This window comes from Castanea sativa, chromosome 1, assembly GCF_040712315.1.
Source record: "Castanea sativa cultivar Marrone di Chiusa Pesio chromosome 1, ASM4071231v1".
Taxonomy (NCBI): domain Eukaryota; kingdom Viridiplantae; phylum Streptophyta; class Magnoliopsida; order Fagales; family Fagaceae; genus Castanea; species Castanea sativa.
In genome coordinates this window covers 87,225,426-87,286,512 of record NC_134013.1, presented here as the reverse complement: position 1 = coordinate 87,286,512, position 61,087 = coordinate 87,225,426, and the positions used below count along the sequence as shown (strand labels likewise).

The following is a 61,087-nucleotide window of genomic DNA, read 5'->3' as shown; positions in this document are numbered from 1 at the left end:
CAGTATTCTAGAAACTTACTATGTTACCCAAATTTCTACTCATTCATCCACACTAAAAATCAGAACACTTAATTTTTCGCTTATCATGTCTCTAACATGGGAGGCCACTATAATTTGTTTAGAAATGATTTAAGTCCTGTGATTTTACACATTTTTAAAATTAAACCCACTGCTGGGCGGTTGCTGCATTTTTAATCCTAGAGATCAACACTACAAATTCCATAACAAAGAGATATAAGGGAGACATTGAATCTTCTTTCTAGAGAAATTTCCTTCAAACCTAGGAGATAAAATTTTATACCTAATGACAGATCTACTAGCCCACCAAGGCATTTGTCAACTGAGCTGAATGCAATTCATTTGTTCTTGTTTTGTTTTAAGGAGTATCAATGCAGTTTATTTGTTAATTGTGAATTACAAGTCTCATTGATTGATAACTAACAAAAATGATGAGAAAGGACAGAGCTCGAAAAAAAAAAAGCAAGAAATATTCTAGCTATTCCTCTTGAAATCTAGGGACATTGCATAGTTGGATTCGTCCATCCCCACAGGCTACACCATAAAAGGTTGTAACTATATATTTATCAGCCATCCAAACTTTGTTCTGCTTTAAGTATTTTGGGCATACAAGCACCTTACATATGACCTTTGTACAAAGCAAGTAAATTCGGGTGACGGACCTTTATAGAGTTTCTTGGACTCTGATAATCAGGCAATGATGACAACTCTATCAATATATCAATCAGGTCTTCTATACTTTTCATGCTGTCTTTACCTTCACTGATTGCAAGCCACTTGGGCACTTCAGTATTGCTAAAAGCACTCTTCTGTTGAAAATATTTCCTACACTGGATTCAAAGGCAAGAAGGCATTGTTGTATCATCATTTGCTTGAGATATAAATTTTGCTGCTGGTGTTGCCCTTGCCTGTCTCACCATACTTTGCTGTTTGGCCATTTGATCCTCAGTTGCCAGAACTCATTCAAGCGAAAAAAAGAAAAGAAAAGAAAAATTGCTAGAACTCCTTGAAGCAACAGTTAGAATGATCAAGGCGAGTAAAATATTTCGATCTTAATTACTAGTGTTGACATAGGGAGATGTTCTAGTTTATTAGCAGAACCTATAGAACGCTTTCAATCTTAATTCACCTCGTAAACCTCAAGATAGAGGATACTTAAAAGAGGAACAACTAAAGGAAAAGCATTACAAAAACAGAAAAGTAAAAGAAAAAGGTTTAATCTACAATAAAGAACATTACTATATTCACCAATAGATTAAAATACAATTTTGGAGCCATGGCCTGAAGAAACTTTTCTCGATATTCATCCTTTGATACTCTCTTAGATATCCAATAATTTGAAAAACCAAGACAAAGAATCCACCCCCCTTAAATTAAAAAAAAAAAAAATTGTAGAGACAACACACTTGTTAGATATTACGAAAGAACTAATGATGGGCTTCAAGTGTCACCTTCTTTAGTGTAAGATCCAAATAAGGATGTGGACTCCAAAAAATATAAAGACTACACACTTGTTAGATATTACGAAAAGAACTAATGATTTGGGCTTCAAGTATCACCTTCTTGAGTGTAAGATACAGATAAAGGATGTGGACTCCATGTGTATGTTCCCAAGCCACCAGATAAGGCTAATGCAGCAAAGAATGAAAGAAACAATATTAGAAATTTTGTCAGAAATAGGATCATTTACTTAAATTCAGATACTGATGTTTGAGAACTACCAATACCTGAAAACCATTAGCAACATAATGTGGAAAATGCTCCCTAAATGTAGAGGCCATGGTTTCAGCCAGCATCCAAGAAATCCATGAGTTCCCAAAGCAAAAATGCTCAACTCGAAACCTAAACTTTTGAAATTTTGCATAGCTACTTTGGGATTTTGGCGTTAGAGTATTCTTTGGCAATTGGACATTCACGTCAAAGTTTGAATTTCATATTCAAATTTGGTGCAAGATGAGCAAAAGTATCCTGATAAAGTTTACAACCATAACCAACTTCGGGGTGGTGGCGCAGTTGGCTAGCGCGTAGGTCTCATAGCTTCTGAGTTATCCTGAGGTCGAGAGTTCGAGCCTCTCTCACCCCATCATTTTTTGTTTTTTACGTTTTCCATGTCTACGTACAATGCCAGACTAAAAAAATGCATGAGTCATTTTGAAACCCTGATAAAAAATTTTGGTAATCTACTATTTTGTCGAATGAGTTCCTCTTGTCTGTTCAAGAATTTGAGGGCATGAACTACAACCACATATATGTTTCCTTTCCATAACTGAAAAGGAACTGATCAACTAGAGGTTAGAGCTCCATATTGGCCACCAATTAAAGCGCAGGCAATGGAGCCAAGGGCAACTGCAAACCATGTTATCACTAACAGCTATAAAGAAGAGTAGATTTGCTATATTTTGTATAATGCGTTCTACAAAATAATATATCCTATTATGTACATTATGGTGTATCATTCTAATATACAATATTCTGCCGATTCACACATTCTACCAAATAAAAGAAGATAAGACATCACTCCATGATCACTTCATGCAAAAAGAAATCTCATAACATTTCATTATCTATATTATTAGACGGAATGACATCCCACTCTCACCGAGTTCGAGAACACACACACACACACACACACACATATATATAATGCATTCTACAAAATAGTACATCTCACTATGTACATTCTAATATACAATATTCCACTAGTTCACATATTCCATCAAATAAAAGAAGACACGACATCACTCCATCATTTCTTACAAAAAGAAATCCATAACTTTCCTTTATCCACGCTATTAGACAAAATGACATCTCACTCTCACCACATAAAAGAAAAACAAAGTATATATATAAATATATATAATATTTATTCATTAAAAAAGAAAAATAAGTGTGTAATAACGCTGAAATTGTAAGTCTTAACTCATAGTTTCGAAATTGAAAATGTAAATTAAACTCACCACTTTAGTGTAATAGTTTGTATTATTTAACACTAGTGCTTAAAAAAGTATATCCAAAAAATTTAAGGGGCCGTTTGGTATACGTGTATAAACACATGTTTTCAATTTTTAAATAACATTACACGCTTATTAAAATGAATAATTCACCCAAAGTGAGCTAATGATAATTGCTATATAGGTTTTACAAATTGGCATATCACCAATAATAGAATGTAAATCGAGGGTGGACAAAATACGGTATCAACATCCTTACGTTAAGAAACCTTACATCCAACACATATTTTATATTGAACCTCACATGATTCATATAAAAAATCTATTAGCCCTTGCAATGGTAGTTTTGCCATGTAAATCGAGGGTGGACAAAATACGGTATCAACATCCTTACATTAAGAAACCTTACATTCAGCACATCTTTTATATTGAACCTCACATGATTCATATAAAAGATCCATTAACCCTTGCAATGGAAGTTTTGCCACCAAATTGACATTTTCTTCCAAAAGACCCAAAAAAGTCCATCAAGTTCTAAAAGAGCATCCTCATCCAAGAAAAGTCTACTCGAATAGAAGACATCAAGTCCAAAGTGGATCCCTTAGTCGTCCTCTACCATGAGCTCATCATCACCAGATTCGTTAGTTGCAAAGAATGGGGCCAACACCCCTCCTTGCTCAGAACACTCCAGATAGAAGGCACAGAAATTCAATATAGTTATTATGACTATATAGATGCCTTTGAAAAGATTTTATTTTATTAGAATAAGAACTTTGATCATTATGGTTCTTAATGTTTGACAAAAATTTCAACAGCCAAATACCGACATGGTTCCTTAAGTGGTGGGAAATGTTTGGATCAATCACTCAGATCTTCCCAGAACCTCTCTAGGATGCCCTCAGGTGTTTCAACTCAAGATTCCAAGTCAACCATCATAATTCCCAGTTTCCAGCAATCTTGCATATGAGCAGTAGGTATAAAATCCATTGGATCAGTACGTGGTCCTATGCAATTAATAACAATTTGCTAAACATGGAATTCTTAGTGAAATGGTGGGATGGCCTCAAAATTGACCTAGTCATCAATTAGATAAATAAGGATTTCCCTCCTTTAGTCCCTAGGACTATTGCCCAAAAGACAAGGTCTTAGTCTAGCCTAGAATCCGTCTCAGTTGCCGAAAAATCTAGCAAAGAATTAAAAGATCTTGCCGATCAGTTGCTCCTCCAGGCTTCACAATTAGAAGAAGAAAAAAAAGACTTCTCCTACCTCTTCCGAAGCATCCACCAGTCACCAACTATTTAACCCCTTCTAGGATTCTCAAGACTCTTACGAGGGCCATAATTTGGATAGTCCCTAGACTATTCTAGTAACACCAGTCACTATTTAGAATAGTTCCAAACAGTCTCAGATTCGGTCATTATTCAAAATAGTACCATCAGACAAGTTACTATTCATGAATAGTACCAACTGACAAGAAAACAAAAACAATACCAATTGACACAAAAAGACAAAACATGAACAGTGTTGCAGCTACGCTGCTCTTTCAAGGTTCTCGCCTACTTTCGGTGGAAAAGGTTTTCACCCTCTGAAAAAGCAAATTACCCCCCCCCCCCAAGAATTTCAGGAATCTTCAAAGGATCCTAAGCTCCCCCAAAGGATCCTAAGCTCCTCCTAGTCTGTATAAAGAAGCTCAAGTTTCATTCGGAGGCAGGCTTGGTTCAGCATAACTCCCTCTTACAAAATCCCTTAGTAATCTTGTATTAGGAATATCCAATCCTATAACCAAATGGAATTTCTATTTTTCTGTTTTCAATGTAATCATATGTTTGGCGACGTGGGTTTTTGGGTTTGGTCAGAGGGAAAAGGGTTCTTGGATTGTTGGTAGCGTGGGTTGAGGAAAGGGAAGCAACGTGGGAAAAGACAAGGGAGCTGGGCGGCATGGGTTGAGGCTAAACTAGAAAAGAAAAGGGAGAGGAGGTAGTGTGTGTGAGAAAGGGAGAAAGGACTTTGTGGCACAAGTGGGTCAAGATTAAAAAATTGATACTTGGTTTTAACATTCAGCTATAGTGAGCTGTTATAGATGGAAACTCACTGTAGCTAAGTGTAAAAAATTTAGCATGTTTGATGTAGTTGGTATTTTGGTTGTCCAATATAGTATTTTTTAGCATTATAGCATTCTTAATGTGAATGCTCTTATGTACACCCACGAAAGACCAGTTAGCCCATTTTTTCAATAAGGGGCTTCCTTTTGCTAAATTATAGAAGATCAAATTCAAGCTAAACCTTCTTTAAAAATCATGCTTAGGTTATTAAGCCAAAAAAAAGAAAAAGAAAAAGAAAAAAACATGGACAACTTATTGCCAGCAAATTGTATACATGTTTGTATAAGAACATTTGTGTAATTGTAATTGTGAGTCCTTCATATAATTGGTATTTATGCCCTTTATATTGTTGCTTAAAATAAATACAACCACATGCATTGTGGGGGTGATGGAGTATAAAAATTTTCATTTGTCATTCTTTGTCCATTGATACTAAGAGTGTGGATTTTCTTATTCAAAAGATCCCAATTACATTTGTTCATACAAGATTTCAGAATGTCAAACTTAGTATCTTTATGCAATAAATTCTTTATGCAATAAATTCTTTATGCAATAAATTAAAAGCTTGGTATATTAACTTTAAATATTAATAGCTTGGAATAAATTTGATTGATTTTGGTCCCAAGTGACATACTACTTGTAAAGCTTATAAAATCAAAGTACATACCAAACTAGGGTCACAAAATTACACCTTGAAAAAATAGAAGAAGAAGAAAGCAAGCTTTAACAATGTCTTTGCATGTGCACACATAAGAAACTTGAGCAATAACGCAAATATCAAACACCATTATTTATGTTTCCAAGTAGTGCCAATTTGATTTTATTAACTTTGGCCACCACGTCCTTGATGTCAAGTCTTTCATCTGGTAATTCTTCAGAACACCTCAAGCCTAATTCCAAGATAGATGAAAGGATAGTTTGCATGACAGTCACATCTCTTCTATCTTCTATTCTAAGCAAACCATCGTCCACGACTTCCATTTTGTCAGGAAGTGATGCAATCCATTGCCTCATACCTAGTTCTCCAACAAACATTTCATCGGTAGGTTTCTTCCTTGTGATCATCTCCAACAATATTATCCCATAGCTATAAATGTCACCTTTAGTGGATACTCTCCCTTCAGAACCGTACTCTGCCATACTCATATATGTCAAAAAGTCTTTAAGTTAATGATCTGAATGTTTGTCCAAAAAATGTAAAAACTCTACAAATAAAAACTTTCAGTGGGTACACACACCCACACCCCATTCATACAAAAAAAAGGTGTTTATTGTATGCATTCCATCAATTGATGTATATATGTATATTAGATTCTTCTATATATTTATGTGTCTAATTGCTATTATGTTCTTATGGTTTACCTTTGTAATTAGGAATGATTGCCAGGATTACTGCATAATGTAGTGTACTTTTTTTCACAATCATTAATGTGGTATGTTGTGATTTGTAATTATAAAAGTGGCATTTTATACCCCTTACGACTCGGGCCCTTGTTCCTAAATGATGCTAAAATTCTAAAACCCAAGGTTGATTTAGGCCCAATCAAATTACAAATTTGACTTGAGAGATGTTAAAATGGAAAATATAACTTTTTAATAAGCAAAAAATCTATTTTTTGAAAAATGAAGGCCAAAGAAAACCCTCGACCTGCATACGTAGGATTTCAGAGACATAAAAAATGCAAGTTTTTTTGCATTAAATACTGAGGTTTGGAACGAATCTCACATCGTCTAGAAGCCGTTCCAAACCCCCATTTTCACAATATAAATAGCCATACAAAACATAAAATGTCCTAAGGGAAAGCCTGAGATTCACTAGAAATAGTGAATCAAAGAAGGAGTTTTTTACAAATCATCCTCAAGTTAATTTTGTTTGATTGAGGCATATTCTGGCCTTGATCTTTGAATTTTAAGATTACTAATTGCATTTTTATTGATTTGTGAATAGATTTGACTGAGGAGAACGGTAAAAAATCAAGCCTAGGAGCTTTTTGGTTTGAGGTATTTTTTTACAGCCTTCTCTTTCTTTTCTACTTTTAATTTTGCTTCTGATATTTTTTTTTTGCTTTGTTTATGTTATAACATGTTTGTTTAGATTAGGTTTATGCTTCCCTATATTTTGAGCATGATAGGATGTTAGATTTAAGTTTTTTTTTTTTTTTTCTCTGATTTTCTGTTTCTGGGTTTGGGTTTAGGGCGTGTTTGCGTGTGTGCTTCTTGCATGTGTATGCAGGCTCGAAGTATGCGTATGCATGCAATTGCCTGTGTACGTAGGCCTATGTATGCACACGCATACTTGTGCCCAAAAATCCTAATTCATGTTTTTTGTGTTTTATTTCACATCATACGCCTCTTTTTCATTCCCTTTCTTATGCTTTCAAGCCTTTGCTTCTCTACTTATATGTTAGTTTTTCTTCAATATGCTAGATTAGAGTTTTCCTTTTTGTTCTTATTTTAATGTTATGAACATGCATTCATATGCTCATTCATTGATGTCATAGGTGCTGAGTTATTGCAAGGTTGAGGCAAGTCATGCATTGGTATGAACATGCATTTTAATGATGTAATTTGTTTGTTTGATATTTTATTTCATGTCTAAAAGTTTGGAATACATGTGATGATCTATGTTTGCTTGCCATGCCTATCTTGCTTCCTTGTTTTGTTGTGGCCTTGGATAATGTAATGTGTTAGGAGACGCCATGACTAGATGTATGCTAGGGTTTGTGATGGATAATATGCATTATTAGATGGATGTTAGGTTAACATGAAATGCCATGCTAGATGAATGCTAGGTTGATATGATATGTATGCTATGCCTGGGTTGGGATATGTCATGCTAGATGAATGTTAGGTTTCGGTTGATTGTTATGATAGATGTATGCTTAGGTCTTGTGGAATGATTGATGCTATGTTGATTGTTAGATGCATGTGAGTGTATGTGTGTGAGTATACATACAATATTGAGTGTGCCTTTAATAGGGTTAAGACATAAGACACAATGAAGGGAAGCAAACCTTAGGGTTAGGCGGTTTTGGGTGTCTAACACTTTTCCAAAACCGTACCTTAACTCCGAACCCATATTTCTAATAGTAAGATCAAAAGGTTCTTTCTCGAGAGGATGCTATATATATGGTTCTTAAACTATTGCAAAAACTAAGTGGCGACTCCCATCCCATTGTGTCCATATGTGTATGTAAAGTTTTTATCAACAATTTGTGAAGAAATTTGTGTCCCTAATATTGGTTATATACTTTTGTAATTATTTTTAGCTCCCAACTTCCGAGCTAAATATGAACACTCCTTCATATCACTACATATTCATTTGAGTTATACTTCGAAATGATTTGTATTGGGCTTAGAGGTTGATCACCATAACTAAACTTCTATAGTCAATTTAGGAAAATTGATCTATTGGATCACTACCTTTGTATATTGTTGATGGCCATAAAGTGGGAGAGCATTTGCATTAGCTCATGCAAATTTTTTTTATATTTAGTATAAGAACTTTTTTTTTTTCATTTTATATACTCACTTTTCAAAACACTCCACATTAAATTATTTATTTTACACTACTTTTCATTAAAATACTATTTCCTTACCAAATTCTTTAAAATTATTTCAAGTCATATCTCTCTCTTACTAATGGGGTGAAGTAAATAATTGTTAAAATATACACTTACCAAGCTACAAAACCATGTATATTTACACAGTTGCTGTAGCAAAAATAGATTTTTGAACAATTCTACATTGGTTGATGTAGGAGGTTTATGAGATAGATTAGGTAAAATGTGAAGTTTTTTTCCTATTTTACAAACTGATGCAACAAGCCATATCAATACTATGGTTGTTGGTTGCATTTACGAGTCTAGCATTTTAGTACTGTTGAATTAAATTGTATTTGACTAGATAAATCAAAATATTAATTTAATGCAACTAGATACGAGCTGATTTGAACTACCATGCACAATGTTATTCCTAAGATTAGCCACTACTAAAGTTATTCATGAAATTAGCTAAATAATTAAATGAATAGAGGTGACTTCATGCATACCTGGTGCGATATAGCCGATTGTACCAATGGTTTTGGTTTGGGTTGCATCCTTATTTTCAGCTAAAATCTTTGCAATGCCAAAGTCTCCAACATGTGCAACCATGTCCTCGTCCAAAAGAATATTGCTAGGCTTCAAATCACAATGTACCACGCATTCTAATTGACCATTATGGAGATAATCTAACGCTGATGCAACATCAACCATAATGCCTACTCTTTGAACAAGATTCAAGCAGTAGTTGTGAGAGTATAACCACTTTTCAAGGCTATAATTTGACATATACTGCAACACCAAAGCTTTAAACTCGGGATTGGAGCATACACTAATGACTTTAACCAGATTTCTATGTCGGAATGCCCTTAACACCGTGCATTCAGCATCAAAACTTTTGAAAGTACCCTCCAAATGCAGGTTTAGAACTTTGACAGCAACAATGGTCCCATCAGACAGTATCCCTTTGTACACAGCACCAAACCCTCCAATTCCAAGCAAGTTGCTTTCACAAAAGTTATTTGTCCCACGACAAAGTTCATGATATGATATCATTCTCTGATCCACTGTAGGTAATGTGAAAAGTGAACTTGGAATTCGCATGTTATATTGTGGATGTCTTCTTAGCATAATGACCAGTGTTGCAAATATTATAATTGATGCAATGCTAGGAACAATATATTTGAGCAAAAGTTGTTTCACCCTTGCTCCTTTAGAACTGGGACTTGTGCAAGGTGGAACTCCAAAAATTGAATTCCCACAAAGTGCTTCATTACCTAAAAATGATTCTGCCTTGAAGTTTGCAAAAGGTCCACCAGAAGGAATCTCTCCTGATAACTTGTTGAATGACAAATTCAGACATTTGAGAAACCGAAGTGCCTCAAGAGACTTAGGAATTGCACCAGATAGATTATTGTTTGAGAGGTCCAGCTGATCCATTCCTTTCAATTGTCCAAAAGAACGAGGAATGTCTCCTTGAAATGAGTTCTTTGACAAATCAAGATTACGCAAGCTTTCAAAAGCACCAATGATACTTGGAACACTTCCAGTAATTTGGTTATGAGATAAATTCACATACTCAATAACATCGAGTTTTCTTATGTTTGGAGACAAAGATCCGCTAAGGGAATTTGATGATAAATCCAAGAACAATAGATTTTCAAGATTCCACACATTCAATGGGATTGATGATATCAGTTTGTTATAACTCAAGTTTAATCTCTGCAAAAGACCGAGGTTTCCAATGCAATTTGGGATGGATCCAGAAATTTTGTTCTTTGAGAGAGATAATTCTCCCAGCTTGATTAGCTGGCAAAGCTCTTCAGGAATGTTTCCTCCAATATTATTGTCTGTAAGATTCAATCTTTGCAATTCCTCTAATCCCCCTAATGTTGACGGTAGATTTCCAGACACATTGTTAGAGCTCAAATCAAGCACGGTCAAATTTTTCAAGGAACCAATTCCTATTGGAATTTGACCCTTTATTTGGCTTTGACGCAAATCAATGAGTTTAAGCGAATCCGAAAAATTTCCAATGGTTTCCGGAAGTGTAATATTCAAGGGATTGAAGGATATAGATAGCAGCTCTAAAGATGTGCAACTGGTTAAAGATGTAAGGAAACTATGCCTTTGATGACCAGGCACCTCTCTTAGTTGATTCTCACTCAAATAAAGTGTTTGGAGATATTTTAAGTTTCCAAGACTTCTGGGTATAGGTCCAGAGAGTAAATTTGCTGATAAATCTACTAGGACGAGGTTGGAACAATTTGAAAGATATGATGGGATACCACCGCTAATTTTGTTGAAATCAAGATACAAGATTTCAAGATTAGGGCAGGAGATCTTAGAATCTAATGAAAGATTTCCAGACAAGGAATTACCCATTAAGTCGAGAAGTTGTAGAGAGGTAATGTTGAAAATATTTTGGGGTATTGTCCCAGTGAGATCATTATATTCAACATCAAATACAATCAGATTTTGGAGACGCCATAAATCACTTGGAATGCTTCCTTTAATGTTGTTACTTTCAGAAGCAAACTCTTGCAACGTCGATAAATTGCTTATGATAGGAGGAATATTTCCAATTAAGTTGTTACCTCCAAGATAGAGGTATTCAAGCTTTTTTATACTCCCAAAACCTTTTGAAATACTTCCGTCAAACATATTGTAAGATAGAGATAGATTTGAAAGCTCTCTGCAGTTATTAAACTGTGAGGGGAGCTTACCACTGAATATGTTGAAGGAAATAAACAGTCCTTGAAGATTAGGACAATGGCTACAAAGATCCATTGGAAGGGTTCCTGAGAGGTTATTTCTTGTGATAGAAATAGCCACTAGAGAAGACAAGTTAAAGATGACTAGAGGAAATGCACCAGTGAGGCTATTGTCGGTCAATGCTAAGACCTCTAATGACGACAAATTGCCGAGGGACGATGGAATTGTACCCATAAGACGGTTTCTACCAAGATATATACGGCGAAGCCTTGGTAACATGCCTAAATCTTTAGGTATGCTACCATTTAAGTTGTTTCCATAAAGATATAAAGCTTCAAGTTTCTGGCAATTATGTAGAGTTGGAGGAATATTACCTTCCAATAGGTTGTTTGGCAGCCAAAGTTCCCTCAAGCGGTGTAGATTACCAATCTCATGTGGCAGAAAACCAGAGAAACTGTTGTTTCCAAGATCAAGTGAGACTAGGAAGGAGAGGTTGCCAATATGAGGGGAAATGGTGCCTTGTAGACCCACATGGGAAAGGTTCAAGGCTGTGACTCTTAGTCTGCGTCGGCTGCAAGAGACCCCAAACCAGTCACAGAAGTTTGTTGTTGTGGACCAGTTACTAGCAGAGAAGACAGTATCATTTGGATGAAAACTGATTTCAGATTTGAAGGCAATGAGAGCTGATTGATCTGTAAAGTTGTTGGAAGAGTGGGACAAGTGAAGTATGCATGGCTGCACTAACAGAAAAGCCAGGAGCAGGAGAATGGATCGCCTTTTAATTAGCATCATGAGGGTGAAGAGAAACATAGAAAGCTCTTTGGAGTATCAGAGGGCTACAAACATGAGACTTCTACGGTTTATGTTTATGGCAATGAATTGTGGACTTAAAAAGAAGAATTAAAAGGTGATGACAAAGAAGAATTAACTTAGGGGTGTTTGGGAGAGAAGTTTGAATTATGTTATTTAAGTGTTTTTGATATACATGTGAGTGAAAAAGTGTGTAAAAAAATATATAATATTATTTAAAATGTAAAAATATGAGTTAAAACTCACTCATCAAATAGGGCCTTAAATTGCGCATTGAGTCTCCAAAGAGATTGACTTAAATTGCTTGTGTCCAAAATTTGGTTAAAATCCAAATAAATTAGACTCATTGTTCAGTGTCCATTGATGTTGAAGGAAAGTTGGTTTGCTGGTCTACGGGGCTGACTTAATAAGTGATACGCAATTCTCTAACGCCACCAAATTAAAGGAGGCCCCATTTGTAAAAAAAAAAATTATATATATAATATATTTATTTATATATTTTAATTAAAAAAATTTTAAGCACTTTTATTGATCAATAAAATGTATTAAAAATACCCTATTGTATTCTAAAATACAAAAGATTAAAAAGGGTAAAAACAAAAATAATTAAATTTCAGCTAACAAAATTAAATTTTAGAAGTCAAATTTATTAACTCATTCTTAAAATATGCTAAAATCAAAATTAATACCAAAAAAATTTATTAATTATACAGCATAATTACCTTGAAATATGCTAAAAAAAATTATAAATTTAGAAAACAAAAGAAAAACCTCTCATCTCTCTATCTCTCTGCCTCAGTGGCTCTCCATCTATATTCTTATGGTCTTACCTTTCTTTTCTTTATTTTCATCTTGATTCTTGATCTTTTTCCAAAAACTCAGTCCATCAGTCTAGCTTAAAATTTCTCTTTATTTATTCCAACTTACCAGTCTACCCGTCACCAGAGTTATTCTTCTTTAGTTATTCTTCTCTTTCTCTTTGTCTTTCACAAAATGAAGACTCACAGTCTTCTATTTATTTAACTTAAATTATATATATTTGTAGTTTGTTTCACACTATTACTGCACAATTGTTTGATGAAAGTCCCATCATATGACACGTTTTTTTTGCTATGATAGCTTTTCTACCCCTCTTTGGACCTTCATAGGACACGTTTTTTGCTAGGATGATAGGAGTAGTGGAGTACAGGCTGCACGGTTTCTCACTTTTTTTTTTTTTTTTTTACGAGTACAGCCCTCAGTTATAACTTAGACAGTTTTTCACTTTTTTTTTTCTTTTTTTTATATGACACTTTATCTATTATTATAAATTATTATATTAATTAATAATTAATGTGTATCATATCAACTCATTCCTATTATAGTGACACTAATTTATTAAACTATATATTAAATTAATTTTTATTTGTGCAAGTTTAGACTTTAAAGTAGTCACGGTTTTAGAAAAATTGCAATAATCAAGTTCTATTGTTCTATACTTTAAATTTTATTTTTAGTTAAATTATTATTTTTAATTATAAATTGTGTTTTATTTATCTATAAATATTTTCTCATTATAAATGTCTACTAGAAAATATTTATTTGGATATGAAAAACTTCTAAAAAAAGATTAAGTGGATTAGTTATATTATCAATTGAAAAAGAAATGTTAAAGGAATTTAAATACAAAAACTTAATTAGTAATTTTGCATCTCAAAAAGCAAGAAAAATAGATTTAAAATAAAAAAATTCAATATATATATATATATATATATTATTTGATTAATAGTTAATTATAAAAAGGCCTCACTTAAAATTTTCGCCTAAGACCCCAAAAGTTGTTGAGCTAGCCCTACTGGTCTAATTTCAAGGGGCTTAACTTGTTGGTTCCCACCCAAATTAAGAATAATGTTACCTACTTAAACTATTTTACAATATTTTTACAAATTACTAATATTGTTTAAACATTTTTTAAATAATTATTGATAAGTAAAAATGTGATGTTAGTATGGTTTTAAAAACTGGTACGGACAATTTTTCAAAAAAAAAAAAGGTACGGACAAAGAACTGTAAAAGGGATTGATTACCGATTTTTTGGTTTGCTCGAAATCGAACCGATGATCAAACCAATGATGTCATAATTAATAATTAATAATTTTATAATTAAAAAATAATAAATAAATTATATAATAATTTTATAGTAACTAATAATATTTACTTTAAAGAATTTATATCATAAAAGTTTAATCAGAATCGTTAAATAACTCCCCTACTATTCCACCTTTGCCTTTAGGACTATTTTTTTTTTTAAACTTTTCCCTGTAAAGGGTTAGAAAAACCAAAACACACAGTTTTGTGAGAAAAGAAATAACACTACGAAAACACTGTTTTGGGTGAGAAAAATCCTCTTGAGAGAGAGAGAGAGAGAGAGAGGGAGACCAAGGAAAGATTAAAATGGTGTGAGTGCTTATAGGTAGTGATGACTTCGAAGAATTAAAATGTGTCACTGTTAGAAATATTTTTTTTAATAAAAAAGGTGTCAGAAACATGGAATTTTAGAACTTGACTACTTATTAAATTTGCAAGATGAGCCGAAAGTCTTATTAAATTCCAAATAAATTAGACTTATTGGATGTTGAAGGAAAGTTCGTGATTATGCATGATGATGGTCTGCTGGTTCAATTTCAAGGCTTAATCAATTACTAAGCCCAGTTTTCAACTTATTTAATTATTATTTTTGTGAGAAAAGAAATAACACTACGAAAACACTGTTTTGGGTGAGAAAAAGTCCTCTTGAGAGAGAGAGAGAGAGAGAGAGAGAGAGACCAAGGAAAGATTAAAATGGTGTGAGTGCTTATAGGTAGTGATGACTTCGAAGAATTAAAATGTGTCACTGTCAGAAATATTTTTTTTAATAAAAAAGGTGTCAGAAACATGGAATCTCAGAACTTGACTACTTATTAAATTTGCAAGATGAGCCGAAAGTCTTATTAAATTCCAAATAAATTAGACTTATTGGATGTTGAAGGAAAGTTCGTGATTATGCATGATGATGGTCTGCTGGTTTAATTTCAAGGCTTAATAAATTACTAAGCCTAGTTTTCAACTTATTTAATTATTATTTTTGTGAGAAAAGAAATAACACTACGAAAACACTGTTTTGGGTGAGAAAAAGTCCTCTTGAGAGAGAGAGAGAGAGAGAGAGAGACCAAGGAAAGATTAAAATGGTGTGAGTGCTTATAGGTAGTGATGACTTCGAAGAATTAAAATGTGTCATTGTTAGAAATATTTTTTTTAATAAAAAAGGTGTCAGAAACATGGAATCTCAGAACTTGACTACTTATTAAATTTGCAAGATGAGCCGAAAGTCTTATTAAATTCCAAATAAATTAGACTTATTGGATGTTGAAGGAAAGTTCGTGATTATGCATGATGATGATCTGCTGGTTTAATTTCAAGGCTTAATCAATTACTAAGCCCAGTTCGTGATTATTCTTCTTCTTCTTCTCCTTCTTCTCCTTCTTTTTTTTTTTTTTTTTTTTTTTTTTAATTTGTGGTTTCTTTACTCCTAATCTCACTTTTTAAAATTTTTCAATTCTCTTCTTCCTCATTTTGAATTAGTTATAAAAGAAAACACTTCTAATATAAAAATTTGACTATAACTTTGTTGATGCCTATTTTGACAAAAGGGTCCAATGGTAGAAGAAGCCCAATAATATGAAAAGAAAGGAAAGCTGTAAAGTAAAGACCATTGGACTAGAATGACAGGAATGATGGTCCACAAGCCCACAAAATAATAAGTCGTCTCAAAGAAAGCAAACGGGTCAAGGAAGCCCTAAAGAATGAAGTAATAAGCTCATGAGAATCGTAAGGAATGGAAAGAAAGAAAAATGGGTTGGAGGAGCCCAAAGAAAGGAATTAGTAAGTGGGATTGGTTCAAAGGCCAATAAGTCCAAAGGCAAAGGATGTGGAGGAAAGCTCAAATGATTTAGCAAAAGCCCATGGGAATGAAAGAGGTAGGAAAGAATGAAATGGGTCAAGAATGCCGAAGGAATGAAATGGGCTAAGGATGCCCAAAGAATGAAATGGGCCGAGAAAGCCCGAGGTGTTGAATGGACTAGCCCAGTAGGAATACTGGGCAATAAAAACTAAAAGAATGAATACTATGAGAAGTTGGTATGGTAGACATTACAGCCCGCAAGCCTAGAAGTAATAACAAGCTAAGCAAGGAAGAATGATATTATAGCAGGAACAATGTAGTGGCATGGCAAGAGCACTAGCCAGCCCACGAACAAAGGATGAAAAAGGACATGGGCCGAATTAAAAAAGGGAAAACCCACACCCAAGCAATGCCCAGCCCGAAGAAGAAATGAGATGTACAGAATGAAGACCTAGAAACTTATTCACGCCACAAGAGTTAAATAAACACTAGAGCGTGCAACAGAGTTAGACAAACCTGAAGGCAATGGTAAATGCGTGAGAGCCAAAAAAACAATGGACTCATATGGAAGTGGAGCATACACACAAGAGAGGGTGTGGTCTGGTGGTAGGGAGAAGGGGGAGCCTATTTTGGGGTTCTCGCTCAAGCTCTTTTGGGAGAAATATCCTGCTGGGATGACATGTCATTCAAAAGAGGTAAACATGAGCTAGAGCCACTAGATGCATGCTATAGAGGTTGGTAAGGGAGAGGATTAACCCTTATCCGGATGAGAGTGTCAAGGGAGAGTAAAAACAAAACAAAACCACTTTTGCCTGGGAATAAGGCTTGGCACAGCTAGCCAGTGTAGTGGTGGTGGCTAGGCAACCGGCAGACTAGTGAGTAGTCTCGGAAGGACATCCACAACAGGACAAAAGCGGTTAAGGAGCAAAAATGGCAAATCCTGTCACGACAGGCAGTATAACAGGCCATAGACGTGCACAGTAAAACAGGAACAAGGAGGGAAGAGGAGAAAAAGGGGTGCAGGAAAGAAAAAGAAAGAAAATAGAGAAAACGAGGGAAAGAAAGAAAGAACACAAAAACCAAGAGTAATGAAGAAAAATATGAGTGATAGAAGTAAAAACATGCATCAATAGGCTACCCATTTCTCTCCCTATCAATAGCCCACTCTCTAGCAAGTCAAGAATCTAAGATTAAGTCATTTGGGTCCGTTTTCCAAAGTGAGTAACTTCTACAGCAGGATCCCCCCTTTGAGATTACCCACATTGGAGATTGGTTCTCTTTTGGACTTGAATCTGCTAAAGGGTCAAGTTCATTCCTTTAGCAGATTACTCATCTTTTCCTTTGCCATGGTTGACTAATGATTAACATGACACCTCATTATTAACCTATTCCTGCCGTAATCGCGAACTAATACTTCTTCCTTTGTGGAACTGTTCATGTATTATTGTTTTTAGCTAAGAAAAAAATTTTAGTTAATGCATTTTAGTTATCCTGCTATATTGTATTTTCTTGCTATAATGCTTGTAACAATTATTCTTGCCATGGGCACGTGAACATGCTCAAGATTCTTGCTAGGACGCATCGACACAAGGAGGGCCCAACTTGCACATAAGCTGGCCTAAGGTGTGTCTCAGTTAGGCCAGTCTCGACTCTCCTGCCCTAGAATCATAGGGTCGTGGTACAGCAGGAGCAATCTAGCCCAAGATGCAAAAAAGGCCGCCACAAACTTCTCATCTATAAATTTAGGTACTACAATATATCTTTAATTTTTTTTTTTGAACTGCAATCCAGTTGCCAAAACAAAACATGAATAAATGTCTTCTCTTCCACTCCTTTTGTTTCCCTTTGAAGCATAAATAGAGGTAATTTTCTTAATATTCAATCTATTTTATTTTTTCTTCCTCGTATCCTTGCAAGCTTATCTTTATTTTACACAAGTTTATAGTTCTGAAAGATTTTCCTTAACTCCCTCTAGGTGTTCAAACTTGAAATACTCTTCTCCTTAAAAATACAGATAATTTTTAAATTAAAAAAGAAAGCCCCTAAACACGCATTAATAAATAAATAAATATATATATATATATATACATACACACGGGGTTAGGAAAACCAAAAAACACACTTTGGTGAGAAAAGAAATAAAAACTACCAAAACCATTGTGGGTGAGAAAAATATCCTCTAGATCCACAGAGAGAGAGAGAGAGAGAGGACAAGGACAAGGACAAGGAAATGATTTGAATTTAGATACACAATTTTTGGAGTTAGTGGAGTGAACATTTAAAAACCCACATGTCTATCTATAATAAATAATTGTTTACATGACAAATGACACTTATATATGTGTGTGTGTGTGTTTCTCAAATTAAAAAAAAAAAAAAAAAAAAATACAAGGGGTTCATGGAGCCATTCATGGATCCTAATTTTTTTTTTTTAAAGAATAGAAGTATATATATAGGTACTATTAAAATTACATTTTGCCCCCCTTAATAATATTATTGATCATTATAAGATAAATACTAAAACTATAAATTTTTTTACAACATTTTTACTAACTATTGAGGTAGCAAATTCTTACTGGTTTCTGTCTAGGCCCATCACTTACATCACTTTTTTACTTACTAATAATATCCATTCATCACAACAACAAATTGTAAAAAAAATTGTAAATCTAGTATTTTACTCCTTTTAAAGGCCATAAAAAAATATATAGATAAAAAATCAAAAACAAAATATGCAAGCCAAAAAAATTAGCCCAACAACAAAAATCACTGATAGCAAAGCTAAAAAAAATTAAGACCAATCATCCAATTTTACCAAAAACAAACAACTTGGCCCTTTAAAAAATTTTAAACAAAATAATTTTTTCTTACCAGCAAAAGACACTCTACACACACATAAAAAAAAAAAAAGAAAAAAGAAAAAGAAAGCTCTTGCCGGCTAAGTAGCGAGCCAAAAGTCAAAGCCGTCGCACGCAACCAACAACAAAGATGCCCCTTAACTCTAAGTCTTGGCTCCATCCCTCCAAGAGTCCACCAAGCTTGCCGCATGAGGGAGAAAGGGGGTTCTGGGGTTGAGAGAGAGAGAGAGAGAGAGAGAGAGAGAATTAAATATAAGGTTATCATTATTTAAAAAAACCAAGTATTTTAAATTTTAAAAAAAGAGCAAACTTTAAATGGAAACATGTTGATGCAGAGTTTGTGTTTGAATGATTTTTGTAAGGACCAAAAAATCATAAACCAGCTTAAATTTCTCCTTGCTAGTTCCCTGACTAAAGATCCGAATACAATATATTTGGTAGAGAGGGTCCAACAACAAAAGTCCTCTCTCTATATCTTCCAGTTCCTATTTATATCCTTGGCTCCTCTCATCTCAGCGCTACACCTTGCAATCTATTATGCTTCTTCCCCCGACACCTGTCTGTCGGTAATGGAGCAAAGCCCTAACTTTGCGTTCCATACTGTTCAGGTCACGTCTACATTAATGCAACGGATAAAGTCGATACTTTCTAATTAATGCGGCCAGAAAGGTTGATGCCAGACATTTAATGCAACCTTCTAAGTTATCCTGCCACATTCAGCTAGTCGCAATACATCCCCTATGTCATCAATGCCCGTGCCACTTCATCCTCGGGTATCCTCGGGTAAGTTTCCTTATTCCTTTATTCTCCCTTGCTTACTATGTCTCGAGCTTCCCTTCCTCGGGTCCTCGGGTTCTTGAGTCTTCGGCACCTCACAATAGCCCCTTTAACACTTGAGTTATTAACCATAAATTAATAACCAAGTTTTAACTTCGCATACACGCTTCTTATATGTTCCTTTGTTTTCACATGTACAGACGTCTTTTCGCTGCCCCATGACCCGCGTCTGGCGCCTCGTATCCCACGATGGAGCATTTATGGAGTCTGGTGTCTCTTTTCCCGCGCACGTTCTACGGCTGGATGAACATTGTATGGCTCAGATTTCGCTCTTAATTATGAGCGGGAAAGTTACCGCCCTTACCTCTACTTTCCCACCCCTATAAAAGCAAACCTTCAGGCTGGATGAAGCTCATTTTGGCATTTTAAAGGATTAAAAGAAGAGAGAGAGCTCCTGAGGACAAGTTTTAAGCATTCTTCAGAGGTGTGTTCATTTTCCTTTTGTTTCTTTCTACTTGTTTGTTTTCCTCCTTTTGTCATGGGGATTAATGGGTAGGTACGCTAAGCTAGTTAACACCGATGAGGCGAAGGCCGCTTTTAAAAACCGATATAGGATCCCCAATGACGTAGACATTATGTTGTGAGGAAGAAGAGATTCCACTCGTATCTCGGCCACCTGAGTCCATTTTGATTCCAATGATTGCATTCATTGAGGGGGGAATGGAAATTCCTATGGGTAGAGTGACTAGGGATTTTCTGATAAACTATAGGCTTACCCCATCACAATGTTCCCCAAATGTCCTTAGAATTTTAGGATGCGTAGACGCCCTTAACCGAAGGATGGGGACCAATTTGACCTGGCACGATGTAAACTGGGTGTACAACTGCCAAAAAGGGGACAGGACTAAATATTATATGAAATGTAGAATCCCCTCCGTTAGGCTGATCTCTTGCTTACTCGATTCAAGTAAAGGAATGGATGAAGATTACCTCGTCATTTCGGGAAATTGGCATGACGGCCTACACTGCCCTACCCGAGAAGGGGTGCCAGGTAGGGTTCCCGAGGACCAACCTAGTATTTAGGACTAACCATTTTTCCTTTATGTGACTTGTATTGCTTAATTTTTTCATTCTAACGGTTTTACTCCTTATTGCAGACGATAATCGTACCACTCCAAACTTGTCTGCTGTGAACCGTGAAGATCTAAACAGGATTCTTCGGTCAGAAATATTTTTACATAGGGACAGACAGCTCCGAGCGGCCCACGTCATCCTCGGCTACACCCCATCCACCAAACGTTTCCAAACCCCGAAGAACGTAATCAGAGCAAAGGATCTCCGACTAGCTCAGATTGACGTTGCGGTTCCTGGATTCCTACTACCTGCACCTCCTCCCGCAGGAACTCAAGACGCACAACTTCCTGCCCCACTTGCCGCCCGATTACTTTATCCCTTGGAACAGGCTGACAATCCTGTAACCGAAGAAAGAGCTGCCACTCCCGAGCCAACTCAACCCGAGGTGACGGAGAAGGACTTTGAAGTGTTCTATCTCAAAGACGCTCCTTGCAGTTCCAATCCCTCAACCAGCACAATGGGTTTTCAGGAGAAAGAGCCTGACCTGTTGGCCTTGCTTCAAGCGCATGCAGGCGATTCTTCACCGGCAATGCCGGTCCCTCCTCGTCCAATTACCCCAGCTATAACACATGCACCTTTTTCGGAAATTGTGGACAAAAAACGGAAGAGGGGCCAAAGTCATAAAAATGTAATAGAAATCGAAGAAGGGGAGAGTCTCGACCCTTCTTCTAAAGATACCAGGGCTGGAAAAGCCCTTTCCAAAAAGTCTGCTCCTACTGGTTCGTCCAAGGACCCCAGTAGTGAGCCTACAAGGAAGGCGTCAGCCTGGCGACCCAACTTCACCCTCAGTTCAGGTAATCCCGTTCTTGATGATGCCAACCTGAGGGACCCGAAGAAGGGAAGCTCGAGCCTGGTGGTCGAGTGTTTAGAGAAGGCTCTATGCCTTCCTGAAGATATGGCTGAATTGCGGTCATTCTGCAAGAGGGAAGTCTTCCTGTCCTTGAAACAGGATTTAGCCAAGGTACTTCCCAAATCTTTGCACATTCCATCTACGAACCTAATTCCTTATGATGACTAACTTTGTTAATTCAAATGTATCACAGGCAGTCCAGGCCTCCTTTATGGCTAAAGAATGGGTAGCCACTCGCTGGACCTTGCCCGGAAAGCTGAGCACAACGCCGAGGCGGCTGTGAGGGTCCAAAAAGAAGCAGAGCTAAACTTAAAAGAGACCCTCACTCGCTTGTCTGAAGTAGAAAAAGCTCATAAAAACGCTGAGGCTGTCCTGCAGAGCTACGAATCACAGGCGAATCTTGCTCTTGAGGCCCAAAAGCAAGCTCAAAACAGGCTCGCCCTTACTGTTGTTGAGCTTAAGCAAGTGCAAGGATTGCTAGCCACCAAGGAGCAGGAGCAGGCTGCTGCTGAGCAAGCAGCGTATGACGCTGGGATGAAGAAGGCAGCTGATAGCTTGACCGCCCAACTCAAAGGGGTTGCTAGAGCATTTTGCTTGGAGGTATGGGGTCATGCTTTGGATGCTGCCGGGGTAGCCGCTGACGCTGAACTCCGAACTCCAGACAGCGTTTACTATCCTCCGGCATTACGCTTAGCTCCTGCTCCACCCATGCCAACAAGTGAATCAGCTGCGCCCGTCCCTGCTCCTGACCCATCTGATGTGCCAACAACGAGAAACCCTTCTCCTACAGTCCAGCCCGTGGAAGAAGTAATTGAAAGTGACTTGGCTGAAGAGCCGGTAAAAAAGAAGAAGAAAGATAAAGAATCTGAAAAGAGAAAAGACAAGCAGCCTGTTGCTTAGTCGTTTTATTGTTGTTGTCTTTTTTTTTTTTTTTTTTTTTTTTTTTTACGGGTGTAGTGGGCCACATGACTGCCACATTTTTGTAATGAATATCTTACAAGAAATTAATATCGGCCCTTTTTATTATGCATTTATTATCACCATGTGTTGTCGTTCGACTGTTACCTTTCACGCATCCAGATAGAGGCTTAGATCAATTAAAAATCATGATATAAATTAAAAGTTGTTCATTATTATACTTGTGATCTTAAAAAGCATAGAAGGATTAACTTGGGAACCATAATTTAACTACTTAACTTTTTACAACGTTTGAGAGGTGAGGCACGAAACAAAATGAGCTTAGCGCATCTTAAGGTTACTTATACTTAACTGTTTGAGGTACACTAGCCTTTACCTTGTTTTTTGAAAAGTTACGATGTTAGACTTATGGTTCTTGTATCTGGCTCGTTCCTTTAGTTGCTAGACTTTCCTTGACTTATGGTCCGAAGAACCGAATAAGAACCAAGATCCGTTTAACACTTGTGTGTTCTTTTCTTTTGTTAAGTGGTTAAGTTCTCTTAGACTGGTGGCCCGAGAAGCCGATCAAGAGCTAAGATCAGTTTAACACTTGTGTTTTTATAAGTGGTTAATTTCTCTTAGACTTGTGGCCCGAGGAGCCGAACAAGAGCTAAGGTCAGTTTAACACATGTGTTTTTACAAGTGGTTAATTTCTCTTAGACTTGTGGCCCGAGGAGCCGAACAAGAGCTAAGGTCAGTTTAACACTTGTGTTTTTATAACTGCAAGATTGATTCAAATGAAGGCAAAGCAACAACGACAACAACATTTTTAGTACAAAAGGAAATTCTTTTCTTAATAATAATAACGCCGTAAGTTATTTACATTCCAAGGGCGAGGAATCCCCCTCCCATCCAGATCTTCCAAACGATAAGCCCCTATACCTGCTAATGAGGTAATTTTATACGGCCCTTCTCAATTAGGTCCCAGTTTTCCCCAAGCAGGATTTCTTGCTGCCCCCACTACTTTTCTCAGCACCAAATCACCTGGTACCAAGGGCCTGGACCTAACTTTCTTGTCGTATGTCTGTTTGAGTTTCTGTTGATAGCTACCCATCTTCACACTGGCTACTTCTCTTCTTTCCATCAATTTCATTATACATTTCCCAGTATCGGTCGGAATAGGTTTTGAGTGTTTCGCCTTCCCTCATAGATATAGACAGTAGAGCATCCAAGGGTTTTGGAATCCTAGTACAAGTCATGAATCTTGCTCCATATGCCCTAGTCAACTCTTCAAAAGATTTCAGAGAACTTTCTGCCAAAGCATCAAACCACCTCATGGCCATAGGCCCCAAACTGGAGGGAAAAACTCTGCACATCAGCTCCTCATTATTCGAGTAAACGGCCATCTTTTGACTAAAATGACTGACGTGTTCTACAGGGTCAGTCCTCCCGTTGTACATGGTAAAAATGGGTTGAGAAAACCTACGAGGTAGCTTTGCCCTATTTATCCTAGACACAAAAGGGGACTTAGCGATCTGCTTCAGGGCTTTACCCATTGCGTCACTTCCATCATAGTGATATAACCCATCAGTACCTGGCAACCTCATCTCCTTCTGCTTCTTGGTCCTAACACCCAAAGATGAGTTGTCACGGGTCACACTTCGAGTAGGCTCAAATGTTGGGGGCTCATTTCCTCCAAGGTTTGCTTCCGAACTGTCACTGGAAGAACAAGCATAACTCTTACATCTCCGTTTTCTACTATCCAAGCACTTGCGTAAGTAAGCTATCTCAGATTGCATTTGTTGCAATACATCATCGCGAGACATTTGCCCCTCAGTTGGTGATCGTTCTTCAGCCCCCTGACCGCTATCATGTGCTTCCGCCACCCCTGAGGTATGTCCCTTCCCCTTTCCTTGCTGGAGGCTTACAGCTACGTCCCTACTTCGTGAACTCACTGATTCCTCTCTTTCTAGATACGCCTCAGTCATATACTTCCAAACGGAATGTATTAAGTTGTTGTTCCCACAAACGGCGCCATTTGTAAGGACCAAAAAATCATAAACCAGCTTAAATTTCTCCTTGCTAGTTCCCTGACTAAAGATCCGAATACAATATATTTGGTAGAGAGGGTCCAACAACAAAAGTCCTCTCTCTGTATCTTCCGGTTCCTATTTATATCCTTGGCTCCTCTCATCTCAGCCCTACACCTTGCAATCTATTATGCTTCTTCCCCCGACACCTGTCCGTCGGTAATGGAGCAAAGCCCTAACTTTGCATTCCATATTGTTCAGGTCACGTCTACATTAATGCAACGGATAAAGTTGGTACTTTCTAATTAATGTGGCCAGAAAGGTTGGTGCCAAACATTTAATGCAACCTTCTAAGTTATCTTGCCACATTCAGCTAGTCGCAATACATCCCCTATGTCATCAATGCCCGTGCCACTTCATCCTCGGGTATCCTCGGGTAAGTTTCCTTATTCCTTTATTCTCCCTTGTTTACTATGTCTCGAGCTTCCCTTCCTCGAGTCCTCGGGTTCTTGGGTCTTCGGCACCTCACAATTTTTTTTAATAAAAAAAATCCAACGTTAATCATTTAAACAAATTACGAAAAATATGAATGAATAATAAAAGTAACCTATCCAAAGATTCCAAACTCAACCTTAACAGAATCCAATTACGAAATATATATATTTTTTTTGGTTAGAAATTGTGAAATCTTTTTGGTTACGTTAAATTCTGCTATTGGCAAAACTCACAGGTCGATACTTCAAGCAAAAAATTAGTTGTTCTACCACGACATTGGTGATTGTGATGACGGTGTTAACTTGCAATTAAAATGAAAAAGGAAGAAGTTAAATTAGCTGCAAAAAAAAGAATTATACTATAAAATAATCGTAGCATTTACTCGAGGGAAAAAACAAAAGTCAATGATGAAGAAGGGAAAAGAAAAAGGAACTTGCAAATTGGATTAGAGAAGACATAAATCTTTTTCATAATTTGTGTTCCTGTATGTATGTATCCAATTCATTCTCTATCTCATATATAAATAAATAAAGAAGGCATAATCTTTTTCATAATTTGATTATATAAAAAAATTGCAAAAATAATACATATAAGCAAAAAACACTTTTACTGCTGAGGTAAACGTAGATGTAGTAGCTTTACAAGAGGGATCCGGATCCTCTCCATTTCATTAGAAATGAAGAGTGTCCAGTTAAGGGCTGAGATTGATTTAAAATAAATCCATGGCTTAAAATTTGCCACATCATTTAAAAGCACTAACAGAGACTTAACTGAGTAAAAAGCAAAAAACGTTAGGTTTTCTTCTCTAACTCTCTATCCCTCTCCTCTCTGTTTCTCTCTGCCTCCCATCAAACCCAGCGATGTTTAGGCCTCCCCCTATACAGATCCTCCCTCCGTCGCCGCCGATGAAGCGGAACCTCGCCGTGCTCGCCTCCACCAAGCTGCCGTTTGTCCCTCCCGACGATTACCACCGCTTCTCCTCCGTCGTCGCCGATCGTGAAGCCGAAGCTCTTGTCGTTAGATCTCCTGTAAGTTTGTTATAATATTGTTTGTTATTATTATTTTTTTAATTTTTGTTCCTCTTTTATTTGAGTTTATGTTTAGGCGCTTTGCTTGGCATATAATAGCGCAATTATTGGCTGATAATCTGAAATAAATTAATAGTAAAATTGCTTTGATTTTGATTTTGATTTTTGGTGGTTGATAGTGATTGCAACAAATTCAAGCTTGTTTGGCGCGTTTCTCGCTCTATGGGACACTGTCAAATTTTTAGAGCGAGACTTGCTTTTTTTTTAATCTAATTTTAATTTTTGCTATGATGTAGGCTATTGTAGTTGAATTTTGATGATGTAATTGCTTCTTATTAGGATACCCTTTTTCTTATATGGACAAAAAGGATAGATGATAGAGATAAGTAACCACACGCTTAATGGCTTTCAGTTATCAATTATTGAGCTAAAATCTTTATTTTTGTTGTCATTGTATGAGTATTCTACTAGATTTGGTAGTGTTTGTATCCCTTCCTTTGTAGACTTTGTTAATAATTTGAATTTTAGACTGTATTGTGAGTGAGAGCTGAAAAGTTTTGGTTTATAATTATTTAGAGGGAATCTATGTATGCTGCTTGTATATACTTATCCAAAAAAAAAATGTATGATGCTTGTATATAAATTTTCCTGTTTACTAATACAGTTTGAATCACTTGATTCACTTGTCAAATAATAATGCTTACAGGTATCATCTCTTTTTGTGGTTTGGTTTTGGTGTTTGCAGGAATTGATTATTTGAGGAATCCTCTTGGTATTGATCGGATCCATCTTGTTGCATGACTAGCGATTTGCAGTTGAACTCAACTCTCTACCAGTTGAGCCAAATATCTGTGAAATTAGTCGTAAGTGGAGTGCATAGGATGGTGCACATAGTCAAGCCATTTTTCTAGCTTAGGATGCTGTTTTTCTAATTTAGAATCATGTTTTGTAATCTTTGACATAAGTTGTGGACAAATGCTCTAATGGTTGTTTATATACCAATTGGTTTTGTAATGGTGTACTAGTGTTTTGAGTTTACTTTGTACATTTGAATATATGGAATTAGGATACATTTCAGGTTCATAGCTTGTTTTGAATCACAAGATGACCATAAAAAGAAAAATCCTCCAAAAAAGATTCATGAATGGAAACAATAGAAGCTACTACCAGAAATCTTGTTTGTTAAATACATAAGATAAGAACCTCTTATCACTTATACAAGAGTTGCAAAAGAAATTCTACATGAAACCATTCAAGGTTCACGTTTTCAACCAAGGTTGTCAAAATCGAGATCCTACGTAGGATCGTGAGAGGTAGGTAGGATCGGAGATTGTAGGATCAGATCGTAAGATCCTACCTATTTTCAAATTTTAAACAAAAAACCTATTGATAGTGACTTTGTATGTTATATAATCACTTAAAATATGAATCCATCCATTAAAAAAAATTGCATCATAAAATGTAATTTGCACGCACTACATCGTTCTTCTGTCATTCTAACGAAGTAAAATATATTTAACTTTTGACATAATGTATCCAAAAAGTTCAGTACATGTTTAATTAGCAACTAAGTACCAAAATATTATCTATACATATGGAAAATGTTTTCCAAATTCTAAATTCTAAATCCAAAATAAGTTAGGTTAGTTAACATATAAAAACTAGCTAACTACAAATTTACAATATGTAATCCAAAAGAGAATTCTCAATCTAAGGTAAACTAGCTAATTAAACAATGAAGATCCTGTTTCATAATTTTTCAAATTTTACTTAATTTAGTTAACAAAATAGAAAAATAAAAACCTTAAAAGTTTTGTCAAAATCATATCCACAACACAACAATATGGAATCAAGCTATCAAGGTACAAGTAAATGATAAACTACTAAGTACTAACTACCAAAACAAATTACTAGAAAGCTTAAAGACAACAATGGCTCGTGACAACATCATTGAGAGGGCTGAGAGGTGTAGGTTTTTGACAGAGGAGTGAGGAGGCGTAAGACTAAGGTGCTGGGTTTTTTACTAGGTTTTTTTTTTAAAAAAAAAAAAAAAAAAAAAAACGTTAAACTTAAGTTAAGAAAGCTTAAAGGCAATGATGGCTCACCATTAACAGGGTTGAGAGGTGCTGGGTTTTTGATAGAGGACTGAGGAGGTGCGGGACAAAGGTGCGTGCTGGAGCTTTAAGTTTCTAAATAGTTTAAGTTTTGTTTTTAAAAACGTTAAACTTATACCATAGGTTTTTTTGAGATTTCATGTTGACATATGGGTAAATTTGGGACTTCAATTCATTATTGGGCTTTTAAAACCTGTTGGGCTTGTAGGTTTAGGTTTACCCAAATGAATCCCACTTTAAAAAAAAAAAAAATCATGTCAAATGATAGGGTCGATAGGATCGGTAGGATCCCATACGATCCTACGATCCTAACATTTTTGCGATCCTGCTACGATTTTAAACTTTTGATGAGGTAGGATCGTAAAATCGTGCGATTTTACAATCCGGATCGCGATTTTGACAACCATGTTTTCAACAAAGAAAGCAATCTTCAAATCAAATACATACAATAATTCCTGCTGAGTTACAAATACTTGCTCAACTTTTGGGAAGTTTCTCTATCTTCACCTAGATCTCGTTTATACTTTCCCACCAAGGCTTTACCACCATAAGCACCCTAGTTGTTGGTTTATGACAATATGAGCCTGATTTCTTCACTTCCTCACCACAAAATCCAAGCCCTGTAACACAAAACAGGAAATCAAAGTACATGTCAACTGCTATGAATTTATAGTCATTGAAGCCATAACAACATGATTGTGACAATAAACAACCTTTTTCACCACTGTAACACATGATTCTCATAGAAAATGGGGCAGGGAAAAAAAAGTTTTGCATCCTTTAAGATCTACTTTTTAAGAAGGTTTTGTAGATTTAGACAATTTTTGATGGCTTGACTCCCCAACAATTATACCAAGAGGTTTACAATATTTTAACTAAATACTAGAAGAGTGTTGAACTCAACTGTAAAAAGGCTGATAATGCAACAAGACGGATTCGATCAATCCCAAGAGAATTCTTTAATAATCAATTCTTGTAAACACAAAACCAAAATGCCAGCATAGATTTGAAGAGTAACTCCTTTAGGCATCTTTTATTTATTTTTATAAGTTTTTTTATTTGACAAGCGATACATACTTATTTTAAAATTTAAAATTTGAAACTTCAAAATTAAATAAACTTTTATATACAATTTAATCAACATATTATCATCATTATTATAATAATATAAATATATAACTTGGAAAAGAAGATTTTATGATTGTTTCCATCAACTTATTCAATCACAGGCATTCGGGTCATACCCATAAATCCCAAATTTCAAATCAAAGCAAAATCATCAGTCTTTACACTCAACAAGAAAACACAGTTATCAAACTAATCAAAACTGAAAGAAAATGAGACCCAAGGATAAAAAGAGAGACACTGAGATGAGAGAGACTCATACACCTACTACAGTTACCATATATCTAAAGCAGGGAAAGGAAAAAATTTCAATCGTATAATCTTTAGTGCTATAAATGAAAGAAAAGGATGCTCTTTGACAAAGAAAACAAGATAAGAAAGAACAAAACCCATATATCAGATATCAAAATTTGAACTAAGATTTTTTTTAGGGTGGGGTTTAGAAAGCTGATACCAAATCTTCGGGGCGATTCCGGTCATAAGAACTGTCAGTCGCGGAGATGTGCGTGCAAGGAGAAGTCAGCCATGGCTGGGCTTTGTTGAGAGTGAGAAAGAAACTGAGATGAGATGAGAGGAGAGCTTCGGCTTCACGATCGGCGACGACGGAGGAGAAGCGTTGGTAATCGTCGGGAGGGACGAACGGCGGCTTGGTGGAGGTGAGCACGGCGAGGTTCTGCTTCATCGGCGGCGGCGGAGGGAGGATCTGTGTGTGGGAGGCTTAACCATCGCTGGGTTTGATGGGAGGCAGAGAGAAACGGAGAGGAGAGGGATAGAGAGTTAGAGAAGAAAACCTAACGTTTTTTTCTTTTTACTCAGTTAAGTCTCCGTTATTGATTTTAAATGATGTGGCAGATTTTAGGTCATGGATTTATTTTAAATCAATCTTAGCCCTTAACTGGACACTCTCCATTTCTAATGAAATGGAGAGGATCTGGATCCTTACAAGAGCTGCTGCAAAAACGCAAAGCAAATTTGCAAAAGGAGAGTTCATTAATTGCGGGTTTCAATATTTTTGTCTTTGAGGGCGTTTGGATAAACTTATTCCTGCGTCTGCGTTTAAGTTTTTTTTTTTTTTTTTTTTTTTTTTGCTCCAGCCGCAAGTGTTGACTAATTCTTCTGTGAACAGTGCATTCGTGCACTGTTCACGGACCCACAAATTTCACTTTTCAACAATTTTTTCATTAAAAATGGGTCCCGCGGTACTATTCACACATTTTAAAATTATTTTGCTACAGTGTTTTCAGTTTTCAGTTTTCAGTTTTCAGCAATAAGTTCTATCCAAACGGACCCAAACGCATAACTGGAAGATAATGATGTATTTATTGTCCGCATTGAATTTATGTGATAATGATAATAATTAAGCAAATAAATCTTACAGATAAATATGTGAAAGGTAGAATTTGGTGATTTTGCTTTTTATACGACCAGGGCCACCTAATTGCTTGGAGAGAGAGAGAGAGAGAGAGAGAGAGAGAGAGGTTGAACATTTCATTGGATTAGGTCTTGTAGCTTTTGTAAAGTAAGGGGGCAATTCGCGTTCGCGTGTCGAGTTTGTGTCGTATTAACTTATACGTATCCGACTATACGAGTCAACACTAACCCGATATATTTATTAAACAGGTCAAGATTCCTCAACCCTAACACAACCCATTTATTAAACGGGTCAGTCGTGTCAACCTGTTTATCTGATTTTATCAAAATAAAGAAAAACATTTATGGAAAAACAAGGAAATAAATATTTTAAATATAAAATTCAGAACTAATGAGTAATTATATCACAAATAATCATTCAAAACTAAAGAATATCTCAATATCATAAATAATCAATCACAATACGTCAAAGAAATTAAACTACAACAACTAATAAGTTTATGTACCTATAGTTTGAATGGTATATTAGTAAAATTTCATTTAATTAAACGGATCAAACGGGTCAAACGGGTTTCATAGGTTGAACCTTAACCTAACTCGTTTATCAAACGGGTTCGTCGTGTCAACCCGAATATGACACGAACTCATTAAGTCTCAACTCATAACCTGCTAATTTCGTGTCATGTCGTGTTGAGTTCGTGAGTCGCGTCTAATTTTACCACCCCTATTGTAAAGGTGGGTCTTATTGCTTGTTTTACTTGAGGTAGTTAATATTATGCAGAAGCAGCTTCACTATCGTAAGAAAAGCATCCCATTATCCCAATAGATCTGAATGGTATGCGTTTTAATGGAAAATCAATGTAACAATAAAGTCTTGGAAGTGCTTTCATTTTAGAATGTCTCAATATAGTCTTCACACCTGCTATTAATTAAACTACTCATTTATGAGCATGGCTTACGTATAGGATTGCAGTCAAACATGAATCATATTTAATACAAAATTTTCAGATCCACAGTACTAGAATCTTGCCAGTTACAGGAGTAATCTGACTAGTTTCTTCTTGACTTGATCTCTTGGTGCTAAAATTAAATACATTTGACTAATTCCTCGGTCTTGTTCCTGTTTCCTCTGTTTTCCTAATAATTTTTTTGATTATTGGTTATTTATTTCTTTTTATATATCTTTATCTTGTATGAGGAAAAAAAGAATTTAAAAAAAAAGAATCAATGCTTTAATTTTAGACTTTTCGTAATTGCAAACCCTAAGACTTCATTTGAGAGTTCATAAGGGAATGAAATGGAATAAAAATGAATAATCATAAACAAATGAAAAAGAATGGAATAGAATGAAACGTATTTATGGAAAATGCATGAAAAAGAGAAAAGAAAAATGAATGGAATGAAATAAAGTAATCATGTTTGGATGTTTTAAAATAAAGGAGTAGAAATGAAAAGAATATAAGTACGTAATATTGTTTGGGAGTAACATAGAGAAAAAGGAATGCAATTATTTTATGACAATATTATTATTAGACCCCTATTTTAAAATAAATTACTGAATATATGACGGTATTTTGGGAGTTTTACTAAAAATTTATTAAATCTAATTCTATTTCCTCCAATTCCTCCCGATTTTGGGAGGAATGAAAATTTAAGGTTTTAAGGGAATAGAGGGAAATGAGTGTTCTTTCTTATCTATTATATTCCCTTCACAGTCCCACTTAAACTCTCAAATAAGAGAATGAACTCTACATTCTCTCCATTAAAACACCCAAGCAAGGAAGTGAAAAAATATTATAAAATTATTATTTTCATTCCATTTCATTCTCTCCTCTCAAATGAGGGTTAGGAAACAAAATCTTCATTTCAGTTAGCTTATTGCTACTGACATGGCTACTTACATAGCTAATTTTTTTCTCTAAATTTTCATTCAGTGGAGTCTACAAGTTTAAAATTTATTCATTGAATCCAATAAACTGCTAAATAAATTCCTAACCCAATGTAATAAAAAAATATTTGCTTGGGCATTATTATAGTGAATTAAACTGCAAAATTTAAAAAAAAAAAAAAAATCAGTTGTAGTCTTGTAGAAGATTTTAAACTTGAATGAAAAATGAGCGTCGTTGAAAAATGATATGAATGTATTGGTAAACGATTATTTTTTTCATTTTCTTTTGTTTATATTGAATGGATATTAGATTTATTTTTCATATAGTAATTTAGTTTTGAATTTTAATATTGCTAAACAATTCCGATTCACACTTTGCCCCCCAAAGATAAAATTCTGCTTCGGTCTTTTTGATACTATTGACCAGATTTCACAATTTTACAAAGCCCCAATGCAAAGTTTATTCAAATGCTAATTGGAATGGTTGTTATGTTACATAAATGCTTTGTAATGGCATATTGCACATTTTTAGGTGGAAAAATCTTTGGTCATAGTTTGCTATACTATGCTAAAAAACATTCTCCTCTCTCCTTGTGTGTGTGTGTTAAAAATATTTAGTATTCTAAAAAAAAAAAAAATTTGCTATGCTAAGAGCATTCTCATCAAAGGTCTTAAAAATTTTAGCATTTAGTATCTAAAAAACCAATTTTATAACATATAATACATCATTTTACAATATACCTTACAACAAAACTTCTATTTTTTTTTTAACACTTCATTTAAATATTCTTTTTTATTATTTTTATTCATTTTTTATTCTTCCTCTCTCCATGTCTCTCTCTCATTTGTCTCTCTCTCTTTCTCAACCCAACTATTCTCAGCACCGTCAGTCACCACAATACCAACAGTCACCATAAAACCCACCACCCAACCACCCACCAAAAACCCACCACCCATACCACAACCACCACAAACCTACCACCCATGCCACAACTAACATAAAAAGAAAAAAAAAACCACAGCAGAAAAAAAGAAACCTCCACATCCACCCACCACATCCACATCCACATCCACCCATACCAAAACCACCACATCCACCCACCATTGCCACCATCAGCCACCAGCCAGATCCACTTGCAACCACAAACAGAGAAAAAAAAAAAAAACCTCCACATCCACCCAAACCACAACCTCCACATCCACCCACCATTGCCGCCACTAGCCACTAGCTAGATCCACCCGCAACCACAAACAACAGCAGAAAAAAAAAAAAGAAAAAGAAAAAAGAAATCAAGACCATTAAAAACACCGCATTGTGACCTAGGAACCAAAACCACGACCATTGGACTGTCGGACCCACGACCCATGACCATCGAACCAATACCCACAACCCAAAATCAAAAACACAACCATTGGACCCACGACCCATGACCTATGACCATTGGACCACAACCCACGATGGACCACAATTGCCAAACCACAACCATTGGCGGACCACAATCGCCGAACCACCAAGAACAAACAAAGGCATGGGAGAGAGAAGAGAGAAGAGAAAAGTGAGAGGAAGAAAATTGGTGAGAAATTTTTAATTTTAATTTTATTTTTATTTTTTACAATCTAGCTACAGTGAGCTGTTATTAATAACAACTTGCTGTAGCTGAATGTTAAAATATTTAGCATTTAGCATCTTTATTATAGGTATGTTTTTATGATTTGAAGTGTTAAAAATGCTAAAAAATAGCATTTAACATTTTTAACACATTTGATGAGAATGCTCTAATGATTGGTTTAATATTTTTAAAAATAAGAAAAAAAAATTAAAAGGCTCAATTTCTTTTAGATATTAGAATTTTTCCAAAACGTATTTTCAAAGCAAAATAAATCCACGAGAATAAGTCATATAAGTCGAAGACTAATAAACAACAAAACATACACATAAGAAATCCAACATGAAATAAGAGAATATCTGAGATACAATTTAGTTTCACCTAATTATATTACGTGTTATACATTTTTTTTCCCAAGTCTATCATTTTATTGTGAAAATATTAGTATAACATATATTTGTCTATAAAATTTTGTGTTTCGTGCTAGGATGAAGCACGTTGGGATTGATTTTTATTTTGTTAAGGAAGGGTCTTTTTATGGTGGCATTATGTATGCTATTGCTAAGTACCCCACGAAAGACCATTTAGCCCATATTTTCCCTAAGGGGCTTCCTTTTGCTGAATTTTAGAAGATCAAATTCAAGCTAAACCTTCTTTCAAATTGTGCTTAGGTTATTAAGCAAAAAAAAAAAAATCTGTTTGTCATTCTTTCCCTATTGATACTAAGGGCATGTTTGATACATTAAATGTGGATTACAACAAGAGTGGTAATCTTTATTACTAAGAATAAAATGTGCTGTAATAGAATAACTAAACATATTCATTAATTTGGTTGTGAATTGTAACATTAAAATAATATTTAAGATCTATTTTAAGAAATATCTCATTCATACAATTATATTTCTTAGAAAATAATATATTTAAATTTTAGAGAGATGAATTATTTTTTGATGATTTTTTTTTTATTTCCATAATTGTTAGGTGAATATGGAAAGTTTTTTTATTTAGAAATATATTAATGTTAGAAATTATTTCATCTACTAAGGAACAGCTAAGACATAAAGAATTAAAGTAGAGGTCAAATAGAAAAGACAATTAAGTCTTAGGCTCATTTCTCACCCACACAGCACGAGTCTTTGGCTGTGAAGATGAAAATGCACGTAATCTTGTATGTCTATTAAAGGACATAGAAAAATTAGAATTCTCCTGAAATTGAGTTAAAAAGCTCAAAGTTTTTAATAACTCTCCAAACAAAGGTGTAAGTCCTTGAGAGGAAACCTGCGATCGTATGAACACTTGCTTTTGAGGATACAACTTAAAGCAATGAGGACGAATGTGTCCAGAAACACCACAATGATGACAAATATGAGGTCTAACAAATGATTTAGAATTAGCTAAATCAGTTTTGGATTTCATACCTCTATCACCTTTCTCAGTTTGAGGCACAAAGATAGTCCTTGATCTAGAAGCCATGGAAGACGAGGGGGCGCTTGAGGAAACAGCATATCTTAAGCCAGTCTTATCAGAACTAGGCTTTTGAGCACTCAATACCTCATCAAGCTTTGCACTAGACATTCTTTTTATTTGAGTTCTAGCTTGACTAAGCTCAACTTCGAGATCCTTGACCTTTTCTTCTAATGAGGTGTTCTCTACAACAAAAATCTCAACTAACCTTGTAGTCTCATCTAGTTTGACTAACAGATCAGCTTTTTCAGTTTTTACCTCATTAAGCTCTTTGCTACAACAATGAGAAGTCTTTTCAAAATTTATAAATTCAGTGCATAGCTTATCATAGGCTTCTTGAAGAGTCATCTTCTTGGGTATTTCATCATCAAAAGAATTCTCACTGTCACTAGCACTTTCCACAATCACCTTATCGATTGTGGCAACAAAAGCCATAAAGTGACCATGTTCATCCATATACTCATCGGAAGAGTCATCCTCAGTATCACTCCAGGTAACAACCAACTCTTTATCTTTTGAATTCTTGGTCTTTTCCTTCATAAGATAGTTTGGGCACTCTATCTTCATATGACCAAAACCTTTACACTTATGGCACTGGATAAGGGGTTTCTCATTCTTACCCTTCCAAGAGGATTTAGATTTCCTATGAGGTTTGTCCTTATCTTTTTTCCTAAATTGAAGAAGTTTGATAATCTCATCAGCTATGAAGATTAAGTTCCCATCCTCCTCCTCATCTTCATCTTCATTTTCATACCAATGCCACCACCGCCAACAACCATTACTTTAACAAGGGAACTGTGCGCGTGCACACACATTCAAAGAAGTAATAGACCATTTCTATTACTCTTTATCTTCTCCTTTCCTAAACCTCTTTATGAGTGTTACTTTCTATAAACTTCTATCAAGAAACTTGATATCGGTGAATCATTCTCATCAGTATTCTAGAAACTTATTATGTGACCCAAATTTCTACTCATACGTCCACACTGAAAATCAAAACACTTAATTTTTTGCTTATCATCTTCTCTAACATGGGTGGCCACTATAATTTGTTTAGAAATGATTAAGTCCTGTGATTTTACACATTTTTAAAATTAAACCCACTGCCAGGCGGTTGCGGCAATTTTAATCCTAGAGATCAACACTTCCAATTCCATAACAAAGAGATATAAAGGTGTCATTGAATCTTCATTCTAGAGAAATTTCCATCAAACCTAGGAGATAAAATTTTATACCTAATGACAGATCTACTAGCCCACCAAGGCATTTGTCAACTGAGCTGAATGCAATTCATTTGTTCTTGTTTTGTTAAGGAGTATCAATGCAGTTTATTTGTTAATTGTGAATTACAAGTCTCATTGATTGATAACTAACAAAAATGAAGACAAAGGACAGAGCTCGAAAAAAAAAAAAGCAAGGAATATTCTAGTTATTCCCCATGAAATCTAGGGACATTGCATAGTTGCATTCATCCATCCCAACAAGCCACACCATAAAAGGTTGCAACTATATATTTATCAGCCATCCAAACTTTGTTCTGCCATAAGTTTTTTGGGCATACAAGCACCTTACATACGATCTTTGTACAAAGCAAGTAAATTTGGGTGACAGACATTTATAGCATTTCTTGATGGACTCTGATAATCAGGCAATGGTGATAACTCTGTCAATATATCAATCAGATCTTCTATGCTTTTCATGCTTTCTTTACCTTCACTGATTGCAAGCCACTTGGTTACTTCAGCATTGCTAAAAGCCCTCTTCTGTTGAAAATATTTCGAACACTGGATTCAAAGGCAAGAAGGATTGTTGTATCATCATTTGCATGAGACATATATTTTGCTGCTGGTGTTGCCCTTGCCTATCTCCCCATACTTTGTTGTTTGGCCATTTGATCCTCAGTTGCTAGAACTCATTCTAGCGAAAAAAAAAAAAAAAAAATTTGCTATAACTCACTGAAGCAGCGATTAGAATGATCAAGGCGCGTAAAATATTTCGATTTTAACTCCTGGTGTTGACATAAGGAGATGTTCTAGTTTATTAGCAGAACCTATAGAACGCTTTCAATCTTAATTCATCTCTTAAACCTCAAGATAGAGGAAACTTAAAGAGGAACAACTAAAAGGAAAAGCATTACAAAAATAGAAAAGTAAAAGAAAAAGGTTTAATCTACAATAAAGAATTACTGTATTCACCAATAGATTAAAATGCAATTTTGGAGCCCTGGCCTGAAGAAACTTTTCTTAATATTCATCCTTTGATACTCTCTTAGATATCCAATAATTTGAAAAACCAAGACAAAGAATCCTCCCCCTTAATTTTTTGTTTAAAAAAAAAAAAAATTCTAGAGACAACACACTTGTTAGATATTACAAAAGAACTAATGATGGGCTTCAAGTGTCACCTTCTTTAGTGTAAGATCCAAATAAGGATGTAGACTCCAAAAATTATAAAGACTGCACACTTGTTAGATATTACGAAAAGATCTAATGATTTGGGTTCAAGTGTCACCTTCTTGAGTGTAAGATACAGATAAAGGATGTGGACTCCATGTGCATGTTCCCAAGCCCCTGGATAAGGTCAATGCAGCAAAGAATGAAAGAAACAATATTAGAAATTTTGTCAGGGATAGGATAATTTTCTTAAATCCAGATACTGATGTTCGAGAACTATCAATACCTGAAAACCATTAGCTACATAATGTGGAAAATGCTCAACTCGAGGCCATGGTTTCAGCCAGCATCCAAGAAATCCATGAGTTCTCAAAGCTAAAAATGCTCAACTCGAAGCCTAAACTTTTGAAATTTTGCATAGCTACTTTGGGACTTTGGCGTTAGAGTTCCCTTTGGCAATTGGCATCCACGTCAAAGTTTGAATTTTATATTCAAATATGGTGCAAGATGAGCAAAATTGTCCTGATAAAGTTTACGATCAGAACCAACTTCGGGGTGGTGGCGCAGTTGGCTAGCGCGTAGGTCTCATAGCTTCTGAGTTATCCTGAGGTCGAGAGTTCGAGCCTCTCTCACCCCATCATTTTTTGTCTTTTACGTTTTCCATGTCTACATACAAAGCCAGACTATCCCATGCATAAGTCATTTTGAAACCCTGATAAAAAATTTTGAGAGTATACTATTTTGTCCAATGAGTTCCTCTTGCATGAACTACAACCACATACATGTTTCCTTTCCATAACTGAAATGAACTGATCAACTAGAGGCTAGAGCTCCATTTTGGCCAAAGTGCAGGCAATGGAGCCAAGGGCAAGTGCAAACCATGTTGTCACAGAGAGCTATAAAGAAGAGTAGATTTGCTATATTTCAATTCTCAATTCTTCTCTCTCTCTCTCTCTCTCTCTCTCTCTCTCTCTCTCTATCTATATATATATATATAAAATTCATTCTACAAAATATTATATCCTATTATGTTCATTATGGTGTATCATTTCAATATACAATATTCCACCTGTTCACACGTTCCACCAAACGAAAAAAGACAAGATATCACTTCATCACTTCATGCAAAAAGAAATCTCATAATATTTCATTATCTATATTATTAGAAAGAACAACATCCCACTCTCGCCGCGTCCAAGAACACACACACACACACACACACACACACACACATATATATATATATATATATATATAAAATGCATCCTACAAAATAGTACATCTCACTACATACATTATATTATCCAATGTGGTGTATCATTCTAATATACAATATTCCACTAGTTCACATATTTCATCAAACAAAAGAAGATATGACATCACACCATCATTTCATTAAAAAAGAAATCCATAACTTTCCTTTATCCACGCTATTAGACAAAATGACATCTCACTCTCATCACATAAAAGAAAGAAAAAAAAAATATATATATATATAATATTTATTCATTAAAAAAGAAAAATAAGTGTGTAACAACACTGAAATCAACCGTCTTAACTCATAATTTCGAAATTGAAAATGTAAATTAAACTCACCACTTTAGTGTAATAGTTTGTGTTATTTAACACTAGTGTTTAATATAAAGTATATCCAAAAAATTTTAAGCTCTTAAAAATAATTTACCGCGATTTAGGCATGACTAGGCGGATACCAATTGGTCTTGCTAATTATCTGAACCGTTATTTCATTATCAAATATTTTAACCAAAAAAATAATCGAAGATTTTTCCAACTTGAACATTGTCAACATATTTTGACGAAGAGGGCAATTTCCCACCTTCTAGCCACTACCCTTTTTTACAACCCTTTCATTGTTAACATAATAACATGTTTCTGTCACGATCAAGCCTTGGTCAAGGTCTTTGTCAAAAAACCCAAAAAAAAAAAAAAAGGTCTTGGTCAAGGTCTTTACAACCCTTTCAATGTTAACATAATAACACGTTTCAGGAACGATCAAGCCTTGGTCAAGGTCTTTATCAAAAAACCCAACAAAAAATAAAAAGTCTTGGTCAAGGTCTTTGAACATTAAAAGTCAGTCTGGACAACCCATTTCCACTTAGTAACCCTGCACACAATATTTTTCTCAATAAATGAGTTGTTAAGTGTCATGGTCATGTAGCCGAATTGACACCTCTTCATGTATAAAGTATTTGGAGGTCTAAGGGGAAAAGAGTTCGAGCTGCAGTGTGAGCAGCATATTATAATTATTTCTCAAAAAAAAAAAGAGTTGTTAAGTTTTTATTGATTTTAATTTAGACTCACTATTAACAACATTATTTTATATATAAATTTCTCAGCTCCATAATTGTGGATTTTTTGTGTGCCTTCTGACAGAATCCGACTTAACTAGTAGAGGAAAACGCATAACACCAATCCTATATATAGTTACATCCTCAGGCCATTCTTTTCCATAAATCACATTGCTGCATTCACACTCTTGAAGTTGTTATTGTCAAAATTTTATTCACACAATATTTTTTTTAATTTTTTTTACAACTATATTGACATGATTGTAGCAGTTGGTATATAATAAAAATTGTATCAATGTGAATGCAGATGAAAGCAATGTTTTCATAACTACAATAGACTAAGTCAATAGTAGCGAAAATTGTTGTGTCCCTAATATTTGCTCAATAGCATGTATGTTCACAAAAAGAGAAGAACAAATATATGTACTTACCAATAAATAAGATTTTTCTAAAGTTATACCAAATAGGGGCTTAGTTTTTATAGTAGTTAACCCTAAAATTATATCACAATCAGTTTTATAGTAGGTATAATGGACTTAGACTCTGAACCTAAACCTGTCTAACATACATAATAATAAGTTACGCTGTTTATTTTAATTTGCTGGATTGGCTTTATTTTGATTGCAAAATGAAAATTTATTATTTTTGTAGGAGGATGGGCAAGTGCACCGGATGGCCCATATGCATAGGGATATTGCTTTATTACTGAAAATAACAAGCAATCCTATTGTAAACACAGGTGGGGGCCTAGCCCCCCCCACTTGGGCTCAAAAAAAAAAATTAGTAGGTAAAATTTTCAAAAAAAAAAAAAAAAAAGACTTGGGCCCCGTTATTTTGTAGCTTAGGCCCCCCTCCAAAAATCATGAACCATCCTATCCCAGCCGGCCAGCCCAGGCAAGAGCCCATGTAAATCTAAAAAAAAATGTTAAAAAAAAAAAAAAAAAAAACCTAGCAGTCCAAAACCAAACTAAACAAGTGAAAAATGAAGGAAAAAAGAAAAGAAAAGAGAGAGGCGAGACAGAGACAAAGAGAGGCGAGACAGAGACAATGAGAGGCGAGACTTAGAGAGTACTTACTTTTTGGCTCTGTGATTCTGTGTTTGTGACTCTCTCTCTCTTATATATATAGATAAGAGAGATAGAGAGAGAGTAGAGTTTGTAGAGATTAGAGAATATTTTAGTGTAGTGTTTGACTGTTTGTTCTTTGTTGACTGGTAGTTGGGCAATAATAGGGACAAGTGACAAAAAAAAAAGAAGGTAAAGTTAGGAAAAGTTTTTTGTTGCTAGTGCAGAATATATTCATAGTGTCGGTAGTGAGATTGGGTGAGTGTCAGAAATATGGAGACAAGACAAAGAGATAAATAGAGGCAAAGACCAAAAACCAAAGATAAAAGACAGAAACAAATCATATAATATAGAAAATTGTCACACAAATTTAAGAAAATAACAGTGATTCACTTGTGCCTATTGTTAACTCATAATGCTAAATTAGATAGATTTATAAATTGAAAAGAAGTGAGAAATACTATAATTAAATGCATCATGCATATTACCTAGGTTCTAGTATTTGTCTTTAGTTAGTAACAACAACCATTTGTGAGATAATATATATGGTTCTTATTTTATTTGTAGATTATGAAAAATCAACTACAATGTTTGATTTTTTCAAAAGAAAATATTCAAATTCTTCAAAAGTCAACGTAGGATTGCCAACAACTAATGTTGCTATTCCAATTCCAGAAAATGTGGATGTTCCAATTCTAGAAAATATTTATTCCCCAATTCCGAAAAATGTCGATGTTCCAATCCCAAAAAAATTCATTCCCTAATTCCAGAAAATGTCGATATCCCAATTCTGGGAAATAACCATATCTCTCAAACACAATTTCAAAAATTTGATCTTAATTCTTTGGATTATGATCCTGGAGCACGCAAACAAATATGAGAATATCATGTTAATCAACATAATGAAATTCGACAGGTTTACATTACAAATGATCCACACCAACCTCATCTACAAAAATACAAAAAAAGTGGAAAAGACAATTATAGCTTTCAACCTTCTTGGTTTGAATATTATTCAGCATGGCTTGAATATTCTCCTACAAAAGATACAGCTTATTGTCTACCTTACTTTGTCTTTCATAATCCAAATGGGGTTGTGGGATAAAATACATTCACTGTTGGTAGATTTAGAAATTGGAAAAAAATTGGGGGGCAAAAATTGTTATTTTCAAGGTCATATAGGAAAAAATCCTAACTTAGCTCATAAAGTTGCCAAGCAAATGTGTAAGGATTTGATGAACTAATGACAACATTTACAAAGGGTAATAGATCATTTCACTATTGAACAAATTGCAAATAATCAGTTGCAAGTGAAGGCCTCAATTTATATTGTCCGACATCTTGCCTTTCAAGCTATCTCGTTTAGAGGTCGAGATGAAACTTAGTTCATCTAATCGTGGGAACTTTCTTGAAGCATTGAACATTGTCACTTTTTGGAATGAGAAGGTTGTTGACATAATAGAAAAAGCTCCCAAAAATGCAACCTACACATCACCTAAGATTCAAAAGGAAATTCTACATGTTTACTTAGTCAAAGTGAAGAAGGCAATTCAGGAAGAAATTAGTGATGCAAAGTTTTGCATAATGGTTGATGAAGCTCGTGATGAGTCCATGAAAGAGCAAATGGCTATGGTTTTTAGATATGTTGATAGAGAAGGCTTTGTGAAAGAACGTTTTTTTAGACTTATTCACGTTGTTGACACTGTAGCTTTGACTCTAAAGAAGGGGATAAATTCTTTGTTATCTCAACACTGCTTAGATATACAAAATATTCGAGTGCAAGGATATGATGGAGCAAGCAACATGCGAGGTATGTGGAATGGATTACAAGCTTTGATTTTGAATGATTGTTCATATGCTTACTACATCCATTGTTTTGTACATCGCTTACAATCGGTATTATTAAAAGTATCAAAACAAGTTGTCCCCATTAGTGGGTTTTTTCTTAAATTGCTTTTGGTGATCAAAACTGTTAATGCTTCATGCAAGCGTAATGAGCAATTGAAAGTTGTCAATGCTAATGAAGTAGTACGTTTGATTGATCTTGAAGAGCTTGAGATTGGAAGTGGACTTAATCAAATTGGCACTTTACAACGACTTGTAGAAACATGTTGGAGTTCACATTTTATATCAGTTTCTAGCTTATTAAGGATGTTTACTTCAACTGTTGAAGTTTTACTAAATATAATTGATGATGCGAGTGATGGAGAACACTAGGCAGAAGCAGAGTTAACTTATGATGGTTTAACTTCATTTGAATTTGTCTTCACTTTGCATCTTGAGAAGGAAACTATGAAGATTACTAATAAATTTTGTCAAGCTTTGCAAAGCCAATCTCAAGACATTTTAAATGTCATGCATTTAGTTTCATCTACTAAAGCACTTATCCAAAAATTTAGAGATAATGGATGGGATGACTTACTCACCACCGTGATATCATTTTGTAAGAAGCATTGCATTGATGTACTAGATATGAATGCTTGTTATGTTAGGAGGTGAGGTCGAGCTCGTAATTAGCAAGATAACGGTACAATTGAGCATCATTATCGAGTAAATATTTTTTATGCTGTAATAGATTCTCAACTATAGGAACTAAATCATCGGTTTAAAGAAGATGCAATAGAGTTACTTAGGCTTAGCTCAACTTTAGAACCTCGAGAGGTATTAAAATATTTCAGAAGTAGTGATCTTTGTTTGTTGGTAAAGAATTTTTATCCACAAGATTTCATTGATTATGACAAACAAGTGTTGGAGAATGAGCTTTATCATTTTGAGTATAATGTAGTCCAAGATCCAGAGTTCAAAAAATTGAACAGTTTATCTAAGTTGTGTCAATGGTTAGTGAGAAGTGGAAACTCAGAACACTACAAACTTGTTTATAGAATAGTAAGACTTGTGCTTACTCTTCTAATTTCTACTACTACTATAGAGCGAGCATTTTCAGCTATGAAAGTTGTCAAAACTAATCTTTGAAACAAAATGGAAAATGATTTTTTGACGGACTCTTTGATATTATACATTGAAAAGGATCTAGATTCGACATTTAGTTTGGATTCAATCATAGATGATTTTGAAGATTTGAAAGAGTGTCGAGTTACCTTTTCATAGATGATTATATTGAGAAATAATAGTGTTTCGTGTCTTTTGTTTTTTTTTGGTAGATGATTGTATCTTAATATAATAAGAAACAATGATTTTTGGGTATCTGTCTTGGTTGATAGTTTATTAATACTATATGGATGCGTATTTGAATTATTTTTTTTTTGCTTATCTCCGCCCTCCTCCCCCAGCTTGAAATCATGGGTTTGTCCCTATGGCAAACAATATTATGGCCGAGGGCCTATCCAACTCACTCCGTAAGTTTTTAAAATCATGAACTTATAAATTTTTCATTAAGTTAGGGAAAAAAAATACTTTTCATAAATACTAATTAGTGGTCATAAAATTACGCTTTGTTTGTTTCGATGTAAAATATTTTCAAATGTAAAATATTTTACCAGTAAAAAATTTGACTGTAAAATATTTTCAAGTGTTTGGAATAACAAAATAAGTGAAAATGCAAGCCACCACCAGCCACCCCAAATGAGCAAAAACCACCAACAGCCACCCCATAATAAATCATTAAACCACCACCAACCACCCCAAAAACCAGATCTAAAAGAGAGAAAAAAGACAGCCACCACCTAAAAATTTGACTGTTAAACCACAAATCTGAGCACAAACCACCAACAATCCACAACATATGAGCATTAAACCACAAATCTGACCAAAGCACTCCATAACCACCCAAAAGAAAGCCAAAAAAAAAAACTCACAAACCCATATTGAAAACCCAAAAACCCACTGAGCCAAAAACTTAGATCGGAGGGGCTCAGCCACCATTCACCGTAGAAACAACTTGCAAAGACGAAACGGAACTGCAATCTACCATCACGTCGACCCACATCTCCATCCCAGGCATGAATCAGCTTTATTGACTCATCCTGATCTCCATACGATAACTAGGACAGTAAAGATGATCAATGTGAGCAGTGCTGCAGTGCATTATTTAGGTTTAGGACAATTATTGTATATTCCGGTCTTCCCTTTCACATGAGGTGAGTCAGTAGGACCTATCCTACATGGGAGGGTGGAGTATACTCCCAATTCCCAAATGCATAATAATTTATTACTTTATTTTGATGTTGATTTTAGAAATGTACAGAAAAAATTTGTTAAAGTATATGTAAGAAAATTTTGAAAAATTACGTAGTCTTTAAAATTGTACTCAGTTTATCTTCTAATTTTTCTTTTTGTGTTTGTAAGGAGAAATTTAAGTAGATCACTCTGTGATTTAAAATCTTTCGCTGTGTTTATAGATTTTTATTGATTTATTTATTTTTTGCTCTAATTGATCGTTTTGTAGTTTGAGGTAGTCACCAACAAAGTAGTTTTTTATATTAAATAATAAACAGTATTTAGACAACTATTTCAAATTTATTGATGAAAGCTAAAATATTGGTGGTCCATTTCTTTTTGGGAAAGATCCAGAATATTATTTACTTATTTTCCCTTTCCTATCATAAATAGATATTTTGCACATGTTTGTTACATAAACACTTTGAAATTTGATAATGTTATTCAAATAGATATAGTCAAGCCATATGCTAACAGTTCAACACTACTAATCTTCTTTTCTTTTTTCTTTTTTCTTTTTTTTTCCTGAGTAAATGAGATTACAAAAGGTCCAGACCATTGGGAAGAACAAAACACAGCCCACCACATTTTGGGCCATAAATTAGATTGCCCAAGGACAAACCATGCTCCCCATACAAAGCAATAAAGAGTCTAGCAAATCTTGCTTGCATTACTAATCGTTCCAAAGTCGTAACAATTATCATCAAATCTATTTTGAGGGAATTTTAAATGTCTAATTTGGTTGTATTACAATGTAATCTCCATTATACAACTTGAAAAATTGTTTATCATATCCCATTTACATCAAGTGCAAGCCATACCATTGGCATTTGTCCTAATCCATTTAAAACTACAACCATCAAAAGCACTACTTGAGGCTTGATATCTTCTAGCATTATGACGATCTCCAAAGGCTGATTTTCAACTTCTTTCACAAGGCCATTGATGCATACTTTGTAGTCTCCTTCCATTACTATCTCTTTGTTTGCATTTTTTGCAATGCAATTGGTATGAATGGTTGAGATTTAAAGTTGCAAAAAGGGAGGAGTATGGAGTGATGGTTGAGGTGAATTGCACAGTACAATTGCAATTGCAATTGCACCGAATCTCAATCCCACTTCTAAGCTTATAGCAAAAACTTCTGTAATAGTGCGCGCAGGGAGGAGTGAGGAGCATGAAGTGATTCGCTTGACACAAGATTTAATAAGTTTTTCCTTTCAATCATAACGTATAACTACAACACCAGCTTTCTTACTGCCATTGGCCCACAACAGCTAGCATGAAATTTTTATTTAATAAAACATGTGGAGACTCCGCAGCTCGGGTTTTTACATATCCGGACAACCCGCAGCCCCAACCTGGTCCGTTTATTAAACGGATTTTTTTCCCGGGATCCAGACCCGCCCCACCGGCCCTGCGGGCCCCATGGGCCCGACCTAGCCAACCAGCCCAATCTTTAGCCCCAAACAGTGGTCTAATTCGTGGAACAATAAAAAAAAAATTATGTTTTTCTGAGGAAAAAAGAATCACAGCAACACAAACAACAAATCCAAGTAAATCTCAAATCAAATCCACCATACCCATTCAAATTTCCTATTCACAGAAACCAAATACATTTGAAATCAAACTATTTTTGAAATTTTCATCAAATCGGGATGATTAGTACATTCGTAAACAGTTTTAAATTGAATTTTCACAATTTTGTACATTTGACAAGTTCAAATTTGGAAACAAATTTGGACGATCTGTACATCTAATGTAATTAATTTTCCATTGAGTTTTCACGATTTTCATTTGAATTTTCACGATTTTATACACTCAATGAGTTCGAATTTTTCAACAAATTTGTATTATCTGTACATCTAATGTACACTATTTTTCCTTGAGTTTTCACGGTTTTGTACATTCAACGAATTCAAATTTTTAAACAAATTCATACGATCTGTACATCTAACAAACATACTTTTCCATTGAATTTTCATTATTTTGTACTTTCAATGAAGTCAAATTTCTCAACAAGTCTAGACTATTTGTACATCTTATGTACACCTTCACGATTTGGTACGTTCATTGATTTTCCATCGATTTTTTCCTGAATTTCTACATTCAACTAATTTGAATTATTCGAGGCATTTACCATTAGGTGATTTATAAGAATCACTCATTTTTCTTTCATGGAGTTTGTCCATTATTCATATGGTTACATATTTAAAAAAAAAACACAAAAACCATTTAAGTGCAATAACCGTGCCAACGCTAAAAATAGTTTATGCAAAAAACAGTGAAAATTTTTTATGGGAAAACAGTGAACAATTTTACTTAAGGCAAAAAACAGATTTTATGAATGCAGTAAGCAGATTTGAATATACAGTAAACATGATGTGCAGAGAGAAAATTTTATTAATGTACAAACAGATTTTATCAATGTAGAAAAATAGATTCGATTATTGTGAAATTCAAACATGAAAAAACATTCAGATTTGGCATTTAAATTTAGAAAACACGATTTCACTAGGTGTTTTTTGAGAAAACAACGAACAATGTTTTAAATAGTGAACAGAAAATAATTTACGTTGAAAAGAGAGTGAACAATTTCTTAAATAATGCTGAACAGAAAATAATTTTATGCAAAATGCTAGAAATAGTTTATGCAGAAAACAGTGAATAATTTTTATGAGAAACAGTGAACAATTTTACTTGAGGCAAAAAACAGATTTTATGAATGCAGTAAGCAGATTCGAATATACAGTAAACATGATGTGCAGAGAGCAAATTTTATTAATGTAGAAATAGATTTTATCAATGTAGAAAAATAGATTCGATTATTGTGAAATTCAAACATGAAAAAGCATTCAGATTTGGCGTTTAAATTTAGAAAACACGATTTCGCTAGGTGTTTTATGAGAAAACAGCGAACCATTTTTTACATAGTGAACAAATAATAATTTACGCAGAAAAGAGAGTGAACAAATTTTTAAATAATGCTGAACAGAAAATAATTTTAAGCAAAATACTAGAAATAGTTTATGTAAAAAATAGTGAAATTTTTTTATGAGAAAATAGTGAACAATTTTACTTAAGGCAAAAAATAGATTTTATGAATGCAATAAGCAGATTCGTATATACAGTAAACATGATGTGCAGAGAGCAAATTTTATTAATGTAGAAATAGATTTTATCAATGCAGAAAAATAGATTCGATTATTGTGAAATTCAAACATGAAAAAGCATTCAGATTTGGCATTTAAATTTAGAAAACACGATTTTGCTAGGTGTTTTATGAGAAAACATCAAACCATTTTTTAAATAGTGAACAGAAAATAATTTACGCAAAAAAGAGAGTGAACAATTTTTATGAGAAAACAGTGAACAGTTTTACTTAATGTAGAAATTAAATTCATATTTTGAAATTAAAATCTCTGTATTTTACAATGCTTCTATTTAAATAAATAAAAGCATAAAAAAATCTACTTATTTTTATGTTTATGTTTATTTGTCGATAATCCCAAAAAAAAAGAAAAGAAAAAAAAGTTACAAGGTACTCGAGCTTAGTCAGCTGGAGTACTGTAGAAATAAAACAAACAGCATTTTATGTTTATGTTTATTTATCGATAATCTCAAAAAAAAAAAAAAGTTACAAGGTACTCGAGCTTGGTGAGCTCGAATACTGTAGAAATAAAATAAACAACATTTTATGTTTATGTTTATTTGTCGATAATCCAAAAAAAAAAAAAAAGTTACAAGGTACTCGAGCTTGGTGAGCTCGAGTACTGTAGAAATAAAATAAACAGCATTTTATTTATAAAAGGTACTCGAGCATGTTGTACTCAAGTATTGTGTTGCATGGTACTCGAGTATACCAAGCTCGAGTACCACATTATTTTTTTTATTCGCCAAATTTCCACCTCAGCAGTGCCACGGTGGCAAAACTTCTAGGAACTCGAGTGTCTTAAACTCGAGTTCCAAATGGTACTCGAGTTTGCCAAACTCGAGTTCCATAAAAGTGGTATTTCCCTATTTAGTTCCGAAACAGTGTTTTTTTGCTAGAAATTTCTGAAAATTGTGGTATTTGGCCATTTTGGCCTCTCTTTCTAGAGAAATTTCCTTCAAACCTAGGAGATAAATTTTTATACCTAATGACAAATCTACTAGCCCACCAAGGCATTTGTCAACTTTGCTGAATGCAATTCATTTGTTCTTGTTTTGTTTTAAGGGGTATCAATGCAGTTTATTTGTTAATTGTGAATTACAAGTCTCATTGATTGATAACTAACAAAAATGATAAGAAAGGATAGAGCTCCAAAAAAAAGCAAGGAATATTCTAGTTATTCCCCATGAAATCTAGGGACATTGCATAGTTGCATTCATCCATCCCCACAAGCCACACCATAAAAGGTTGTAGCTATATATTTAACAACCATCCAAACTTTGTTCTGCTATAAGTTTTTTGGGCATACAAGCACCTTACATACGATCTTTGTACAAAGCGAGTAAATTCGGGTGACAGACATCTATAGCGTTTCTTGATGGACCCTGATAAGATAATCAGGCAATGGTGACAACTCTGTCAATATATCAATCAGGTTTTTTATGCTTTTCATGCCGTCTTCACCTTCACTGATTGCAAGCCACTTGGGCACTTCAGCATTGCTAAAAGCCCTCTTCGGCTGAAAATATTTCCAACACTGGATTCAAAGGCAAGAAGGATTGTTGTATCACCATTTGTCAGCCATCCACACCATAAAGGATTGTAATTATATATTTATTAGCCATCCAAACTTTGTTCCGCTTTAAGTTTTTGGACATACAATCTAACAAACAACCTATAGAATCCAAGCCTAAGCCTAACTAAACATAGCCTTGCCTATTTTTGGGTCTACCAGTTATTGTCCATTACTCTCATTAATACCTATTAAAAAAGAAGGGGCCCAAAGGAAGTGCGTGTGTGTCCATTATTGCATTAAAACCTAGGGAAAAAAAGGCCCAAAGTAATTACATAAGTGTGTGTGTGTGGTCCATCATCCATGGAAATTTACAATGACTGGCACAGTCCTCCAAGTAAAAGCCCATATTAGCTAAAATGGGATTGAGAATGCAATTGCACCATGCAATTACACCACTTTCTTCACAATTTTTTTTTTTTTTTTTTACATTTTTAACCTTTTTACTTTAAATTTAACTTTTTACTTCTTTTAATATATATTTTTATTTAATGCTTTAGGTTGAAAGATGCAAAACCCTAAACCCTAAAAGTAACTTTTAATCTCAACTGTTCATTGCTATTGCACTTAGTGTAATACTCTAGGTATTGAGTCTGTCACTTTCTTATCTATTATTACGGATCTATTTGAGAACAGCTTATTTAGTTGAAACTGAAAATTTTTGCTAAAAATACTATAGATAAAGCTAAAAGATAGTTGAAATAGAATAGTGAGACCCATAAATAATACCAAAAAGTGCAATTAGATCCATATATAGTAGCAAAAATAAGCTAAATAGTGAAAAACACACACTACGAGTCCGTTTGGATAGAACTTATTGCTGAAAACTGAAAACTGAAAACTGAAAATACTGTACAAAAATAATTTTTTAATGTGTAAAAATTACTGTTCATCCCAAAAAATCGTTCATTGGTTTAAAATCACCGTTCATGGCCAATGAACAGTGACACATGCGCGTGGAAAAAAAAAAAAAAAAAAAAAAACTGCCCAGACGTGGACGCAGCCTCCTATCCAAACGCATTCTACATTGACATTTTGAAAACCTGATAAAAATTTTTGGGAGTCTACTATTCTGTCGAATGAGTTCCTCTTGTCTGTTCAAGAATTTGAGGGCATGAACTACAACCACATATATGTTTCCTTTCCATAACTGAAATGAACTGATCAACTAGAGGCTAGAGCTCCATTTCGGCAAAAGTGCAGGCAATGAAGCCAAGGGCAAGTGCAAACCATGTTAACACAAAGAGCTATAAAGAAGAGTAGATTTGCTATATTTCATTTATCCACTGTTCAATATATATATAACATGCGTCCTACAAAATAGTACATCCAGTACACTATGGTGTATCATTCCAATACAATATTCCATCGGATTACACATTCCACCAAATAAAAGAAGACAAGACATCACTCCATCATTTAATATAGAAAGAAATCCCATAACATTTCATTATCTCCGCTATTAGATAAAAGAACATTCCATTCTCACCACATCTAAGAACATATATATAATGCAAAATAGTACATCTTACTATGTACATTCTATCATCGAATGTGGTGTATCATTCCAATATACAATATTCCACCGGTTCACACATTCCACCAAACAAAAGAAGACATAACATCACTCCATCATTTCATGTAAAAAGAAATTCTATAACATTCCATTATCTCCACTATTACACAAAGTTACATCCCACACTCACTACATCCAAGAATATATATATATATATATATTCATTAAAAAAAAAACTTGTACTACTTTCCATTTGACCAATCAATCATCTGAACCGTTAATTCATCATCAAATATTTTAACAAAAAAAAAAAAAAAACTCGAACTTTTTTCCTACTTGAATATTATTAACATATCTTGACGAAGAGGACAATTTTCCACCTTCTAGCCACTTCTCTTTTTTTCAAACTTTTCATTGTTAACATGATAACATGTTTCAGCCACTATCAAAGTCTCGGTCAGGGTCTTTGACTCTTTGAACATGAAAGTCAGTCTCGGCCATCCAATTCTGACTTGGTAATACTGCACAAGACATTTCACAACAAATGAGCTGTCAAGTTCTTGTTGATTCTTGTTTGGGCTTATCTGTGGAATATTTTGTGCCTTCTGACTTAACTAGAAGAGGAAAACGCGTAACACCAATCCTATATATAGTTACATACCCATGCCATTCTTTTCCATAAATCACATTGCTGCATTTACACTCTTAAAGATAAGAAAATGAAGCTCGTTTCTTTGATACTACTTTCCTTAGCTTACTTGCTTGGAACCACAGCAGAACAATGTGGAACACAGGCTGGGGGTGCAGTATGTCCAAATGGTCTATGTTGTAGCCAATATGGATGGTGTGGCAACACAAATGATTACTGTGGAAATGGTTGCCAAAGCCAGTGTTCTTCTGGTGGTTCCCCTACTCCTACAACTCCATCTCCTACTACTCCTAGTGGCGGCGGCGGCAGTGATGTTAGCAGCCTCATCAGCGCGTCTCTTTTTGACCAAATGCTTAAATATAGGAACGATCCAAGATGTAAAAGTAATGGATTCTACACCTACAACGCTTTCATTGCTGCTGCCCAATCTTTCAATGGCTTTGGCACAACTGGCGATGTCACTACACGTAAAAGGGAGCTTGCGGCTTTCTTAGCTCAAACCTCTCATGAGACCACGGGTTAATTAGTTTCCTTTTTTTTTTTTTTTTATGAAGGTTAATTAGTTACTTAGTTTCAGTATTAAAAGTCTATTCACACAATATTTTTTATGATTGACTTGATTGTTGCAGTTGGTACATAATATAAATTATATCAATATGGATGTAGAGATAACTACAATAAACTAGGTTAATAGTTGCGAAAAATGTTGTCCTTAACATTTGCTTAATAGCATGAATGTTCACAAAAAGAGAAGAACAAATATATATACTTGCCAATAAAAAACACTTGTTTAAAGTTATACTAAATACGGGCTTAGTTTTTATAACAGACTAACCAAACTATATTACAATTAGGGTTATAGCACGTATAATGGACTTAGACTCAGACTCTAAACCTGTGTAACATACATAATAATAAGTTACTTGCTGTTTATTTTAATTTGATATATTGGCTTTATTTTGATTGCAAATTTTATTTTTATTTTTTTTATTTGTAGGAGGGTGGCCAAGTGCACCAGATGGCCCATATGCATGGGGATATTGCTTTATTACCGAAGGTGACAAGCAAACTCTTTGTACATCACCAGATTGGCCATGTGCATCTGGCCAACAATATTATGGCCGAGGACCAATCCAACTCTCTCAGTAAGTTTTTAAAACCATAAATTTATAAATTTGTCATTAAGTTAGGGAAAAAAAATACTTTTCATAAATACTAATTAGTGGTTGTAAAATTAGTGTCAATAATGGACTTAGATGTAAATGATGTTGCGTCAATCACAACAAATTATGTCAATAGTTAAAAAAAAATGCATTATGTCCCTAACATAATCTCTCTCTCTCTCTCTCTCTCTCTCTCACACACACACACACACACACACACACACAAAGAGGTTTGTAACTTTGTTTATCAAAAGACTGACTATGAGGTTTGATTATTCCATTGACTATTATCAGCAACTACAACTATGGTCAAGCAGGTAATGCCATTGGAGCTGATCTCATAAACAATCCAGATCTAGTAGCCACAGACCCCACCGTTTCATTCAAGACAGCCATATGGTTTTGGATGACCCCACAAGCAAACAAGCCATCTAGCCACAATGTGATCATTGGAAGCTGGACTCCTTCTGCTACTGACACATCTGCTGGTCGAGTCCCAGGCTACGGCGTAATCACCAACATTATCAATGGTGGGCTTGAATGTGGCCATGGGTCCGATGATAAGGTGGCTGATAGGATTGGGTTCTATAAGAGGTATTGTGACATATTGGGAGTAAGCTACGGGGACAACTTAGATTGCTATAGTCAAACTCCTTTTGCCTAAACAACAGTGGTCGAAGGCAAAAAAATTGTTTAGCCAATAACAATAAAGAGATGATATAGTTAATTTATAAAAGTATGAATTGGAGATTTTCTTGCTCAATGGGAAATCTCTAAACTTATTGATAAATAAAGAGGAATTATATAAATAAATTCGAGTACTGATAATGTAGCCAGCTTGACCAAATTGTGCGATTACACATTATTGTCAATCTTATTCACTACTTTGTTGGCTAATCATGTGAGGGTGCTTGCATCACAAACTCATTCAGTTAGGTTCGTAACATAATGCATATATCAATATCATACCAGATTGGCCACGCCATTGCATAACTTAGCACATACATACAAGTTTCTTTTAGTAAGGTTTGAAGTTTATAACTAGCTAGGCATTTGGTTTCAGACCATTACTACCACCACCACCAACAACTATTACTTTGCCAAGGACACTGCGCACGTGCACACACATTCAAAAAAGTAATAGATCATTTCTATTACTCTTATCTTCTCCTCTCCTCAAACTCTTTATGAGTATTACTTTCATAAACTTTTATCAAGGAAATTGACATCACTGAATCATTCTCATCAGTATTCTAGAAACTTACTAAGTTACCCAAATTTCTACTCATAATTCCACACCGAAAATCAAAACACTTAATTTGTCGCCTATCATCTTCTCTAACATGGGAGGCCACTATAATTTGTTTAGAAATGAGTAAGTCCTGTGATTTTACACATTTTTAAAATTAAACCCATTGTTGGGTGGTTGCCGCCTTTTTAATCCTAGAGATCAACACTTCCAATTCCATAACAAAGAGATACAAGGGAGACATTGAATCTTCTTGTGTAATCTCTTTCTAAAGAAACTTCCTTTCTAGGAGATAAAATTTTATACCTAATGACAGATCTACTAGCCCACCAAGGCATTTGTTAAATGAGCTGAATGCAATTCATTTGTTCTTGTTTTTGTTTTAAGGAGTATCAATGCAATTTGTTTGTTAATTGTGAATTACATGTCTCATTGATTGGTAACTAACAAAAATGATGAGAATGGACAGAGTCCGAAAAAACAAAGCAACGAATATTCTAGTTATTCCCCATGAAATCTAGGGATATTGCGCAGTTGCATTCATCCATCCCCACAAGCCACACCATAAAAGGTTGTAACTATATATTTATCATCCATTCAAACTTTGCCCCGCTTTAAGTTTTCTGGCATACAAGCCTTGTACAGCAAGTTTTTGGGGGTAATTAACAAACAAACAAAGAGATGGTATGGTACCTTACATATGATCTTTGTACAAAGCAAGTAAATTCGGGTGACGGACGTCTATGGCATTTCTTGATGGACTCTGATAATTAGGCGATGGTGACAACTCTGTCAATATGTCAATCAGATCTTCTATGCTTTTCATGCTGTCTTCACCTTCACTGATTGCAAGCCGCTTGGGCACTTCAGCATTGCAAAAAGCCCTCTCCTGCTGAAAATATTTCCAACACTGGATTCAAAGGCAGGAATGATTGTTGTACCATCATTTGCTTGAGATATAAATTTTGCTGCTGGTGTTGCCCTTGCTTGTCTCTCCATACTTTGTTGTTTGGCGATTTGATCCTCAGTTGCTAGAACTCATTCAAAAAAAAAAAATATTACTAGAACTCATTGAAGCAGTGATTAGAATGATCAAGGCGCAAAAAATATTTCGATCTTAATTCCTAGTGTTGACATCAGGAGATGTTCTAGTTTATTAGCAGAACCTAGAGGATGCTTTCAATCTTAATTCATCTTGTCAACCTCAAGATAGAGGAAACTTAAAGAGGAACAACTAAAAGGAAAAGCATTACAAAAATAGAAAAGTAAAAGAAAAAGGTTTAATCTAAAATAAAGAACGATACTGTATTCACCAACAGATTAAAATGCAAGTTTGGAGCCATGACCTGAAGAAACTTTTCTTAATATTCAACCTTTGATACTCTTAAAGATATCAAGTAATTTGACAAACCAAGACAAAGAATCCTCCCCCTTAAATTTTTTTTTGTAAACAAAATTTCTAGAGCAACACAGTTGTTAGATATTACGAAAGAACTAAGGATGGTCCTCAAGCGTCACCTTATTCAGTGTAAGATCCAAATAAGGATGTGGACTCCAAAAAATATAAAGTCTGCACACTTGTTAGATAGTACGAAAATAACTAATGATTTGGGTTTCAAGTGTCACCTTCTAGAGTGTAAGATACAGATAAAGGATGTGGATTCCATGCGTATGTTCCCAAGCCACCAGATCAGGCTAATGTAGCAAAGAATGAAAGAAACAATATTAGAAATTTTGCCAGAGATAAGATCATTTACTTAAATCCAAATACTGATGTTTGAGAACTATACCTGAAATCCATTAGCAACATAATGTGGAAACTGCTCCCTGAATGTAGAGGCCATGGTTTCAGCCAGCATCCAAGAAATCCATGAGTTCCCAAAGCAAAAATGCTCAACTCGAAGCCAAAACTTTTGAAATTTTGCGTGGCTACTTTGGGACTTTGGCGTTAGAAACTTAGAATTCCCTTTGGAAATTGGACATCCACGTCAAAGTTTGAATTTCATATTCAAATATGGTGCAAGATGCGCAAAAGTATCCTGATATGATTCAAACATATCACCAGAGAAGTAGGAAATAGAAAATGCATAAGAAACTAAGGACTTGGCTTGCTTCTTAACATGCTAATTACCTATAATCCCCATAGAGCAGACACATCTGTAAATTGATGAAATTGATTCACATCCCTCAAAATTATCCCATCATACCTAGTGCGCAAAGCTCCCACTTGTACAAGGTCTGGAAGAGGTCATGGTAGGTAGTCTTATCTCCTTTCCATATATTATTTATACAAACTTGGTGGGTGTATGACAATCTCCACAAATTGGAAGGTTTTTTGTCACACAAAGAAGTACAGCAGGACTGGTGTTTAAAAGCCCAAAAACAATGGCTAACTTTTCACTGTGGATTTTCTTTATACTCTTGAATAACATCATGCGAAACAAAACTAGTATCAGGTGTTTAGCCAGCTGACTTAATCCTGTGAGGCAATGCCTCCAATAACATTTAAATTTCTTTCACTTGAGGGTGAGATGCATCTCCACCAAGAAATAACTAGGCTTTCCCATTTACCTCATCCAACTGCATCCAGGACTTTTCTTCATGCCATGAAATTTTAGAAGAGCTCTCAAATTGTCCACCTCTTTCCACTTGCCAACTTCAGCATACATATTTGAAAGCAGGACATAATTTCCACTATTTTCTGGTTCCAAGACGAACAGCTTTCGAGCTGCAATTTCTGCAATTTCCAAATTACAGTGGCTTCGACAAGCTGCCAACAATGCACCCCATATGCTTGGTCCTGCTTGCATGGGCATTTTATCAATAAGCTCTTTTGCTTCCACCAGTCGCCCTACACGAGCCAAAAGATCAACAACACAAGCATAATGTTCAACTCTTGGTTTGATGGAGTGTTCTGTGTTCATACAGTTGAAGTATTTCAAGCCAACATCAACAAGACCTAAATGGCCACATCCAGATAATAACCCAGTAAATGTGATGGTATCCGGTTGAATACCCTCTCGGATCATGTCCTCAAAAGTCCATACACATTCCATTCCGCATCCATGGGAAGCGTAAGCAGTTATCATCGTATTCCAAGTAACCAAATTCTTTTCACGTATCCTATCAAAACATTGACGAGCATCAGTGAGGCTTCCACATTTAGCATACATTGCAACAAGTGCTGTCAGCACAGAGGCATTCAAGTCCAAACCAATCCTATTAGCAAAATCATGAATCCGTCTCCCATGCTCAAGACCCGAAGACTCAGCACAAGCAGGAAGCACACTCATTATAGTTACCCAATTAGGTTTTACCTCTGAATCTTCCTTCAACATCTCCTCAAACAAACACAATGCCTGCTCAGCTAATCCGTTCTGCGTGTACCCCGATATCATAGCAGTCCAAGAAACAATATTCCTACACGGCATTGTTCTAAAAAAAGCTTCAGCAACACAAATCTCCCCATCCTTCATATAGCCCGCAATCAATGCATTCCAAGACGAAACATCTCTTACAGACATTTTATCAAACACCATATGAGCATCCCTCAACTCGCCGCATTTCACATACATATCAATCAAGGAAGTCCCGACATACAAATCAAACAACAACCCAAGTCTCAAACTCATCCCATGAACACATTTCCCCATCCAACTACTCGACAAGTCCGCACAGCACTTGAGCACAAAAGGGTATGTAAAGCTATCTCCTTTAATTCCAAGAGAATGCATTTTGAAATATAAATCAATGGTTGTTTTTGAATACCCATATAAAGCACAAGCACGAAGTATAGAGTTGTATAAAAGAACAGTTGGGTGATGGGTTTTTTGAAACAGAGTCATGGCAGTGTTCAAATGACCAGAACTTGCATACATAGCTATCATCTTGGCAGCTAGGTAAGAATTGGGTTTGAGGCCACGAAGGGTTAAGTGAGCATGGATTTGTTGGCCTAGTTTGGAGAGGTTGAGGCCAGTTAAGAACTGGAAAATGGGTGCGTAGGAGAGAATGTGAGGTGGGTTTTGGTTGAGTAGTGGTTCTAAGAGGGTATGTAAGTGAGTGGAGGATTCGGGTTGCGATTGTGGTGGTGGAACTTTGGTGCAGTGAGAGTGAGAGTGAGAGTGAGGGCAGGAGAGAATGCATTTGAGTTTTGGGTTTGGGACTGTGGTTGATGTTGTGCGTAAGAGTTGGACATGCAGCATTGACAGAGAGATCTGTGTCCAAACTCTACTTTACGTAGGAAATATTAGGAAAGAATGTTGGGAATTTATCAATGTAAAACAAAAAAATTGAAGCAGTTTAGAGGACCAATCAAATAAATGCTTATTTTTTTCTTTCATATGAATGGTATGTCTGATTCATTAAATTTATGGTAGGATTTACTATTCATGTGAAAAATAAGAGTACACATTTATGATATTTAGAGTACGTAATAATTTTTCCTTTGCTTAAAATGATACTCTCCTCATCTCAGTTTGTTTATCTTTTATTCCATTTTGAGATACCCTAAAATATTGTCTTATTTTTTAAAAATAAAATTTATTAGTTTACTAATATTCTTATTATACCCCTACTTTATTTTCAAAACTATTTGAAAAGAAAACTAACAGATATTTATAAATAAAAAAAATCAATCTAATTGGAGAACGTTTTTAGTTGCCTTATTAAGAATAACTCTTTTAAAAAAAAACTGATAAATTTATTTAAGAGTAGTTTTGTAAATTTATATATTTTTATAAAGTAAACAAGATAATAAACGATATTCTCTTAACAAGTTTGACTTTTCAAACTGGACAAACAAATTGGGACGGTTGAAGTATTTATTTCCACTGATTGAGTTTACTAATAATGCTATAAGCAAATCAACTCTAGGATATTTATTCAACTAAGGAGTGCGTTTGGATACCGCTTATTTTATTAAAAACTGAAAACATTATAGCAAAATAATTTTTAAATGTGCGAATAGTATCGTTGGACCATTTTTAATGAAAAAGTTGCTGAAAAAAGAGGTTTATGAGTCTCGTGAACAGTGCACGAGACCTACTAGTGTGACATAAAACCACTGAAAAGTGCTTTTCCAAAAAAAAAGAAAAAAAAAAAACAAGAGAGAAAACGCAGACTTGTATACCGTGTGAAATGCGGTATCCAAACGCAGGCTAAGTGTCCCTTTGGATAGCTTATTTTTTGCCAGTTTTTTTTATTGTTTAACTTATTTTTACTACTATTCATAGATACTATTGTAATTTTTGGTACTATTTATGGGTGTCACTGTATTATTTCAGCTAACTTTTACCTTTATTTACAGTATTTTCAGTAAAAAGTATTCATTTTCAGTAAAATAAGTGAATTTCAAACAGATCCTAAGGGTGTGTTTGGTAAAAATTAAAAAGTCAGCTTATTTTTGTTACTATTTATGTACTCTACTATACATTTTAGTATTATTTATGAGTTTCACTGTACTATTTTAATTAACTTTTACTTTTATCTATAGTACTTTTAACAAAAAGTTTTCAATTTCAATAAAATAAGCGGATCTTAAATAGACCTAAGACTGAATATATAAATAGCAATTTTAGAGAATTTATGAATTTCACTCTAATGGTTTGCAGAGTCTATAAAAAGCTTTAAAATTCATTGAAATGTGTAAATAAGTGAATATGGATGAATAGTGATCAATGAAAAGTTGCATTTGAAAATGTTAACCTGAAAAAACACTATGATTGATATAAAATTATAAATTCTCTAAAATGTTGTTTTGGTTGATACTAGTCGTTAGGGACCCAAAAAAAAAAAAAAACAAGAAGCCTCCTTCCCTTTTTTACCTCCAAAATTATGCAAAACACACATTTTGTAACTTTCTTGATCAAGCAAGAATGAGCTCACTTGGGAAGACTTGCCATCTTACTCAAGCAACAATTGAGCGAGCTCTTGCTCGTGCTTACGTGCACCTCACTCGTATTCGCTTGACCAAAATACCGATTCACTAACTTCGTTTTCTGATCTAGGAATTCATTTTCCTATCAACATTGTGACATTGTTCAAGCAAGCCACTAAACTTAGTTTTTAATTTTCAAAACTTTTTCTTTATTATGGTACTATCAATGTAAAATAATGTACATTACAACCTATACTTACATACACACACACACACA

General features: G+C 34.8%; 4 protein-coding genes, 2 long non-coding RNA genes and 2 other non-coding genes across 9 annotated transcripts; 5 read left to right on the top strand and 3 right to left on the bottom strand.

The window, feature by feature from the left end:
* Positions 1-2,016: 2,016 nt before the first annotated feature.
* Positions 2,017-2,101, top strand: TRNAM-CAU (transfer RNA methionine (anticodon CAU)). Its single transcript is given in 2 exon segments — positions 2,017-2,054; positions 2,066-2,101. It is a non-coding gene; the product is annotated as a tRNA-Met (tRNA).
* Positions 2,102-5,675: 3,574 nt separating this feature from the next.
* LOC142622128 (uncharacterized) lies at positions 5,676-12,173 on the bottom strand. Its single transcript, XM_075795559.1, has 2 exons — positions 9,123-12,173; positions 5,676-6,204 (listed from the first exon to the last, which is right to left on the bottom strand). Exons 1-2 carry the CDS (start codon positions 12,136-12,138, stop codon positions 5,849-5,851), a joined length of 3,372 nt encoding a protein of 1,123 aa, XP_075651674.1. The 5' UTR covers positions 12,139-12,173; the 3' UTR covers positions 5,676-5,848.
* Positions 12,174-25,709: 13,536 nt separating this feature from the next.
* On the top strand, positions 25,710-27,140 carry LOC142640284 (uncharacterized). Its single transcript, XR_012845177.1, has 2 exons — positions 25,710-26,126; positions 26,872-27,140. It is a non-coding gene; the product is annotated as an uncharacterized LOC142640284 (long non-coding RNA).
* Positions 27,141-28,634: 1,494 nt separating this feature from the next.
* On the bottom strand, positions 28,635-30,372 carry LOC142640288 (uncharacterized). The gene is made up of 2 exons (XR_012845178.1): positions 29,820-30,372; positions 28,635-28,860 (listed from the first exon to the last, which is right to left on the bottom strand). It is a non-coding gene; the product is annotated as an uncharacterized LOC142640288 (long non-coding RNA).
* An 8,268-nt stretch (positions 30,373-38,640) lies between these two features.
* Positions 38,641-38,725, top strand: TRNAM-CAU (transfer RNA methionine (anticodon CAU)). Its single transcript is given in 2 exon segments — positions 38,641-38,678; positions 38,690-38,725. It is a non-coding gene; the product is annotated as a tRNA-Met (tRNA).
* A 4,110-nt stretch (positions 38,726-42,835) lies between these two features.
* LOC142636350 (uncharacterized) lies at positions 42,836-43,678 on the top strand. The gene has a single exon (XM_075810544.1). It carries the CDS (start codon positions 42,836-42,838, stop codon positions 43,676-43,678), a length of 843 nt encoding a protein of 280 aa, XP_075666659.1.
* An 8,866-nt stretch (positions 43,679-52,544) lies between these two features.
* LOC142639435 (endochitinase-like) lies at positions 52,545-54,533 on the top strand. The gene is made up of 3 exons (XM_075813618.1): positions 52,545-53,041; positions 53,521-53,668; positions 53,981-54,533. Exons 1-3 carry the CDS (start codon positions 52,594-52,596, stop codon positions 54,348-54,350), a joined length of 966 nt encoding a protein of 321 aa, XP_075669733.1. The 5' UTR covers positions 52,545-52,593; the 3' UTR covers positions 54,351-54,533.
* Positions 54,534-55,505: 972 nt separating this feature from the next.
* LOC142608636 (pentatricopeptide repeat-containing protein At2g20540-like) lies at positions 55,506-59,155 on the bottom strand. 2 transcript variants are annotated; one of them, XM_075780344.1, is made up of 4 exons: positions 57,067-59,155; positions 56,726-56,974; positions 56,562-56,630; positions 55,506-55,966 (listed from the first exon to the last, which is right to left on the bottom strand). In XM_075780344.1, the coding sequence occupies exon 1, from the start codon at positions 59,135-59,137 to the stop codon at positions 57,503-57,505; it is 1,635 nt and encodes a 544-aa protein (XP_075636459.1). In that variant the 5' UTR covers positions 59,138-59,155; the 3' UTR covers positions 55,506-55,966; positions 56,562-56,630; positions 56,726-56,974; positions 57,067-57,502. The 2 variants fall into 2 exon arrangements, with proteins under 2 accessions (XP_075636459.1, XP_075636452.1); XM_075780337.1 differs by having other exon boundaries at positions 56,726-59,155.
* Between the last annotated feature and the right edge of the window lie 1,932 nt (positions 59,156-61,087).

What these genes read in the sequence shown, in the direction of transcription:
- LOC142622128 (XM_075795559.1), bottom strand. Translation starts at nt 12,138, where the DNA reads ATGTTTCTCTTCACCCTCATGATGCTAATTAAAAGGCGATCCATTCTC. An exon ending in AATCGGCTATATCGCACCAG is followed by an intron (nt 6,205 to 9,122) that starts GTATGCATGAAG and finishes TGAGTATGGCAG; the next exon opens with AGTACGGTTCTGAAGGGAGA.
- LOC142636350 (XM_075810544.1), top strand. Translation starts at nt 42,836, where the DNA reads ATGAAACTTAGTTCATCTAATCGTGGGAACTTTCTTGAAGCATTGAAC.
- LOC142639435 (XM_075813618.1), top strand. Translation starts at nt 52,594, where the DNA reads ATGAAGCTCGTTTCTTTGATACTACTTTCCTTAGCTTACTTGCTTGGA. An exon ending in AACCTCTCATGAGACCACGG is followed by an intron (nt 53,042 to 53,520) that starts GTTAATTAGTTT and finishes TTTTATTTGTAG; the next exon opens with GAGGGTGGCCAAGTGCACCA. An exon ending in GGACCAATCCAACTCTCTCA is followed by an intron (nt 53,669 to 53,980) that starts GTAAGTTTTTAA and finishes GACTATTATCAG; the next exon opens with CAACTACAACTATGGTCAAG.
- LOC142608636 (XM_075780337.1), bottom strand. Translation starts at nt 59,137, where the DNA reads ATGCTGCATGTCCAACTCTTACGCACAACATCAACCACAGTCCCAAAC.